General features: G+C 39.9%; 2 protein-coding genes, 3 long non-coding RNA genes and 1 other non-coding gene across 8 annotated transcripts; 3 read left to right on the top strand and 3 right to left on the bottom strand.

Annotated features, from left to right (window-relative positions):
* The first annotated feature begins 17,897 nt into the window (after positions 1-17,897).
* LOC149113598 (uncharacterized) lies at positions 17,898-31,179 on the top strand. The gene is made up of 3 exons (XR_016206616.1): positions 17,898-18,166; positions 22,954-23,021; positions 31,078-31,179. It is a non-coding gene; the product is annotated as an uncharacterized LOC149113598 (long non-coding RNA).
* LOC149113599 (uncharacterized) lies at positions 21,264-23,648 on the bottom strand. Its single transcript, XR_016206617.1, has 4 exons — positions 23,579-23,648; positions 22,901-23,078; positions 21,985-22,072; positions 21,264-21,645 (listed from the first exon to the last, which is right to left on the bottom strand). It is a non-coding gene; the product is annotated as an uncharacterized LOC149113599 (long non-coding RNA).
* A 7,263-nt stretch (positions 31,180-38,442) lies between the features above and the next one.
* On the bottom strand, positions 38,443-57,345 carry LOC149113597 (uncharacterized). 2 transcript variants are annotated; one of them, XM_089286148.1, is made up of 18 exons: positions 57,282-57,345; positions 56,287-56,354; positions 55,315-55,368; positions 54,221-54,392; positions 53,235-53,359; positions 51,949-52,101; positions 51,425-51,759; positions 50,918-51,194; positions 48,437-48,771; positions 47,679-47,961; positions 45,485-45,620; positions 44,293-44,416; positions 43,208-43,295; positions 42,390-42,413; positions 41,329-41,458; positions 40,229-40,331; positions 39,653-39,734; positions 38,443-38,572 (listed from the first exon to the last, which is right to left on the bottom strand). In XM_089286148.1, the coding sequence occupies exons 2-18, from the start codon at positions 56,345-56,347 to the stop codon at positions 38,535-38,537; spliced, it is 2,520 nt and encodes an 839-aa protein (XP_089142274.1). In that variant the 5' UTR covers positions 56,348-56,354; positions 57,282-57,345; the 3' UTR covers positions 38,443-38,534. The 2 variants fall into 2 exon arrangements, with proteins under 2 accessions (XP_089142274.1, XP_089142272.1); XM_089286146.1 differs by lacking the exon at positions 38,443-38,572 and having other exon boundaries at positions 38,983-39,734.
* Positions 57,346-58,882: 1,537 nt separating this feature from the next.
* LOC149113595 (C-type lectin domain family 10 member A-like) lies at positions 58,883-62,351 on the top strand. 2 transcript variants are annotated; one of them, XM_089286144.1, is made up of 3 exons: positions 58,883-58,925; positions 59,221-59,291; positions 61,799-62,351. In XM_089286144.1, exons 2-3 carry the CDS (start codon positions 59,228-59,230, stop codon positions 62,239-62,241), a joined length of 507 nt encoding a protein of 168 aa, XP_089142270.1. In that variant the 5' UTR covers positions 58,883-58,925; positions 59,221-59,227; the 3' UTR covers positions 62,242-62,351. The 2 variants fall into 2 exon arrangements, with proteins under 2 accessions (XP_089142270.1, XP_089142269.1); XM_089286143.1 differs by having other exon boundaries at positions 58,893-59,008.
* On the top strand, positions 60,584-60,658 carry Trnal-uag (transfer RNA leucine (anticodon UAG)). The gene has a single exon. It is a non-coding gene; the product is annotated as a tRNA-Leu (tRNA).
* A 6,088-nt stretch (positions 62,352-68,439) lies between the features above and the next one.
* Positions 68,440-69,983, bottom strand: LOC149113594 (uncharacterized). Its single transcript, XR_016206622.1, has 3 exons — positions 69,920-69,983; positions 69,013-69,098; positions 68,440-68,686 (listed from the first exon to the last, which is right to left on the bottom strand). It is a non-coding gene; the product is annotated as an uncharacterized LOC149113594 (long non-coding RNA).
* Between the last annotated feature and the right edge of the window lie 1,529 nt (positions 69,984-71,512).

Genomic DNA, 71,512 nt, shown 5'->3' with positions numbered 1-71,512 from the left:
AGGTGAGCGTTAAAAAAGGTTTGCTCTGTCTATTTCACTGCAAACCAAAGCCATAAAAAGTTAGTTTAGAGTCCCCGGGACTGGAAAATATCCCTAAATGTCCTGGAAATCGAGCCGAACTTGGTGAAAATCACTTTGCGCGCAAGGCGGTCTCGGCTACTCTATGAGTCTTAAAGTAAAGTGGGGCTATATTTCAGCGCAGAAGCTCGAAAGAGAGCGTTAAAAAAGTTTTGCTGCGTTCATTTCACTGCAAACCAAGGCCATCAAGAGTTAGTTTAAAGTTCCCCGGACTGTAAATATCCCCCAAGTTCCGGGAAATCGAGCCGAAGTTGGTCAAAAATTACGATGCGCGCAAGGCGGTCTCGGCTACTCTATGACTCTTAAAGTGAGGTAGGGCTATATTTCGGCCTAGAAGCTCGAAAGCGAGCGTTAAAAACGTTTTCCTGTGTCCTTTTCACTGCAAACCAACGCCATCAGGAGTTAGTTTAGAGTACTCGGGACTGGAAAATATCTCCCAACTTCCGGGAAATGGAGCCGAAGTTGGTCAAAATGACGATGCGCGTAAGGCGGTCTCGTCTACTCTATGAGTCGTAAAGTGAAGTGGGCCTATATTTCAGCCCAGAAGCTTGAAAGGGAGCGTTCAAAACGTTTTGCTGTGTCCATTTCACTGAAAACCAAATCCATCAGGAGTTCGTTTAGAGACCCCGGAACTGGAAAATATCCCTCAAGTTTCGAGAAATCGAGCCGAAGTTAGTAAAAATTACAATGAGCGGAAGGCAGTCTCGGCTAGTCTATGAGTCTTAAAGTGAAGTGGGGCTATATTTCGGCCCAAAAGTTCCAAAGTAAGCATTCAAAACTTTTGCTGTGTCCATTTCACTGCAACCAAGGCCATCACGAGTTAGTTTATAGTTCCCGAAACTGGAAAATATCCCCCGACTTCAGGGAAATCGAGCCGAAGTTGGTGAAAATCACGATGCGCGCACGGCGGTCTCGGCTACTCTATGAGTCTTAAAGTGAAGTGAGGCTATATTTCGACCCAGAAGCTCGAAAGTGAGCGTTCAAAAAGTTTCGCTGTGTGCATTTCACTGAGAACTAAGGACATCAGGAGTTCGGTTAGAGTCCCCGGGACTGGAAAATATCCCCCAAGCTCCGGGAAATCCAGCGGAAGCTGGTCAAAATCACGATGCGCGGAAGACGGTCTCGGCTACTCTATGTGTCTTAGAAAGAAGTGGGGCTATATTTCGGCCGACAAGCTCGAAATTGAGGGTTCAAAAAGTTTTGCTGTGTCCATTTCACTGCAAACCAAGGCAATCAGGAATTAGTTTAGAGTCCCCGATACTGGAAAATATCCCCCAAGTTCCGGGAAATCGAGCCGAAATTGGGCAAAATTACCATGCGCGCAAGGCGGTTTTGGCTAGTCTTTCAGTCTTAAAGTGAAGTTGAAGTATATTTCTGCCAAGACGCTCGACAGTGAACGTTCAAAAAGTTTTGCTGTGTCAATTTCACTGCAAACAGAGACAATCAGGAGTTAGTTTAGAGTTTCCGGGACTGAAAAATATCCCTTAAGTTTCGGCAAATCGAGCCGAAGTGGGCAAAAACACGATGCGTGAAAAGCGGTCTCGGGTACTCCATCAGTCTTAAACTGAAGTGGGGCTATATTTTGGCCATAAACCTCAAAAAGGAGCGTTCAAACTGTTTTGCAGTTTCTCTTTCACTGTAAGCCAAGGCAATCAGGAGTTAGTTTAGAGTCCCCGGGACTGAAAAATATCCCCCAAGTTCCGGGAAATCGAGCGGAAGTTGGTAAAAATCACGATGCGCGCAAGGCAGTCTCCGCTACGCTTTCAGTCTTAAAGTGAAGTGGGGCTATATTTCGGCCAAGAAGCTCGAAAGTAATCTTTAAAAAAGTTTTTTGTGTCCATTTCACTGTAAACCTAGGCCGTTAGGAGTTAGTTTAGGGTCCCCGGGATTGCAAAATATCCCCGAAAATCCAGGAAATCGAGCCGAAGTTGGTCAAAATCACGATGCGCGGAAAGCAGTCTCGGGTACCCTATAAGTCAAAGTGAAGGGCGGTCTATATTTCAGCCCAGAAGGTCAAAAGTCAGCGTTCAAAAAGTTTTTCTATGTCCATTTCACTGCAAACCAAGGCCATTAGGAGTTAGGTTAGAGTCCCCGGGAATGAAAAATATCCCCCAAGTTCCGGGAAATCGAGCCGAAGTTTGGTCAAAATCACCATGCGCGCAAGGCGGTCTCGGCTAGTCTTTCAGTCTTAAAGTGAAGCGAGGCTATATTTCGGTCCAGAAGCTCGATTGTCAGCGTTCAAAAAGTTTTTGTGTGTCCATTGGACTGGAACCCAAGGCCATCAGAAGTTAGTTTAGAGTCTTCGGGAATGAAAAATATCCCCCAAGTTCCGCAAAATCGAGCCAAAGTTTGTAAAAATCACGATGCGCCCAAAGCGGTTTCGGCTAGTCTTTCAGTGTTAAGGTTAAGTGGGGCTAGATTTCGGCCCAGAAGCTCGAAAGTGAGCGTTCAAAAAGTTTTTCTGTGTCCATTTCACTGCAAACCAAGCCCATCAGGAGTTAGTTTAGAGTCCCCGCGACTGGAAAATATCCCCCAAGTCACGGCAAATCAAGCCAAAGTTGCTCAAAATCACGATGCGCGTAAGGCGGTCTTGGCTACTCTATATTTCGGCCGTTAAGCTCCACACCCAGCGTGCGCTCCTTTTACCTGTGTCCATTTCACTGAAAACTAAGGCCATCAGGAGTTAGTTTAGAGTCCCCGGGACTGGAAAATATCCCCCAAGTTCTGGCAAATCGAGCCAAAGTTGCTCAAAATCACGATGTGCGTAAGACGTTGTCGGCTACTCTTCCAGTCTTAAAATGAAGTGGCGCTATAGTTTGGCCTACAAGCTCGACACCCAGCGTACTCTTCTTTTACCTGTGTCCATTTCACTGAAAACGACGTCTATCAGGAGTTGGTTTAAAGTTCCCGAGACTGGAAAATATCCCCCAACTTCCGGCAAATGGAGCCCACGTTGCTCAAAATCTCGATGCGCGTAAGACGGTCTCGGCTACTCTTTCAGTCTTAAAATGAAGTGGGGCTATAATTCGGCCTAGAAGCTCGACACGCAGCGTGCGCTTTTTTTACCTGTCTCCCTTTCACTGAAAACTAAGGCCATTAGGAGTTAGTTTAGAGTACGCGGGACTGCAAAATATCCCCCAAGTTCCGGCAAATCGAGCAAAAGTTGCTCACAATCACGATGCGCGGAAGGCGGTCTCGGCTACTCATTCTGTGTTAAAATAAAGTAGGGCTATATTTTGGCATAGAAGCTCGACACAGAGCGTGGCTATTTTTACGTGTGTTCATTTCACTGAAATCTAAGGCAATCAAGAGTTATTTTAGAGTCCCCGGGACTGGAAAATATCACCCAAGCTCGCGCAAATCAAGCCAAAGTTGCTTAAAATCAGAATGCCCGTAAGGCGGTCTCGGCTACTCTATGAGTCTTAAAGTGAAGTGGGGCTATATTTCGGCCCAGAATCTCAAAAGTGAGGCTTCAAAAAGTTTTGCTGTGTCCATTTAACTGCAAACCAATGGCATCAGGAGTTAGTTTAGAGTCCCCGGAAGTGGAAAATACCCCTCAAGTTCAGAGAAATCGAGCCAAAGTTGGTTAAAATCACGATGCGCGAAAGGCGGTCTCGGCTGTTGTATGAGTCTTCAAGTAAAGTGGGGCTATTTTTCGGCCCATAAGCTCGAAAGGGAGCGTTAAAAAAGTTTTTCTCTATCCATTTCACTGCAAACCAAGGCTATCAGGAGTTAGTTTAGAGTCCCCGGGAATTTAAAATATCCCCCCAGTTCCGGCAACTCGAGCCGAATTTGGTCAAAATCACGATGCGCAGAAGGCAGTCTCGGCTACTCTATGTGTCTAAAAGTGAAGTGGGGCTATATTTCAACCCAGAGGGTCCAAAGGGAGCACTTAAAAAGGTTTCCTGTGTCCATTTCACTGCAAACTAAGGCCATCAGCAGTTAGTTTAGCGTCCCCAGGAGTGGAAAATATCCCCGAAGTTCCGGCAAATCGAGCCGAAGTTAGTCAAAATTACGATGCGCGCAAGGCGGTCTCGGCTACTCTAGGAGTCTTAAAGTGAAGTGGGGCTATATTTCGGCCCAGAAGCTCGACAGTGAGCGTTAAAAAATTTTTCCTGTGTCCGTTTCACTGCAAACCAAGGCAACCAGGAGTTAGTTTAGAGTCCCCGAAACTGGAAAATATCCCGCAAGTTCCGGAAAATCGATTCGAAGTTGGTCAAAATCACGATGGGCGGAAGGTAGTCTCGGCTACTCTATGACTCTCAAAGTAAAGTGTGGCTATATTTCGGCCTAGAAGCTCGAAAGTGAGCGTTAAAAAAGTTTTTGTGTGTCTATTTCAGTGCAAACCAAGGACATCAGGAGTTAGTTTAGAGTCCCCGGGACTGGAAAATAACCCTCAAGCTCGGGAAAATGGAGCCGAAGTTGCTTAAAATCACGATGCGCGTAAGGCGGTCTCGGCTACTCTATGAGTCTTAAAGTGAGGTGGGGCTATATTTCGGCCCAGAAGCTCGAAAGTGAGCGTTAAAAAAGTTTTGCTGTGTCAATTTCACTGCAAACCAAGGCGATGAAGAGTTAGTTTACAGTCCGCGGGACTGGAAAATATCCCCCATGTTCCGGGAAATCGAGCCGAAGTTGGTGAAAATCACGATGCGCGTAAGGCTGTCTCGGCTACTCTATGAGTCTTAAAGTGAAGTGGGGCTATATTTCAGCCCAGAACCTCGAAAGTGAGCGTTCAAAAACTTTTTGTGTGTCCATTTCACTGGAAACCAAGGCCATAAGGAGTAAGTTTAGAGTCCCCGGGCCTGAAAAATATCCCCCAAGTTCCTGGAAATCAAGCCGAAGTTGGTGAAAATCACGGTGCGCGTAAGGTGGTCTCGGCTACTCTTTCAGTTTTAAAGTGAAGTGGGGCTATATTTCGGCCTAGAAGCTTGAAAGTGAGGGTTCAATCGTTTTACCTGTGTCCATTTCACTGTAAACCAAGGCCATCAGGAGTTAGTTTAGGGTTCCCGGGTTTGGAAAATATCTCCAAAATTCCGGGAAATGGAGCCGAAGTTGGTCAAAATCAGAATCCGCGTAAGGCGATCTCGGCTACTCCTTCAGTCTTAAAGTGAAGTTGAGCTATATTTCGGCCCAGAAGCTCCAAAGTGACCGTTCAAAAAGTTTTTCTGTGTCCATTTCACTGCAAACCAAGGCCATAAGGAGTTTGGTTAGAGTCCCCGGGACTGGAAAATATCCCCTAAGTTCCGGAAAATCGAGCCGAAGTTGGTCGATATCACGATGCGCGTAAGGCGGTCTCGGCTACTCTTTCAGTGTTTCAGTGATTTAGGGCTATATATCGACCCAGAAGCTGGAAAGGGACTGTTCAAAAAGTTTTGCTGTGTCCATTTCACTTCAAACCAAGGCCATAAGGAGTTACTTTAGAGTCCCAGGGACTGGAAAATATCCCCAACTTCCGGGAAATATAGCCAAAGTTGGTCAAAATCACGATGCGCGCAGGGAGGTCTCGGCTACTCTGTAAGTGTTAAAGTGAAGTGGGGTTATATTTCGGCCCAGTAGTTTGAAAGTGACCGTTAAAACAAGTTTTGCTCTGTCCATTTCACTGCAAGCCAAGGCCATCAGGAGTTAGTTTAGAGTCCCCTGGACTGGAAAATATCTCCCAAGTTCCGGAAAATCGAACCCAAGTTGCTCAAAATCACGATGCGCGCAACGCGGTCTCGGCTACTCTATGAGCCTTAAAGTGAAGTAGGGCTATATTTCGGCCCAGAAGCTCGAAGGTGAGCGTTCAAAAAGTTTTGTTGTGTCCATTTCACTGCCAACCAAAGCCATCAGGAATTAGTTTAGAGTCCCCGGGACTGGAAAATATCCCCCAACTTCCGGGAAATCGAGCCGAAGTTTGTCAAAATCTCGATGCACGCACGGCGGTCTCGGCCACTCTATGAGTCTTAAAGTGAAGTAGGAATATATTTCGGCCAAGGAGCTTGAAAGTGAGCGTTTAAAAAGTTTTGCTGTGTCCATTTTACTGCCAACCACGGCCATCAGGAGATAGTTTACAGTCCCCTCGACTGGAAAATATCCCTTAAGTTCCGGCAAATCGAGCCTAAAGGTGGTCAAAATCACGTTGCGCGCAAGGCGGTTTCGTCTACTTTTTCAGTGTTAAAATTAAGTGGGACTATATTTCGGCCAGATTGCTCCAAAGTAAGCGTTCAAATATTTTTCCTCTGTCCATTTGACAGAAAACCAAAGTCTTCTGGAATTAGTTGAGAGTCGCTAGGGCTGGATCGCGATTTTGACCAACTTTGGCTCGATTTCGCGGAACTTGGGGGATATTTTCCAGTCCTGGGGACTTTAAACTAACTCGGGATGGCCTTGGTCATCAGTGAAATGGACAGAGGAAAAATATTTGAATGCTCGGTTTCCAGGTTCTAGGCCGAAATATACCCCCGAGACCATGACCGCCTTACGCGCATGGTAAATTTTGACCAAGTTTGGCTCGATTTCCTGGAACTTGGGGGATATTTTCCAGTCCCGGGGACTCTAAACTAACTCGTGATGGCCTTGGTTTTCAGTGAAATGGACAGATGAAAAATATTTGAACGCTCGGTTTCGAGCTTCTAGGCCGAAATATAACCTAATGTAATTTGTGATAATCGGTATTGACATAAATTAATATTTTGCCATCACGGAACAGAGAACTGGGTGGGAGAGTAGTACGCGAAGGCTCATGGGTAGTACGTTTGTAAAAAGAGACGGTTGAGAAACTTGTGACATTCTACGGTCAGCCTTGCCACTAGCACTTTCCCATAAGGTTTATTTCTTCTCTTCATCACTTTTCCTTGGCTATTTATGGATGAAGCAGGCGTCAGGAAAGTCATCGCTGAAAACAACCAAGATCTTATCGTTCAGATCAAAGATCTCATAAATACTTCGATTTCTGACCTCAAACGGTCTAACGAGTCCATCACTTCCCAACACATGTCAGAGATTAAGAGGCTGAAGCGAGATTCCGTTCCTCACATCAACAAAAAGAGCAATGAGGAGCAGTACAAGGCTAGGTACAAGGCTAGGTATAAGGCTAGGTACAAGGCCAGTACAAGGCCACTAGCACTTTCCCATAAGGTTTATTTTTATTGTGAAATTAGCGTCATATGATTTGCTTTTTTCATTCTGTTGCTTATAGGTCAACGTTAAAACCCCAAAGGTGGCGCCACTGCATTTGGTCGGGGGTAGACGGTCCCTATTTTTCCTAACAAAAGGTTTTTGGGGTTTACGTGTCCGGCTTTGGCGCATGTAGGACTTTACTTAATGTATCTCTTATCCACTTTGTTCTAAGCTTATTGTCGCAAATAAAACATATCTTGGGCCTGGCTGACCAACGCGCCCATGCCTCAACCTTTCAGTGTCTTCGCTTGTGTAGTGAAGGCAAAATCTTCATTTTAAGACTGATAGAGTAGCCAAAACCGCCTTACGCGCATCGTCATTTTGGCCAACTTTGGCTCGATTTCCCGGAACTTGGTGGATATGTTCCAGTCCCGGGGAGTTTAAACTAACTCGTGATGGCCTTGGTTTTCAGTGAAATGGACAGAGGAAAGATATTTCAACACTCGGTTTCGAGCTTCTAGGCCGAAATAGAGCCTCACTTTATTTTAAGACTGATAGAGTAGCCGGGACCGCCTTACGTGCATCGTGATATTGACCAACTTTGGCTCTATTTCCCGGAATTTCGGGGATATTTTCTAGTCCCGGGGACTCTAAACTAAGTCGTGATGGCCTTGGTTTTCAGTGAAATGGACAGAGGAAAAATTTTTAAACCCTCGGTTTCGGGCTTCTACGCCGAAATATAGCCCCACTTCATTTTAAGACTGATAGAGTAGCCGAGACCGCCTTCCGCGCATCCTGCATTTGACCAACTTTGGCTCGATTTTCCGGAACTTCTGGTATATTTTCCAGTCCCAGGGACTATAAACTAACTCGTGATGGCCTTCGTTTTTAGTGTAATGCACAGAGGAAAAATATTTGAATGCTCGGTTTCGAGCTTCTAGGCCGAAATATAGCCCCACCTCATTTTAAGACTGATAGAGTAGCCGAGACCGCCTAACGCGCATTGTGATTTTGACCAACTTTAGCTCGATTTGCCGGAACTTGGGGGATATTTTTCAGTCCCAGGGAATCTTAACCAACTTGTGATGGCCTTGGTTCTCAGTGAAATGGAGAGAGGAAAAATATCTGAACGTTCGGCTTCGAGCTTCTTAGCCGAAATATAGCCCCACTTCATTTTAAAAATGATAGAGTAGCCGAGAGCGCCTTCCCCGCATCGTGATTTTGACCAACTTTGGCTCGATTTCCCGGAACTTGGGAGATATTTTCCACTCCCGGGGACTCTAAACTATTTCGTGATGGCCTAAGTTTTTAGTAAAATGGACAGAGGAAAAATATTTGAACGCTCGGTTTCGAGATTCTAGGCCGAAATATAGCCCCACTTCATTTTAAGACTGATAGAGTAGCTGAGACCGCCTTACGCGTACCGTGATTTTGACCTTTTTGGCTCGATTTCCCGGAACTTGGGCGATAATGTCCAGTCCCAGGGACTTTAAACTAACTCGTGATTGCCTTGGTTTTCAGTGAAATGGACAGAGGAAAAATATTTCAACGCTCGGTTTTAAGCTTGCATTGTAGGCCGAAATATAACCCCACTTCATTTTAAGACTGATAGAGTAGCCAAGACCGCCTTACGCGCATCGTCACTTTGACCAAGTTTGGCTCGATTTCCCGGAACTTGTGGCATATTTTCCAGTCCCGGGGACTCTAAATTAACTTCTGATGGCCTTGATTTTAAGTGAAATGGACAGAGGAAAAATATTTGAACGCTCGGTTTCGAGCTTCTAGGCCGAAATATAGACCCACTTCATTTTAAGACTGATAGAGTAGCCGAGACCGCCTTACGCGCATCGTGATTTTGACCAACTTAGGCTGGATTTCGCGGAACTTGCGGGATATTTTCCAGTCCCGCGGACTATAAACTAAGTCCTGATGGCCTAAGTTTTGAGCGAAATAGACAGAGGAAAAATATTTGAAAGTTCGGTTTCAAGCTTCTAGGCCGAAATATAGCCCCACTTCATTTTAAGACTGATACAGTAGCCGAGACCGCCTTACGCGCATCGTCACTTTGACCAGCTTTGGCTCGATTTCCCGGAACTTGGGGAATATTTCCCAGTCCCGCGGACTCTAAATTAACTTGTGATGGCCTTGGTTTTTAGTGAAATAGACAGACGAAAAATATTTGAACGTTTGGTTTCGAGCTTCTAGGCCGAAATATAGTCCCACTTTATTTTAAGACTGATAGAGTAACCGAGACCGCCTTACGCGCATCGTGATTTTGACCAACTTTGGCCCGATTTCCCGGAACGTGGGGGATATTCCCCAGTCCCGCAGGCTCTAAACTAAGTCGTGATTGCCTTGGATTTCAGTGAAATGGACAGAGGAAAAATACTTGAACGCTCGGTTTCGAGCTTCTAGGCCGAAATATAGCCCCACTTCATTTTAAGACTGAAAGAGTAGCCGAGACCGATTTACCCGCAACGTGATTTTGACCAACTTTGGCTCGATTTCCCGGAACTTCAGGAATAGTTTTTTAGTCCCGGGGACTCTAAACTAACTTCTGATGGCCTTGGTTTGCAGAGAAATGGACACAGGTAAAACGATCGCACGCTCGCTTTGGAGCTAATTTCTAGCCCCAAAATATAGCCCCACTTCAATTTAATGCTAAAAAAAGGTAACCGCGACCGGCTTAGGTGCATCCTGATTTTGACCAACTTTCGGTCGATTTCCCGAACTTGGGAGATATTTCCCAGTCCCGGGGTTTCTAAACTAACTTCTGATGGCCTTGGTTTGCAGAGAAATGGACACAGGTAAAACGATCGCACGCTCGCTTTGGAGCTAATTTCTAGCCCCAAAATATAGCCCCACTTCATTTTAACACTGAAAAAAGGCAGCCGAGACCGGCTTACGCGCAGCGTAATTTTGACCACCTTTGGCTCGATTTCCCACAACTTGGGAGACATTTTCCAGTCCCGGGGACTCTAAACTAACTCGTGACGGTGTTGGTTTTCAGAGAAATGGACAGAGGAAAAATATTTGAACGCTCGCTTTTAAGCTTCTAGGCCGAAATATAGCCCCACTTCATTTTAAGACTGAAAGAGTAGCCGAGACCGGCTTACGGGCAGCGTGATTTTTACCTACTTTGGCTCGATTTCCCGGAGCTTGGCGGATATTTCCCAGTCCTGCGGACTCTAAACTAACTTGTGATGGCCTTGCTTTGCAGAAAAATGGACACAGGTAAAACAATTGCACGCTCGGTTTCGAGCTTTTAGGCCGAAATATGCCCCCACTTCATTTTAAGACGGAAAGAATAGCCTAGACCGCCTTACGACCATCGTGATTTTTACCAACTTTGGCTGTAACTGCTGATGGCCTTGGTTTGCAGAGAAATGGACACAGGTAAAACGATCGCACGCTCGGTTTCGAGCTTTCAGGCCGAAATGTAGCCCCACTTTATTTTGAGACTAAAGAGCAGCCGAGATCACCTACCGCGCATCGTGATTTTGACCAACTTTGGCTCGATTTCCCGGAACCTGGGGGATATTTTCCAGTTTCCGGGACTGTAAACTAACTCCTGATGGCCTTAGTTTGCAGAAAAATAGACACAGGTAAAATGATTGCACGCTGGGTCTCGAGCTCTTATGCCGAAATATAGCCCCACTTCACTTTGAGACTGATAGAGTAGCCGACACCGCCTTACGCGCATCGTGATTTTGACCAACTTCGGCTAGATTTACCGGAACTTGGAGGATATTTTCCAGTCCCGGGGACTCTAAACTAACTTCTAATGGCCTTGGTTTGCAGTGAAATGGACACAGCAAAAATATTTGAACGCTCACTTTCGAGCTTCTGGTCCAAAATATAGCCCCACTTAACTTTAAGACTGATAGTGTAGCCGGGACCAACTAACACGCCTCGTGATTTTGACCAACTTCGGCTTGATTTCCCGGAGCTTGGGGGATATTTTCCAGTCCCGTAGACTCTAAACTAACTCCTGTATTCCTTGGTTTGCAGTGAAATGGAGACACCAAAAATTTTTGAACGCTTTCCTTCGACCTTCTTAGCCGAAATATAGCCCCACTTCACTTTAAGACTGATAGAGTAGCCGAAACCGCCTTACGCGCTTCGTGATTTTGACCAACTTCGACTCGATTTCCCGGAACTTGCGGGATATTTTCCAGCCCCGGGGACTCTAAACTAACTCCTGATGGACTTAGTTTTCAGTTAAATAGACAGAGCAAAAATTTTGAACGCTCACGTTCGAGCTTCTGGGCCGAAATATAGCCCCACTTCTTTTTAAGACTTATAGAGTTGCCGAGACCGCCTTACGCGCCTGGGGATTATGACCAACTTCGGCTAGATTTGCCGAAACTTGGGGAATATTTTCCAGTTCCGGGGACTCTAAATTAACTCCTGATGGCCTTGTTTTGCAGTGAAAAGGAGAGAGCAAAAATTTCTGAACGCTCACTTTCCAGTTTCTGGGCCAAGATATAGCCCCACTTTACTTTGATAGGGTAGCCGTTAGCCGAAAGTGAGCGTTCAAACATTTTTGCTCAGTCCATTTCAATGCAAACCAAGGTCATTAGGAGAAAGTTTAGAGTCCCCGGGACTGGAAAATATTACCCAAGTTCCGGGAAATCAAGCCGAAGTTGGTCAAAATCACGATGCGCGTAAGGCGGTTTCGGCTATTCTATCAGTCTTAAGGTGAAGTGGGGGTATATTTCGGCCTAGAAGCTCGAAAGGGAGCGTTCAAATATTTTTGCTCTGTCGATTTCACTCCAAACCAAAGCCATCAGGAATTAGTTTACAGTCCCCGGGACTGGAAAACATCTCCCAAGTTCCGCGAAATCGACCCGAAGTTGGTCAAAATAACGGGGCGCGTAAGGCGGTCTCGAGCTTCTGGGCCGAAATATAGCCCCACTTCACTTTAAGACTGATAGAGTAGCCAAGACCGATTTATTCGCCTCGTGATTTTGACCAATTTCGGCTCGATTTGCCCGAACTTGGGGGATATTTTCCAGTCTTGGGGACTCTAAACTAACTCCTGATGGCCTTGGTTTGCAGTGACATGGACACAGCAAAAATATTTGAACGCTCACTTTCGAGCTTCTGGGCCGAAATATAGTCTCACTTTACTTTAAGACTGATAGAGTAGCCTAGACCGCCTTACGCGCCTCGTGATTTTGACCAAATTCGGCTCGATTTCCCGAAACTTGGGGGATATTTTCCAGTCGCAGGGACTCTAAACTAACTCCTGATGGCCTTGGTTTGCAGTGAAATGGACACAGCAAAAATTTTAGAACGCGCACTTTTGAGCTTCTGGCACGAAATATAGCCCCACTTCACGTTAAGACTTAAAGATTAGCGAGACCGCATTTCGGGCATCGTGATTTTGACCAACTTCGCCCCGATTTCTCGAAACTTGGGAGATATTTTCCAGTCCTGGGGACTCTGAACTAACCCCTAATGGCTTTGGTTTGCAGTGAAATGGACAGAGCAAAAATTTTCGAACGCTCACTTTCGAGCTTCTGGGCCGAAATATAGCCCCACTTCACCTTAAGACTGATAGAGTAACCAAGACCTCCTTACGCGCATCGTGATTTTGACCAACTTCGGCTCGATTTCCCGGAACTTGAGAGATATTTCCCAGTCCCGGGGACTCTAAACGAACTCCTGATGGCCTTGGTTTGCAGTGAAATGGACAGAGCAAAAACATTTGAACGCTCACTTTCGAGCTTCTGGGCCGAAATATAGCCTTACTTCACTTTAAGACTAATAGAGTAGCCGAGACCGCATTACGCCCATCGCTATTTTGACCAATTTCGGGTCAATTTCCTGGAACTTGGGGGATATTTTTAAGTTCCGGGGACTCTAAACTAACTCCTGATATCCTTGGTTTGCAGTGAAATGGACACAGGTAAAACGATCGCACGCTCGGTTTCGAACTTTTAGGCCAAAATATAGCCGCACTTCAATTTAAGAGTGAAAGAGTAGCCGAGACCACCTTGCGCGCATAGTGATCTTGACCAACTTTGGGTCGATTTGCCGGAACTTGGGGAATATTTTCCAGTCCCGGGGACTCTAAACTAACTCCTGATGGCCTTGGTTTGCAGATTAATGGACACAGATAAAACGATCGCACGCTCGGTTTCGAGGTTTTAGCCCGAAATATAGCCCCACTTTATTTCTAAACTGAAAGAATAGCCTAGACCGCCTTACGCGCATCGTGATCTTGACCAACTTGGGCTCGATTTCGCGGAACATGGGGAATATTTTCCAGTCCTGCGGACTCTAAACTAACTCCTGATGGCCTTGGTTTGCAGTGAAATGGACAGAGCAAAAATATTTGAGAGCTTACTTTCGAGCTTCTCTGCCGAAATATAGCCCCACTTCATTTTAAGACTGATAGAGTAGGCGAGACCGCCTTACGCGCCTCGTGATTTTGACCAACTTGGACTCAATTTCCCGGAACTTGAGAGATATTTTCCAGTCCCAGTGAATCTAAACTAACTCCTGATGGCCTTGGTTTTCAGATTAATGGAAACAGGTAAAACGATCGCAAGCTCGGTCTCGACCTTTTAGCCCGAAATATAGCCCAACTTCATTTTTAAACTAAAAGAATAGCCGAGACCGCCTTACGCGCATCGTGATTTTGACCAACATCGGCTCGATTTCCCGGAACTTGGGAGATATTTTCCAGTCCCGGAGATTCTAAACTAACTCCTGATGATATTGGTTGGCAGTGAAATGGACAGAGCAAAAATATTTGAACGCTTACTTTCGAGCTTCTGGGGCGAAATATAGCCGCACTTCACTTTAAGACTGATAGAGTTGTAGGCGCCAGAATTTGTGACATTTGTTCGTGCTTCTTGTTTCGTGTTTGGTGTTAAGTTTTGCGTAATTAGCTTCTTTTGTTTTGTGCCCTTTTGTATATGTTATGTTCATTTGCATACTCTATAAGTTCGGTTCGTGTGTAATTTATTTCAGTTAGTAGCGTCATTGGGTTCTGCGAGCGTCGCTGGTTTTCGGTTCGTCTTTGGTTCATCACATTCGTCTTGTAAGTTTCTTCGTTTATTTCGCTTTGCCGCTTTTCTGCATTCTTCATGTTCGGTCGTTGTTAGTTATTTTATGTTCATTCCTGTGCTTGTAATTTTGTTATTTTCAGTTACCGTGTTTCGATCATTGGTTGGAATAAATTTCTATGTTAACGGAAGATCCGAAACCAGTTAAAAGCGTGTGCGACTTTAAGAGTAGTCAAGACCACCTTCGGCGCATCGTGATTTTAACCAACTTCGGCTCGATTTCCAGAACTTGGGTGATATTTCCCAGTCCCGGGGACTCTAAACTAAGTCCTGATGGCCTTGGTATGCGGTGAAATAAACAGACCAAAACTTTTTGAACGCTTACTTTCGAGCTTCTGGGCCGAAATATAGGCCCACTTCACTTTAAGACTGATAGAGAAGCCAAGACCGCCTTACGCGCATTGTGATTTTGACCAAGTTCGGCTCGATTTCCCAGAACCTGGAGGATATTTTCCAGTTCCGGGGACTCTAAATTAACTCCTGATGGCCTTGGTTTGCAGTGAAATGGACAGACCAAAATTTTTTGAACGCGTACTTTCGAGCTTCTGGGCCAGAATATAGCCCCATTTCACATTAAGGCTGATAGAGTAGCGGAGACCGCCTTACGCGCCTCGTTATTTTTACCAACTTCGGCTCGATTTCCCGAAACTTGGGGGATATTTTCCAGTCTAGGGAACTCTAAACTAACTCCTGATGGCCTTGGTTTGCAGTAAAATGGACAGAGCAAAAATTCTTGAACGCTCATTTTCGAGCTTCTTGGCCAAAATATAGCCCCACTTCTTTTTAAGAATGATAGAGTAGCCGAGACCACCTTACGCGCCTCGTGATTTTGACCAACTTCGGCTCAATTTGCCGCAACTTCGGGGATACTTTCCAGTCTGGGGAACTCTACACTAACTCCTGATGGCCTTGGTTTGCAGTAAAATGGACAGAGCAAAAATTTTTGAACGCTCATTTTCAAGCTTCTTGGCCAAAATATAGCCCCACTTCTTTTTAAGAAGGATAGAGTAGCCGAGACCGCCTTACGCGCCTCGTGATTTTGACCATCTTCGGCTTGATTTCCCGGAACTTGGGGGATATTTTCCAGTCCCCGGGTCTCAAAAACTAACTCCTGATGGCCTTGGTTTCCAGTGGAATGGACAGAGCAAAATTTTTGAACGCTCACTTTCGAGCTTCTGGGCCGAAATATAGCCCCACTTCACTTTAAGACTGATAGAGTAGCCGAGACCGCATTCCGCGCCTCGTGACTTTGACCAACTTCGGCTCGATTTCCGGGAACTTGGGGCATATTTTCCAGTCCCGGGGACTCTAAGCTAACTCCTGATGGCTTTGGTATGCACTGAGTGAAATGGACAGAGCAAAAATATTTGAACGCTCACTTTAGAGCTTCTGGGTCGAAATATAGCCCCACTTCACTTTAAGACTGATAGAGTAGTCGAGACCACCTTCCGCGACTCGTGATTTTAACCAACTTCGGCTATATTTCCGGGACCTTAGGGGATGTTTTCCAGTCCCGGGAACTCTAAACTAACTTCTGATGGCCTTAGCTTGCGGTGAAATGCACAGAGCAAAAATTTTTGAACGCTTCCTTTCGAGCTTCTGGGCCAAAACATACCCCCACTTCACTTTAAGACTAATAGGGGTAGGCGAGGCCGCCTTACGCGCCTCGTGATTTTGACCAACTTGGGCTCGATTTCTTGGAACTTGAGAAATATTTTCCAGTCCCGGGGACTCTATACTAACTCCTGATGGCCTTGGTTTGCAGTGAAATGGACAGAGCAAAAATTTTTGAACGCTCACTTTCGAGCTTCTGGGACGAAATATAGCCCCACTTCACTTCAAGACTGATAGAGTAGCCGAGACCGCCTCACGCGCCTCATGATTTTGACCAACTTCGGCTCGATTACCCAAAACTTGGAGGATATTTTCCAGTCCCAGGGACTCTAAATTAACTCCTGATGGCCTTGGTTTGTAGTGAAATGGACAGAGCAAAAATATTTGAACGCTCACTTTCGAGCTTCCGGGCCCAAATATGGACCCACTTTACTTTAAGACTAATTGAGCAGCCGAGACCGCCTTACGCGCCTCGTAATTTTAACCAACTTCGGCTCGATTTCTTAAAACTTGGGGGATATTTTTTAGTCCCGTGGACTCTAAACTAACTCCTAATGGTCTTTGTTTGCAGTGAAATGGACCAACACCAACCGTTAAAACCTACAAGCCCTGAAAATGAGTTTCCATTTTCCATTAAGTGTCCCCTTCAATTTTACGAAAAAAGAATCCCTGAGAATCAGATTTTCATTATTTTAGACGGGAGTCCTTCCCCCAAGTATTCACCTCAAAAAACTGGACAATAATCTGCCTTTCGTTGTAAACCGTTTAATCATTTTTGATGCTACAACGAGGAGGAATATTGAACGCACGAAGCTCACGCCCTAACCGCTAGGCCACGCTGTGGAGGCAGAGTGGCCTAGTGGTTAGGGCGTTGGATTTGTAATCTGGAGGTCCCGGGTTCAAATCCTCCTCCTTGTCACTCGATGGATTTGCTTTTGGTGACCCCAGATTCAACTCCTCCACGCTTTTTAAAAAGCCAACTGGTCAGTCTCCCGCCAGTTGGGATTTTTAAGAAGTTTCTGTGCAATTTACAATATTTGTTTGCTCATTTCAGTGTCCTCAATGAGCACAGTAGTGCTAAAGAATTTGACACTTAAATAAAGCGATTTATTTATTATTTTTTATTATTATTTACACGTGAGGATAAATACACCTACAACGACTCACTTTTAACTGTAAGTTATGCACTCGGGACTAAATATCTCTACATTTCTTTATAATACTCAGTTATAGAACACTCGAGGGTAAATATGTTTTTTCAGAACACGTTAATACTCGCGAGGGTAACTATGTTTGCGCCATAGCACGCTTGAAACAGTTCCCAGTCTCCGACGGCCGAGCGACTTTGATTAACTTTCTGGCGTCCCCATTTCGATCGTCATATTTCAAATTTTCAACCATCCAGCTAACACGATGAAAACTGAACGTGTGCGTAATTGGATTACAGAAAGAGAAACTGAAGGCCTTGCATCCTAAGTTCAGCCATTAACGTTGTGAGTAAATGCTATTTTTGTGTGAAATTTGAGTCGTTTCCGAAGAGTGTTTTGTCGTCAAACTGACTGGCCAAAGTTTCCTACCATGTCTCTTATCATAACACCGTAGGATAAATAATCAAAATTCGCTCAAATCTCGTTTAAACACACCAGGATGAGAAGAAATGGTACCATTAGATGTTCAAGAGTCTTTATTCGGTGAATTACACATACATCAGACCGATTTCAATGTCATCTCCTAATGTTCATAATAAACTCTTATATTTCGGCCATAAATCTTTTAAGAGTTAAAATATTTATTACACTTGGGGCAAGCTCTTCGTATGATAAGAAAGGACAGAAGAGGGGAAGAAGACCCTGCCCGCATCGTAGCGAATTCTGAATCAGTGCGTCCAAATTTTGGACGCAAAATACTGACTGGCTGAGGTTCTAGAACGTTGACATGGCGACACTTTCCACCTTTCCACCGGTGATCGGTCTCCACCCGTGGGGGACACGGGCGCACCGAAACACCCACGGCCGGAGATTGAGCCTATGTTCACAGCCACTTGTGCCGAAATTTCAGAATATTTTATTTTGGACTTAAAATAATGTTTGGCTGAGATTGATGCATTGGCATGGTGACGTTATCCAACTTACAGGACCTTATGCTGTGTGGCTGAGCGACCCACCGCGCAAAACATTTTGTCCTCCCTCGCCCCAACTTTCACGCGGTCAAATTAAACGCACTTTTGCCTTCCTTTGCTTGATAGTTTTGTGAACACTTTCAAACACTGGTATGACTATTGCAGCTTATGATCGGAGGTAAGCATAACGAGTTTGATTTCAACGAAGGCAGTATAAGCTCGTAAAGTGATCTTAAGTTGTAGTTAGTCTTTTTCACCACGGTTTTTGCTAGTGTAAAGTATTTTCTGCGATTGTAATGCTCGCCTTCTGATCGATTTCGGCTTGTCTCGTGTGATTTCAATGGCTCAGGTATAACTTTGATTATTTCTTTCACGATCCGCACCATTCCACTCCTGGAGAAAATTAAATACCGGATGAAAGTCATCCAGCCGAGGGGGCAGGGGAACTGCCATATGAATAGGTCGTGCCCGTCGTTCAGCGGAAGGGGTATAAACCCGGGGCCGGGGGGGTGTTCCCCAAAGGGTATCGTTTTTCAGCCGTATTGATCATAAACAGGGTATCGATTTTGGCCATTTGTCGTCATAAATAGGGTATGGTTTTTGCACTCTACTCTTGAATTAAGTATGTTTTTTTCAGAAGCTACCTTTTCATCATTATCGATAAGACCATCCACAAAAGCCTTCATAAATTATGTTTGAGGCAACTGTGTCAACCACAACAGTTATAACTACGGTATCAAATTTTGGTCAGGCCCATAATTAGGGTAGGGTAAAATCACAGATTTTAGCCATAAAAAGGGTAAGGGTTTTGGGAAGCGGGCTGCACACCCCCAACCAATTCTTCCAGAAGTACCCCCCCCCCCCCCCAGGGTGGCTCCTTTCCTGAGCAGGGGCTGGAAATAAAGCTTATTCCATTTGAAGTGGTACTACGGTTATCAGTTGAGTAAGGCACAACAAAAGTTTGGTGACCAGGTTTCAACGTTCAACTTGTGGTGTTGTCACAGGCAACTGGCTCCATTTCTAATAACAACCTGTCAACCTTTGACATCATTGGCAGCAAAGCACACGAAATTGCAAGCGACAATATTTTTTTACCATTGGAAACAAGGAAAGTTGCCTGTGGCAACACTGTAATTTCAAGTCTAAAACTTCATCACCAAAGCTTCGTTGTACCTTACTTAACTGATAAGCGTACTATCTGTTAGGGGTCAAAATGAAACTCAAGCCATTCCCAGGTTGGTCTCCTTTAAGGGTTCAGTCCAAATTTTCTCACAAGCATCCTCAACCTGTCCCCTCCGGGTCATACAGATAATTGGACAGGTGGCAGTTAGTGTTAGCTAGCTCCCTACAGGTGATATGGGCAAAGTGGAACTGTCTTTCCCCCTGGAAAAACTTTTGAGCAGAACTAAAACAACAGTTACATGTATTGCCAAATAATTATTATTTTTATTATTAATAATTTAAAGGTAATAAATTCATTCTTGTTGCTTTTAAAAAAGTAGTAACTGAGGATGATTTGTTGAACATATTCTTGTGAGGCAAATTGAAAATTATGGAATAATTTATTGGAATACACAGCAACACTATAGTGGTGAAATGCTGGACGCAAAAAAAAAAGAGAAAACTCCTGAACTGGAGAAAACTGGAAACATATTCTCCCAACCACTGCATTTCACCTAAACTTCTGGAGTTTACAGGTCAAAACAGTTCTAACTGTACCTTAGTCAAACGCAGTCTAATTTATTATAAATTTTAAACATATACACAAATATATATTAATAGTGGTGAAATTCCGGATGCACAAACCAGTAAAAACTCAATCAGAGAAATACTGGAAGCATATTCTCCAAACCACTTTACCTCACCTAAACCTCTGGGTTGAGGCTATGAAAACTCTTGCATGTATACAATTAATCGTTGATGAATAAAACTAAACCTAAGCAATAACAAAACAATCCCAAGTACTGTACAGAATGGGTCAGCATCAAGTGAAGAGTAATTATCTTTCAAGGATACATGTTGTAAATAACAATGTAAAAGGACATTAATATCATGACTAGCACATCAAAGGTTCATGTAACTTAGCTGGCTGCAAACACCTGAGTGAGATTGTGAAAACTCAAAAACCCAGTTACCCTAACCTTTACCCAAATCCCTGGTTCTTTTCCCTGACCCAAACCCTAATCTCTGACCCAAACCCTAATCTCTCACCCATACCCTAGTCCAGAGCCAAATCCCTAACTCTAACCCATTAGACCCAATCCCCAACTCAAACCCTTTCCCTTCACCAAGTCCCAAGCCCAAATTCCTGGCCCAAATCTTAACCCTAATCCCAATAACCAAAACTCCTTGCCCTTGGAACCCTAAACCCCCAATAGTCCCAATCCATCCCAGGTCCCCAAATTTTGAGTTCTCACAGACTAACTTTCATATTTGTCCAGCAGGCTAGTCATAAAAATTCATGGCCAATTTAATTTCTTTACTGTAAATATTTGACTTCTTATAAATGACAAAAGTAACTTGAATCAATACTGCAAAAAGCCTAGGGCCTAACAGCTGACCAGAACTTGTACTTTACTTTGGATAGTTAAAAAGAAATTTTCTCTTCAGCAAAACAAAGTTTAATTTTATTCTTACTAGCATTTTAAAACTCATGAAAACTGCCAAGTATCAGGTAGACTTGAATTTTAAAGCAGATTTAAATCATGCAAAAAGGTTTTTGATTCTTTTTTTTTTTTCAATGCCTACTGGAACATGTAGAACTCTCCATGAGTTACTAAGAGCATTAGTTGTTGTTCAGGGTTATGTTATTATCAGCTTAGCTTATGTTAATCAAGAAGAGTTCATACTGTCCAGATGTTTCCTTTCGAACTTCTAATGATAATTAATAATTAATATCAATTGATTAATCTTGTGGTTTAAAATTCAAGTCTACCTTCGATTTAATGATCTTGATATTCACTACACAGACTCCGACAGAAATCAAGTTATTGACGTAATGAGTTCATCTTGTCCAGTTTTGCCAACAAGCTTAATTGTCATGTCTGTATCAGTTTCTTTTCAGAAGACAAATCTAATCACATACAGAAGTGGGTCTTTAACATCAAATGAAATTTCTAATTTATAAGAACTCTCCTGAGCTATCCTTATATATCAAAAAGAATAACTTTCAAGAGTCTATTCAAAAATTATAGCTTGCAGGAAGCTAAAATTTTTGAATAGAAAAAATTCATCAAGCTATTATTTTGAAGTAATTGCATTCAAGCTATCATTTCGTTAATGATAGCATTAGGCTATTATTTCTTAATAATGCTTGACTGTTACTGTTAAATATTAGCATTTTAAGCTATCTATTTGACTTTAAATAAATAGCTTTGTTGCTATTATTTGTAGAAAACAAGAATATTAATTTTTTAGAATTTTCATTTGATGCACAACATAAATCTTTATGTGACTAATTGCTGTCTACTGAAAAGAAATAGCATGACAAACATAATTAATAATGAAAATAAATTAAAAATTATAAGTCCTCCAGAACGCTTTGCATTGTCTTGATCATCTGCCACCATCTTCAGTGAGTCATCATCAAGTTGCTTGTCCTTTGTGTGATGCAGTGATTTGCCTTTCTCCTGTCCAGCAATCATCTGTGATCGTTGACTGAAAATAACAAAACGAAAATCACCATATTTGCACACGTGACTTTTGTTAGTGAGTAAATTGTTCTCAGACTAATTTCTTGCAGATGGACATAAAATCATGTAACTAGGACTGCCTGTAAAACACACAATGTTTCTGCACAGGAATAAATTTCGGATTCTTTACATTTACCGAGAAATGTTAGAAACTGTTGATTATGGAGATGTTAGCATTCAATTATGTGTACATATGCATATACATAAAATTTAGAAGGTCTAAGTAAACAATGTTTACGAGTCAAAGAGTATATAATTGTTAGCAACATAAGGGAAAGTATCAAAACAACAAACAGGTACTTACTCTTCATATGTCATCCTGCACTGTGTCACCAACACCATGATTTGCATAATAGGTTCAGTTCCTGCAAATTTTGTTGTTTGACCATGGCCTAAGAAGAGAGAGAGTGTCATTACACGTGGACGCCCTTGCAGTCCTCTCTAGTTTATTGTGGCGTCTGTGATTGAGTGTCGATCGATACCCTCAATTGATACTCTCGATGGACACTCAATCGACACCTTGGTTGACACTCGATCGACATCTTGGTTGACAGTCGGTTAGGAGTAGACTAATTTTCAATCGATGCATATATGTTGGTCAACACTCAGCCGACTATCATCTGGCTCTTGATTCAGTGTTGATTCAGTGTCGACTAAGTATCGATCGAGATGTAAATCAAAGGTATATATAGATCCAGAGTTTCGTTCAACACTTAACCACAGGCTCCTTTGGTGCACATGATCCATTTATGCTTGTGCTTGTGTTTCAATTAATGATAGCTGAAAATTAGTTTTGAAGGGATCCTGCATGTATAATAATCATAAGGACCTATTTTTGTGAAGAAAAAATATTTTAACTAAAGGGCTTCAACTACATGTAAAAGACCACAACCTTTAGAAATGGAAAGAGCATTCAATGCAATTAGCAACATCATTGACATTCATGTAGCTTGACTGACCAGTGACATTTAAGGAAAACTATAGTGCTTTGAATGTTTAACAAAATTTTGAGGATTTTATATAAAAGTTGACAGTACATGTAACTGGAGATCAAAGTCTTGCTCTCCAACAATTTTCTTTTAATAATAAAATAATAATAGCCTGTCTTATAAACATTTCTTGTCTCTTTGTGAACTCTGACATTGTCATAGTGTAGGTCAGGAAAGGTTGGGTAATTAGTGGTTAATGATAACCATTTTTAATATACTGTATTTTTTTACCTTTCAAGACCAGGGTAGCTTGCTCATGTTAATCTTTCTTCAATTCCTTTCAGGTTGATCCGACTGGGCTGCTGTTCTATTGCCTCTTGTGACTATGGCATCATGATGAGCTGCATAACAGGTACACATCTGGAAATGCTTGTATAAGCAGTCATCTCAGACAAATTTTTACATGGAGCTAAAATGTGCAAGAAAACAAATGTTACTGACAAGGTATCAGAAATGTAATTTTCATTAGGTCTGAATACCTCATGTCTGATTATCAATAAACACTGCTATTCGTTTGTTAAATCTGAAATATATAAAATGCTAGTTCCACAGATGACATTGTACAGTCTCTTCTTGACTTTTAGACTAAATCAAAATATTTCAATGAAAGCTTTCAAAGCAGTTGGAGCAGAGTGGTTTTTGGCACTAACTTTTATGATTACTTAACGCTCCTCCTATTTTATGTTGAGGCCAACATTTTTATTAATTTGGCCCAGTAGTAGGTGAATAATTGGGCAGGAACATAATTTACTTCTATATAGCTAAGAGCAGTGATATATATCACACATGCATTAGAATGGGTTTAGTATGCCTTGTGGTTAGTGGTACTGTCTTAAACTTGTGTAATATTAGGTGATTACTAGCTAGCTGTTATGACTGGGATGTAGAATTCTTGTATATACACTGTACCTGGCTTGGCTGGCTTTCAAACTTGACTGCACGGTATAGGCTTGCATCTAGATCCACTGTTCTGGCTGGCCTGTTAGTGGATGGTCCAATGTGACTGCAGTGTATAGGTTAACATTGAGGTCCATGGTCCTAGTTGGTCCTGACTGCTTTGTTTCTAAGTCAGATCCATTGTCCTGGCTGGCCTGTTACACGGTCCTAGTTGGTCCTGACTACTCTATGAAGACAGATACACTGTCCTGGTTGGTCCTGATGGTCTGACTTGACTGCTCTTTATGGGCTGACAGATCCACTGTCCTGGTTGGTCATGATGGTCCGACTTGACTGCTATCTTTGGGCTGACAGATTCACTGTCCTGGTTGGTCCTGATGGTCTGGCTTGAACGCTCTGTATGGGCTGACAGTTCCACTGTGCTGGTTAGTCCTGATGGTCCGACTTGAACGCTCTGTATGGGCTGACAGATCCACTGTCCTGGTTGGTCCTGATGGTCTGACTTGACTGCTCTGCATGGGCTGACAGATCCACTGTCCTGGTTGGTCCTGATGGTCTGACTTGACTGCTCTGCATGGGCTGACAGATCCACTGTCCTGGTTGGTCCTGCTGGTCTGACTTGGCTGCTCTGCATGGACTGACAGATCCACTGTCCTGGCTGGTCCTGATGGTCTGACTTGACTGCTCTCCATGGGCTGACAGATCCACTGTCCTGGTTGGTCCTGATGGTCTGACCTGACTGCTCTGGAAGGACGGACAAATCCTGCTTGTGGTTGACAGTTGCTGAGGACTGGAACTCTATAGCACACAAATTACTTTTCATGATAGTACAGTTATATGAAATAAATCATGCATGTGAACAGTGACTGAAATTCAAAGCAATGAATTTCACCCTCAGTTCACATGATTTATTTCATAGTGATTTATCATGTAGTCCTCTTTTCATAGGCTAAGATGTTTGTGTCTTACATGCTCCCAGTAGCTTTGAAGCTCTGATTGAGCAGTTCAACTGCAGTCCCTTTTCATGGGTTTGAATCCCATTGAACCCTTAACATTTTTCCTTTTTAACTACTTACCTTCTTTTGTTAACGGAATTTGCTTGACATTTCCTTTCACATGATTCTTTTGGTGTCAGAAGTAAACAGGCATCACATTTTGATGAAAATAAGTTTAAAAAGATTATTTGAACAACTCTGTTCCTTTTTTGTGATTTTAAAAATCAAGTTTTTCCAATAATTGACTTGATCCTGAAGTGACTAACACATTGTAATTTGCATGGTGAGGTGTACAAGACTGCAGTCTTTTATCATGGGTTTGAATCCCATTCAAGCCTAAATTTTCACTTTTGTTAAACACTTTGCTGGCTGACCTGTCACTACATAATAACGTAATTCAGTTCAAACTCTGGAGAAAATTCTAAACAGCAAACAATTTTCACAGTATCCATATATAAGTAAGACAACTTTTTAAATACATAACTGGCCTCAAACACTCCCAGTGGATTTGTCAGCTCAGCACTTGAAACCAACAACCTCTGAAAAGGTTATGGGTTTGAATCCCTTTGTTAGCTTGAATACATTTTAATGTTACTTGCTTTCTCAAAAAATATGACAATTTGTTTTGAACTTAAAATGTTCCAAAACGAGAGAAGAATGATTATTTATGAGATGCAGAGAACTGTTGAGAATAAATAAAAGTAGATCAGTGTGGCAGATGGGGTTTGACTGATAGGAGGCAGAAACATCCTACCAGAAAAAGAATTGTGTAGAGTATAGACAAGCAACAACAGCCCAAATCACTGAGAATAGAGAAAGGACAAAGATGATGATCGATATGAGAAAACAAACCACAACCTGACCTCAGGTCAAGAAAACCATCGTGTCCCAGTTTGCTGGCTAAAGTATGCCATGTTTATTGAAGTTTTCAGCAGCATGATTAGCTCAAGGAGGCAAGGAGATAAAGTTGGTCAGAGAAAATTGGTCTGCAATTTGAAAACTAATGAAACTTGAGGATAAATGTGCACCTTGAAAGGAACGATTTGGAGGAAGATGTTTGAGTATCCAGAAAGGGAACAAAACTGTAGACCAGTTCTTTGTGAGGTTGAGAAGAGTGAAATCTCAAAAATAACAGAAAATTTATAATCATCAATTCTTGATATGTCAGGGGCATGTGGGTGTTCTGTCTAGCAAGAAACTGAATAGTGTTAAACCTGAGATACTGCTGAGAAGAGAATAGCTCAGTATTTTCAGCAAACATTGTTTAAACCTGTATTCAAATATTGTAAGAACAGGTAAGGCCTCAAAAGGGGAGATCCAAGTTTTGATCAGTCCACACTGGAGCCAAGGGGTTGAAATTCTCTTGCATACAGATCTGTCATGACAGGTATTTACAGCAGATGGTAAATAAGAGCAGAATCACACAATGCAATCTAGTTTGGGGGTAGAGTATCTTCCATATTTTTTTCCCGTTGATTTTCCAATAGGGGAATGTGTCATCAAGTAGAGAAAGGTTTCACAAGATGATTTCACTGAAGATTACTTGATGTGTCATTCAAAGGTGACGTCCAAATTGTATCCAAATGTAGATTGTATGTGATTACACTCCAAATATATTGTTTGATTTACTTGAAATGGCAAACCAAGAATTGTCGTAAGTTATGATGAATATCTCCTTCACATGGATGCAAGCAAAGTCAGCTTGGAGGGGGTAACCAATGTAGAGAGATAAGGCTTCCCAGGCAAAATACATCATCGATGCTTCTTAAAATTTCATTGAGAGATGATTTAGATATGGAACTGAAAGCTAAATCCTGTATGTGGTTGCAGTGGTACATTGTAATTGGTGGAGTCTTCATCGCAAGAAGAGATGATCAAGTAGTGTTAATGCTGCAATCAATGATGACAAGGATAATGCAGGAGTGAACTAGGAGGAACAATGTTAACTTCCAGGTGCTCTAATTCTTTAGCCACTTGAAGAAATGCAGGTCAATAGAACTGCTGTTGGAGGTTCTGGGGGCAACAAAAGGTCCCACCCTTCGACTCATCTTTAATTTGATGAATCACCAGGAAGAAAACTACAAGATTTCACAGGCCTGGGGTATATTTAGGCAAGGATCCCAGTGACCACAGGTTCAAGCTGTGGCATATGAGCACTTTCCTATGACAGCAGGGGGTATTGTCCTAACTTAAAGGACAGGTCTTTTGTGTCGCTGACACAAATAGCTTCTGGCTTAGCCATGAAGCTAAGCTAGACAGCACTGAGAAACAAGCAAGCATGCAGACATTATGTGATGGAAACCAGTTTATGATGGTGATGTTTCAGTGGTGGACAGTCTTCTCCCATTTAATTAAGCGGGTCCTATGTCTGTCTCGCTTTATCTTCTTCCAAACTTCCTTTCTTGGTGATCTTTCCACCCAAGAAATGTGCAGGTTGTTGTGAGTTTGCTATTTAATCGATGTGAGACAAAATAAAGGTCTTCCAGGTCACTCAAGACACTCAAGCACCATTATTAATTTGCAGGTTTCTTTTTAAGATGTGCAGCTTGCTCTTTAATAACTAATGTAATTAAATTAGATTAGGACTCCACAGCAGTCTAAAATAATCTTCGAGTGCAACATGAGGTCCATATTTACAGTAGTTCCACCATCTTTCTGTAATTTTGCTGATGCACACTTGATTAATCTCTACCCAATGTCTGACATCTCTAGCAAGCTCCTTGCCATCTGGAACGAGATTACTGTTGTTGTCCAGTGGCCCCACTTTTGTAGAAACATATCATAGCTGTTTACATTGTAGTGAATATTGCAGTCAAGGGTGATGTGATGTGATATGTGATGGTCAGGGCCAGAGCCAGTCAGAGCAGTGTGGTCTGGAAAATCATGGTCCAAGTTGGCTTTAAAATACTGAACTGAATTATTGCAAGTAGTGAAAGTAACAAATAAGCCATACCTATGCACCCTGTAGTTGAGTGTAAGCACAGAAATCTCTGTGGTTCAGTGGAGGCAGCTGCATTGTGATTGTTGTTGGTAGTCTTTGAGCAAAGACTTGTAATCAAAATTAGAGTGGAGCTCATGTGGGCATGGAGAAATATTTGCACTTCGATTCGCAGAACACAAGCTGCTTGGTTGCAGTATAAAAGCCTGGTATCCACCAAATTTTTTGTAGATTTGATGATGAAGCACTAGTTGAAAGCATCAGCAAAGCAAATAGAAATTTACAGGGGAATGAAAACACAGTCAAGAACACCAAGTTCTACAATCTGTCAGAAAGATCAAAGAACCACTTAATTAAGCTTCAGCATTAAATGCACATAGTTGTTTTGTGATGATTAGAGCTAGGCCAAATGAGCTTTCTCAGTCTGTTGTAGAAATGAGAGCAACTGCAGAGTTTTTCCGGGCAGTTTTTATTCAAGCACAGATCTTTGCCCAGCTTATAATTATAACAACTCCTTTAATGTGGAAGAGTACAGAGCTAAATGCAGTGTTGACACAAAGGTTTGAGGCAAGCAGATTTAATGTTAGATTGAGTCTTAGTCTCAATTGTGTTCGCTCCTTGTTAGGCACAGGTCTTGTACCAATATAGCTCTTCTCTGTACTCTGTTGTTTACAATCAGTGTGTCTCCATGATTGTTTTGGTCTTGCTGGCTGATTTTGCCATCTCTTTTGACAAGATCAGAAAGTAATTTTGATTTTGCTGCCAATGTGCCACATCACATCCTCAAGGTGCAGAATTCTGGCCTCAGATAGCCATACAACATGCAGAAATAGTTACTGGTAATGATACCTGGGACAACCAAGCTCTACATTGTCAAAGAGAAAGACTTAGAGCTCAACAGCTGCTTATATATTAATTACTGGACTCCCTTGTGTGTTGGTTGCATTCAGATGCCAGCTGATAAAAAAAGGCTGTAAAAGGACAGAGATAGATACTCATGCTACAAGTTGTTGCATTCTGTTGCTCAAAGGTGCACCTTTACAGTGTTCCATATAGTCTCACTGGTAATATTCGCAAGCAGATCATCAGATACTGAGTACATTTATTACATTATTTGCATTTGCACAAGTATACTTAGCTACTGCAGTACAGTATTCTGGCCTGGTATCCATATATCAGATGTCACCACAATTTACTACATCATCAAAAGCATCGACAGAGCACAGACTGATAGCACAACGAAGTCACAGAAAGACTTTTGGCTCCAATTAATGTTGCAGTGGAGGTCTTATTTGTCCAGAGCTGAACATTTTTCTGTGTCAACTTGATCACTAAATTAGCAATGTAGTCCATCCAACGATACGTGAGGAGTCTGGTTAATTGTTGTGGTATATGTATTCCAGAAAGAAGAAAAATTGTAGGTTGTAAAGAATCACACTCCTCTAGTGTACTGTCTGGGTGGAAGAGTCCTGAAAAGGACTGTTTTACTGAGCCTGTTAAAAGACTTAAGTTTAAAGTCTTTGTCAGAGGATTGGAAATTGATGTCAGCTCATTTGAATGTACAACCAATTCAAATCATGGCTAGAGGCCATCACTATCTGTAGTCTAATGGACTGTGAACAGGGACATACAGGCAGAAAAATCAAACCTTGAAAAAAAGTGTGATTCCTGAGAAATAAAAGGCATGATTACATATTGGACTAATGTAGCAGTCCCTGCTCAGTGACACTGATGATCCCTTGCACAGCTTCCAAAACATAAACTAATTGTTCATCAGCGAGTAGAATTGTGTTAACATCGATCACCCCATGACTCAACATGACAGAACATTGCATCAAGAGCAATGTCATCTCTGCATTAAAAGTCTTTGGGTTTAAGGGCACAGTTTAAATAGGACCCTGCAGTATGCAGTGGTCGTCAAAGAACACAATGCTTCCCTCACTAGAATGTTATTTCCTCTGCATGTTGACAAACACGTCAAGATGACAGACAAACTCTGTCAACTGAAGAGGCAGTGTACCATTATTGACAAATAAAGCAGCTGGAAAATGAAGAATCATTTGATAGGGGTTATGAATTTACTATAGGAGAGTAAATTCTATAACTGCATCCAAATCACCTTGAGAGACTTCTCTATTCCAGCAGTGTAAAAGAGTGACTGCATAGTATTCAAAAAAGCCCCTCATCATCAAACACGATAAGCAATTCTGTTTAGTCCATCTGTCATTTCACTATCAGTCCTCACTTGTTGCTTTTGAGATGTGACCTGTTGCTTCCTGTCGGGTTCCTTTGAAATGCACATAACTGTTTAGTGTTGGTGTGTCATCCTTCTTTGCTACCAGGTTCTTACCAAGTTTGCGGCAGAACCAGTTAAGCATGGATAAGTTTCTCCACTGAGGCCATTAGTACTATTGCATCTGGAAGTCATCTGTGTTGTTGGCTGGTCAACCTCAAGGTGTTTGTTCCTCAGATTATCCTGCTCCTAACAAAAGTTAAAACTACACACTGTTGAGGCATAATGTGGAATAAAGTTTTTTAAAACAATTTTGAAGTGACAGACAATTATCCTGGTGCAATGTCTTTTGCACACTGCAGAAAAATGTTGCCCGTTATTTTTTTTAAAACAATTTTGAAGTGACAGACAATTACCCCAGTGCAATGTTTTTTGCACACTGCTGAAAAATGTTGCCCATTATTTTTCGCATCAACAGACAATTGGGCATATAGCATCCTTCCGAAAGGAATAATCAGTGTAATCCATTATTTTTTTCAGTCATACTGCAAAAAATTGTCTATAATTTGAGCTCCATAACAGACAATTGGCTTAAAAGCATCCAAAGGTATTATAATTGGCCTTTTGTATTTTCTTTGACACTGGAAAAGACATACAGAGTCGTATAGCGTATAGCGCTATACAAGTCTATTATTATTATTATGCACATCACTCGGCATCATACAGGGTAGCCTCTACACATCACTGTGTCATCAATGAGGACCCTGTTGTTTTAAAATAAGGATAAATGCACTGTTGTTTTACGCTGATAAGCAACATATGATCAATTTGAGCTCCTCAACAGGCAACTGTCTTGTCAATAGCTAGTGGTGGCGTCAGTTGTACCTGATAAAAATAACAGTCAATAATTTATTAGTAGTGATAACTGATAAATGAATAAACTCAAATTTTGACCTCCTATGCCCACAATCGATGGTGAAAGATGGTGTAAAATTTGATCTCATTTCAGACAATTTACCTTGAATATATCACGTCAACAATATTTTGTAAATGCCATAAATAAGGGCATATAATTTGGATCCTTCACAGACAATTGATCTTGAGTGTTCTGCATCATCTTATGTGCTGTTGAAAAAAATGGCACCTTCAGGTAATTTTTTTTCCAATAATTCATCCACAGACAATTCATAAAGCCTCATTTCCCAGATGGGGAAAGGACCTGATCATGATGATGACATTCTGATGATGATGAAAGAACTTAATGGCTTAAAATGATCCATGTTAAAAAAAAAAAAGTCAGCAGCTAAATGGCAGAATTTATTTGTGTCCTTACCTGTTTTTTTAGGTTGCATTGGAAGAGGCTCTTTCCTTGTGACTGGTGTCACTGGCTGTGTGGAGGCTTCCTGGAAACTTAAATGAGAGCAAAAATGTTATCATGTTCATGTTTCTATTTACAAGTACGCATGTATGACTTACCACCCAAACACACGATCCAAAATTCTCCTGGACACTGACAGATGTTAGCGTCATGTAGACAACTGTTCTCTCAAACTTCCACAAGTTTCTTCCTCATGGCTCCTGTGATGGCATTGTCCTCAGGACCACGTTGCACAGCTACACCCGTATACTAAACTGGAGATAATGCTCCCGAAAATGAGCCAGCCCTCCAAAGTGGGCCAGAAATGCCTTGATTACTCACCTTATTTTTAAATTTATTTAACTATGCATTGGCTGCAAGTGCGCCCCCGAAAATGGGCGAACCCCCGAAAATGGGCTCAGTAAACTTTCCAAGTAACTTACCATTTGCCAAAGGAGCTGAAATTGCAAATGGTCAGTACTTAATTTATCTTGTTTTGCATTGTTCAACAATGCTTCACACCATGCATTATTGCTGTAAATCAATGTTAGCTATTAGGCTAAAAAAAGACACAGAGACACAGATTTGTTGGATTTATTGTTTGAAATATGTTACATGTTTGCTACATTATCCCACATTAAAATGGCCGTGCCCCCGAAAATGGGCTCAGTGCGGAGAAAATACTTACAATAGTCGAAGGTCCTGAAATTGAAAATGTTTAGTACTTAATTTATCTTGTTTTGCACTGTTCAACAACAATGCTTCACACTATCCATAATTGCCTTGAATTAATCTTAGCTAATAGGTTTAAAACAATGACACAGACACACAGTTTTGTTGGATTTATTATTTAAAGTATGTTACATGTTTCCTACATTATCCGCAGGACCTAATTAAGGGGATGCGCATTCCTATGTGAAAAATTTGACATCCTAAGAAACCTCAAGTGTTCTGTGTCAGTAAATGTCGACACCCCGAAATGAACACTTAGGGTGCCCCAGATGGTACATGGGGGTTATTAGCGGCTTGCTAACGAGTTATAGTCGATACCAAGCCTTTGTTTGTAAATTAGCGCCAATTGGTGTTCTGAGTCGAAAGCCGAACCGAAAACCGAATCCGAAAGCGAAATTTGTCATCCTTAAATTACACCACGTACCTGATGCCAGGGTGTAGAACTTGCCCTACCTTACATGGATTGCTGTTAAACACCAGTGCTCCTCCTCCTCTCCATGCTCATCACAAGATTGGCGATAATTTAAGTTATGAAAATTTGGCGGGCAGCTGAAACTGCCGTGTCAAGACAATTGGCCTAAAGTGTGAAGTGAAAACAACTGTATGGGCCATTGTGGAAACTTGAAAACTGACCTTTTTATTTGTGTGATGTTGATGTAATAATTTAGCAGACAGTTGACAAACTGCCACAACAAGACAATTGGCTTAAACCCTAAAATGTACACAATGGCCCAAAATTTTGACTGACAGTTGTGAAGCTGTCAAAATATGACATCAGACAATTGGCCTAAATGTATGCAAACGAACTAAACTGAAGTGTGTGTTTTGTCCCCTATATTCCCTCCTAAACTACTTTGTATTCCTGGTCTTAACTATTAGCTACAACCAGAGTCAAGCCACTAAACTGCATAGGAGTAGGAAACCAGCCTTCCTCCTTTCAGCTGAATGACCTGAAATCTCCAGTTATCTACTTTTGAGTCATGTCTGGTTGAACCTTTAGGCCGAAATGGTTTTACTGATGAAAAGTTTTTTGAAAAATTTTGGTCGAAATAGTTTCACTTGATCACAGTCCCTGTCATCAAGTAAAGCATGGAAAGAAAGTTTTTATTGCGCAGCTAAGCGGGAGACGCAGTCATGAAAATGTCGAGCCGAAGTGGATGCCGAAAATATCCACATTGTAGAGCCAGTGTCCAGTTGAACAAAGTTGAATCTTGTCCGAATAAATCCTCGAAGCAGACCCAGCATCAAATTGAAGAAAAGTCGAATCTTGACCGAAATAACCTGAAAAGGAACCCAATGGACAAACCTTAAGGGAGGAACCACCCAAAACCTTGGGACCCAACTAACTAATCTAACTACATTAAGTTAAGCTGAATCAGAGGTTTGTTGACCTCTGGCTGAAATTTAGTGTTAAGGTTCATCCAGAGCTTTACAGTATTTTAAAACCTCCCCTACCAACCCACAATCAATGTTACCAACCAACTGCATATGTTTAGATATGCAAAAAAGTCTTCCTTCAGAATCTTCGAACTGACTCGTTCCCACTCTCCTCGTCTGAGTAAATCGTAAGTAGCAGTAGACAATGGGAAGGAGGAAAGAGAAGAGGTTACTTCATCTTCCCCACCCTTCCATTATCCTGGCATCTTATAATGTCCCCATCAGAGTCGATCGGGTCAGAGTCAGGTCTTGTCTTGCACAGGTGGACTGTATGGTGCTGAAGTGATGGACCAAGCCTGTTCCTCCTCCAAGGTCAAGAAACACTAAAACAAGGAAAGATAACAAGAACTAATTACACAAGGTATGCTGGTAACAAGTTTGCTCCAGAAATTGCAACACATCATACATACAATTAAAAACAGCTGACTGGATTAATCCTTTAAGTTCCAAGTGGAACAAAGGATGTGACTCCTGGCAAAGTTTATAAGTGTGCATTTTTTTTTTTGTTCTACATGGGAAAGGATATCACCAAGACTAATGTCACAATTTTTATAAATTTCGCTCTTTGGAATATTACAGTCTATTGTTTATTATTATGATTATTGTTATTATTATTATTATTATTATTATTATTATTATTATTATTGTTATTATTATTATTACAGTAAAGTGATTTTGGGATCAGATTTGGTTACTGTGGATTAAAAAGACCAGTCAAACCCGTAAATTGAATTACTCGCAAATGTTTCAGCGGACGTTTCAATGGGTTTACTATTCTAGTCACGAAATGTTAGGAAAACGTAGGTCTCGAATATAATGTAAGCTTCTTTGTACCTATAATTAAAAACACATTTCTCGATACAACAACTATTAAGTCAGTTTATTTTTCATTGAACGATGATCCAGTTATTTCCTTCAAGATTATTTACCAAATCATGTTTGTCTCATGCAGTTCGCAACAAAATATTCAGAACGCGAGTGTGCGAAGTTACATGAACTGTAAAACGGCCGAAGTAATTAAAAGTAATTAACTCTACGTACAGAAATTAAAATTTTTGAAAGAAGCACTTTGCTTAACTCAAGTTTAAGGATTTTAAAGGAAATGGTAATTATCTGTACAGCAAACTGTTGTTGGAGTCGGTGTTAGAAACTCGAGTGTCACACAACTGATTTAAACATTTTCAGGCCGTCATTTACAACTTAAATTCAAGATCCCATAAAACCTAGGCAATGTTTTAGAAAAACGGAACACTCATTTGCATCTCACTTAATTTGAATGATTCTTTTTGATATGTTAACAAGTTGTCCGGTATTGTAAAATCGCTCCAAACCCAAATACGCTCATAGTCCAAAACAGAATATTGTTTACGTAGGTGCTAACAAGAAATTTGACTATAAATCGTAAGTCGCATCTTCGGATAATTATGGCGACTTTCTAAGGAATTTCACTTTTCCCTAACTTTTAATTTCGGAATTTAGAAGAAGCAACAATAATTTAAAGAGAAGAAAAGTAATTTACCTTTATAGAGCGACTTGGAAAATAAAATTTCATTCCGCGAAAAACGCATAACCGCTTGAGAAACATTTTGGTTCAGTTTGGCGGCAAAAGTCGCGCTTCGCGCGGGAACTCTCTAGCGTTCCTCATTTCTAGAATTATAAGGGAACTTGAAAGAAAATTTTGCGTATAAAAATAATTCCAGCTACTTTTTTTAAATTTAGCTCAAGTGTAACAAGTGAATTTCGCCTACCTGTCGATTTGTGAACTGTCAACATGGTTTTTAATCCGGCATGGCGAGGGCGAGTGTACAGCAAATTTGTGTACGGAGGTGTACGACCAATGTTCTCATTTTCTCTGGCAAACTCTGCCTACAAATACAAAATTACAATTAATTACTAAAGAGGAACTAGTTCGTACGTATAATTTTTTGAGCAAAACGTACGTGAACGGAAAACGAGATTTTCTTCGCCGCGAATGAAGCAACATTAACTCGCAAACATGTGTTGATTTTTGAAACATTTTGTGGCCTGAAACAATAATACACTCACATGTTTGTCGCAGTTAGCTTCTCGTAACTGCAAGAATGTTGATGAAGCCGGTTACACCGTCAATTAAGTCGGCAAAGAATAGAAATTCCGAGCTTCTTCAGTGAAAAAATTCACGTCCTTCGAGGTGCATGTTTGGCGGGGAAAGAAATTTTGAAAGCAGCGCTTTTTTCAGCCGTACATCACGTGATAAACTACTCTTCGCTGATTGGCTTGTTTCGTTGCACGGGCTTTCGTCGATACGTCATTGACTGTCAGTGACTTTCAATTTGATGAAAAAAGCCATTACGCAGTTTGAAAACTGTAAGTTTAAGATGTTTTAGAAGATATAACTGCGAATTCTGTGAATATTTCCCGTTTCTTCTCGCCATTCAAGGTTTTAAAGTAGACTTTCATGGACGAAGAGGACCCGCGAAATTGACTAATCCTGAACACCTAGGTTAAACCTTATTTCTTATTGGCTTCCTGACCCACGTGGGTTAGGTCTGGTTTCTGATTGGCTTTTTTAATTGCACTGGCCTTTAAATGGTTTTGCTATGGGTTTCTTGGGGTTTCTTATGGGAAAACACTCGAAAATACCGCACAGATAAAGGTTAAATGAACCAACAAGTCAGTGATAAACCTTGGCGCATTTCTATACAGGTTAGCCATTTGTCCTCTGCAAGAGCCACAACGTGAAATGTTCAAAATTCTGCATTTATGTGAGCTATATCGCTAGATTTTGTCATGTCTCGCAGGGGAAAAGTACCTGATAGGTGAAAAAAAAAAAAAAAGAAACTCTTCCTCCCACACCTCCCAAACACGCAGAAATAACGTCCCCTTATTTACGGGCTTATTTTATATGTCGTTAGAACATGCTTTAGAGACTTCTGTAGAACTTCCTTGTGTTTAATCACAGTATAATGTAACGTGTTTACGGAGTTAGACAAATCTTCCGTTTAGCGTGAGCTTTTAGGACTTGAAAAAGACCCACCTGGTAGAGGGTTCGGCTCATGGGAAATAAAACCTGAGGTGTTTCTGGACAAGGTGTCCGCTCACGGGGGGTGTACGTAAGGGGTGGCCTGCGTGTAACCTTAACCACGCTACTCGTAGACTGCGTAAAGGGATACCAAAAATTTTTCAACACAAAATTCCTTACGATCATAAGCCCCCCTCTTCACTCTGTAACACAATAAACCTCCATCGAGTTCACAGTGCATTTTTTTTCAGACAATTTTTTTTTCTCTCGATTTTGTAGTCGTTATCTCATCGCCTAGGCTCGATTACCAGTCGGCGTTGTTCGGGAAATGGAACTCGCGCTAACTTAGAAAGAAAAGAAGAAATGGCTGTGGACAAACAAGTCTTCCTGCTCTCATAAAGTTCTCCTGTAGCCTGCTGCAGGTGGTTTAGCGGGGCAGAGCTCCGATACTCAAAGCACGATACACGAACACGGAGCGCGCGCTAGTGCTTTGCCCCTGAAACCATCTGCTGTATGATGCGGCCGGCTAAACGTCCGTCACATTATGCGGGCGCGTCTCGGCCGCTCGTGTTCTCGCGCACACCTTATGTCATCACATGCGTTTTATTTCTGTCCCTTCTCGCTTGACGACCTGATAAAAAGGCAGAACGGGTTGTAAGGTCCACAATGTCCAATTCGCTGGCATACACTTTTAAAGTACTTGGACGGAAAAGTCATACTCTTCCCAAGTGTTTTGTTTATATTCCACGCGAGACTAAAAAGGACCGGGGATTTAAGGGGGTGGAGCCCTGGGGACCAGGGTAAGAGCAAATATTTATTTTTGTGGTAATATTACCTTAACGGCGCGGTGGCTTTGTGACCCCTCAGTCTCTATATTTAACAGGACTGAGGGTTTTCTAAGCTTACAAACACCATTTGAGCGGTAGATTACACAATCTTGAAGTGGTCCGAGACTGAATACTATGTTAAAAGCCATGTTCTAATTTAATACTCCAAGTTTCCCAGCGCTTTTTCTCCAACCTCTCGGCAATTTCTAACCAATTCTTGTCTTAAAACTATGTCCACTTTTTCGAGTCTAATAACGTTTTGTGTTGTACCTTGGTCTTTTTTGCGGGCTGAATATCAAGATGGACTACTGTTGGCAAGGTCCTACAGTAAAAGATATTAGATCCCAAAGGTTGAATTTAGTTTCAAGATAGTGGAATATAAGTAATACCTATCCAAAGTTTGACATCATACTCCTTTTGACCCATCAAAGAGACGTCATTCTATTAGCTAGAGATGAAGTTTTTTGGCGACTGTGGTCTCTTTTGATATCAGCCAAAAACTACCAAGGCACTACATAACAAGTTATTCGACCCAAAAATTAGACGTCGTGGCAAGTTGGCAGTACGTTTACGAGCCATGACTCACATGTTAGGGATTATATTTCCATCAAATGTTTAAGAGACAGGGTTCTAATACCTAGAGATGAAATATGCGTTCGAAAAGCATTTAAGGTTACATTGTTTGGAAAATAGCGAAAGCATTCCTAAAAAGTTATTAGCGTGTGAAAATCCATAGTTATGCGTGCTTCTAAGTAAGTCTTGATACGTAAACCATATTACATTTGTGTTGTTTAGTTCTGCAAGTGCGCAAATGATATTTTCCGGTCGCGTGCGGGGTTAGAAAGCTAGTGATTGCAGCAGTTGTATAAAATCAAAAAGGGAAACAAATTGGCAGTGTACTTCTAGCGGGGGAATTGGCAGCAGGAGATTCTGTAGTGAATTGGAAGACAGCTTCAGCCCGCCGGGAAATACGCAGTCGTTTCGGTGGGAAACTGGGAAATGGAAACAGTCCTTTCCACCATTCCCGCCCCAGACCTTCGTTTTCTGAACTAGGTAACACACGAAGCCATCAGGCATGCGCAAAAAAGAGTAGCTCTGGGGGACGCTCTGGGGTCGAGAATGTCCTTTCCAATGGAAGGTTTTCAAATGCTGTCAAATGGTGCACACCCATCCCTTCTCATTTTGTTTGCTGGTTTTCTACACAAATGGTAAGCGCTCAAGATATCTAAAGTCGCTTCTTATAGTTTCAAACTCACTGAGCAAGTTTCAAACTCGCTGAGAAATAACGATTTCTCTGTAACCGTCTAGGCGTCTGAGAAACTTAAAACCTGGACTTGAATAAGTCGAAAAAGAAACTTCAATCATAAATCTTTTATTTTTTTCACTCATTTCCTTTCATTGCATATTACGCGCATGCTTTTTGTGCTCCATTCCCATTCCGCTGACTGTTAAGACCCAGACGGCGGGCTGGACGCCTGTGGTCTAGCTGCAAAACAAAATGCAAAATCATTTTATTTAACTGATAATCAATAACTTTGTTATATCTCAGCTGGTATGCGCACTGTGATTGATCAGTTTAGCGGGCCGTATTCTACTGTACGGCCCGCTATATTTTAAAGCTGTTTTTGTTGCCAAAACGTTTCGTTATTTATCGCCAAGTCTTCTTAAATTTTATAGCAAGTAAAAGTTTAAAGCTTTCCTTTACTTTAAATTGTGTACTAAAACGTGCTTACGACTTAACAACGATTTCATATTGACTCGTTTTGCTTCCGACGTGCGTCAGAAATTTGAAGCCGTTGCGCGTGAAAATAATTTGTTCCCGAAACCATCAGACACACAGTAGAGATATAATAGCTATGTTACTAACCTCGTCTTCTCGGTCCGTACTATAAGTTACTGGTCCTCGTTTTTTCCCCTTCGATTTATGGCCCAAGCGCTTCGCGTTTGGGCCATAACTAACAGTACGGTCCGTAACTTACAGTACGGCCCTCGAACTCGGTAAGTAAGAGGTATGTTTGTCTTGAGTCGAAATTTAATCAGCTTAAAGCATTATACAGCTACCTTTCCTTGAAACTATTATTAGTCCGAGACTGCTTTATTTACTCAGTTTATGTTATACAATTTATCTTTAGCCGCCAAATTTCCTCTAGGTAGATGAAAAACGCGAGACCAATACACAGTGGAAATGAAAAGAAAAAAAATAGGACTTGAATTAAGTAGGAATATCAATTCTGTCTTCGAAGTACTGTCATAATTTTTTTATCAATATTTTCATGGTAATTTATACCGCTAGCTAGGAAAATTAAAACCCAAATTGGCTGTATTCGAGAAGTGAAGCGTGTTCCCATAACAACTTGAGTCTCGCAAGGTCTCATACCAATGGCTTGATACCCTTTGAGAGGACAATAGAAAACACAACAGAAACAATGCCCCTAGCCCCAAAACAATAACAGCTGCTAGCAAGGAAAAAATATTACAAGCTTACGAGAGCTACCACACTTCTGACAACAAGAACAAAAAGTAAATACTATTTTGAATAGTTTCAAGTCAGCTGATCTTAACCTACCTCGATAATTATTTAGAGTCCATGCACTAATCTTTTCATTGAACACTGCAGTTGCCGTTTCCTCTCCCTTTGTTATCTTTACCTGATACACAAGCAAAATAAATATTACTCGACGACGCTTGGAATTTATAAAACGGGGTAACGGCAATAATGCAGTGTTAGTTTAGTGCTAGTAGATCATAGAGCAGATCACTTACTTTGGTTTTAAATTACCACGCTAAGTAATTAGCTTAAAATAGCGAAGCGACAATTTCTGGTCCGGAGGATCATTTGCGGTACAATTTGGGGATGATTTGCAGTTCCGGGATCATTTGCGGGCCTGCACAACTCGTTCGCACGGATTTTCCCGCGCTTCGGGCCGGTTACACGCGTCTGCTTCGAGTATTGATTGGTTAATTGGACTGTCTACCTCCTTCATGATTGGTCAGAGGGATGTCATCGGTTTTGGTTTTACAACACACAATTGAAAACCGCTCTAAGTGTTAACCTTTGTAGGGAAACATTACTTCAAGTGCCAGTGACTGAACTCTTTACACTACGTCACTAAAAATACTTTTACCGGAAATATTACTGTACCTCTTTAAGAGTCCAATCAACTGTTGTCGATGGTTTTACCAGAATCCACTCCATGGTACCCACGTTAATATCCCTGAAACTGGCGCTGATGACGAGTTGGTTGCTAAAGAGAGTAAACAAGTGAAAACAAGCGATAGGAACCGGTTTTTACAGATTTTCCCTCCGTGTAATAAGTAAGTAAGTAGGTAAGTAAGACTTTATTTTACGAGGGTAACATTTGACAGTAATAAAACTGATAACCTAATGGCCCTCAAAAATAAAATTTGAAAAAGAAAGAAATAGTAACAATCGTAACAATGTTAAAAATAATTAAAAGAAAATAATTAAGCCTATATACATCGTAAAATATTTATAAAATGTGATTATTTACTTTTACGTGAGTAAAAGTATTTTGTAATCGTGAGAGAGATAAATTGACGAGAGTAATCGTTGGGAATTTTGGAAAGGAAGCCCAGTTCTCGACCCCGGTACTACTCGTTTTAAAATCGCCGACCATGTGACCAAAAGAAACGGAGGCTCTGGAGATGAGAATGACGAAGCCCTAAGAGGAACCGGAATCGCGATTTGTGGGCGCGGATGCAATTTTTTTACATAGATAAATAAATAAATATCTTAATTGATCACTCTCCCAATGGGGCTTTTCATGACCATAGAAACCAAATGATGAAATAAATAATGCATATAAACATAGCATGGTTAAAAATCCCAACTGGAAAAAGGCAGCCACTTGTTGTTTTCAAAGCGTGGCCCAAGAGTTGAACAAGGGCCTACCGAGAGACAACTCTAGCTTAGTGGTCAGAGCGGAACTTGAACCTGCGACCTCCGATTTCAATTTTTTTTTCAACTCCGGCGCCATAACCAATCGACCACGCTGTCTCCCCCCTTCTTCACCTATAAAAGGTATCAGTTCTCTCTGAGATATCATTCCAGACGTATTGTGTTTCCAGCTGCCAGGATAAACATTGGTCAATTTATGAAACATGTAAAGCTATACCAAACCAAGAGTTTTATCCACAAACGGGTGCGATGATAACCCCCTAGGTCTCCCCCCCGACCGGGGCCCCGCCAGCTCGGCTGAAGACACGATGAACATTTCATACCCTTCTGTTGCTTTGTTGGTCAAGTGTTTAAATTTAGTTTCTTTGCCATCTTCTCCTTCAATCTTAACAACCATTGAGAGAATATTTTTAGCCTCTGTGTCCGATCCGTAAACTTTGACCGAGTAGGAAACTGTTGAAATAAACAGCATTAGGGTTAGGGTTAGCCCTAACAGGCTTCACATTTATCTCTTCTAGAATAATACGTATATGCATGGACGCGTGTAGATATGGAACTTCGAGCTGCGCTCACTCGTGAGATATATAGAGGATATTACACGGTGGCGAGAAGATATGAATTTTATATTATACACTAACGAATTTAAAACAATTTTTAAAAGAGAAACTTGATATCTTTGAAATCATCGATATCTTCACTAGTGAGGATATGGAAAATACGCCACTCGAGTCCCGGATGTGGTTTCGTACGAATTTTACGAGTGGTGTATTTTCCAGTTAAACACTCGTGTCGATATAATAAAAAGTTAAATACGAGAATACAAATTCCATATCCATAATTCCAAATTCCATAAAAATAACGACGTTTTTGACGATTTTTGGAAGATTTCCGACCAGTTTCCGAAATTTTATAAGTATTCTCCAAATGATTCCTAAGCCACACGCACGTTTCGGAAGACATTTTCCGAAAATTTCCGAAGATTACCGAAGTTCCCAGAAGACATTCGAGGAAGATCTAAAGATGTTTCGATCAATACCAACAAATTTCAGTACAGTGAAAGGGTCAAGCATGCCTTGATATCAAACATTACGTCATTGATATCTTTACAGTTAAATTATCGTAAGTTACCACGTGTTCAATTGCGGCTTTTCTAAGGGCTGGAAATCCTTGTAAATCACCGCAGTTTATATAATAAATAAATTTTCAAGCCGTTGACGATTGAGAGCTTTCCAGCGGCTTCTAAGTAGCTCTAAATACCCTCATTAGAACGGTTTCTTAACTTTATCTCACTAACTTCTTTCATCATAATACAAATTAATTTATTTATATTTTTTGCATTTATTTATATTTTATATTTTTTTTGCGTCATTCCCATTCTACTTACCGTATGGATTAAGCCAGGCTCTAGCTGCAAAGTAAAATACGTGATAAGTTTATTAAATTGACTTCATAAAGCTGTTTGTGTTACACTTTAATATCATAATGCCCAGCTGCCGCTATTATTACTCAGTGCGGTCAAGAGAGCATGAATAGGAGAATTATTCTCCCACACTCACGTGAGCCTTCTCTGATGAAGGCTCGATTTCCGCCGCTCTCTCGAGTCTGGTCTACGTTGCTCCGCGAGAAGAGACGGCTGAACGCGTGAGCGGCAACTTTCGGGGGCGGACCGTATAATGAACAAGCAATAAATTAGCAAGCGTACAATTTTGAGAGAATTTTTTATTCCTTAATTTCACTCGCTTTCATATGATTACCGTATACTAATAACAGATTTCAGAAAATTATCGTAAGGCATTGGGAATCGTAAGGCATATATCAAAGATGTGCAAAAAGTATTATTGCGAAATTAAAAGCGTACTGTCAGAAAAGTTCAAATATGACGTGAAGAACGGTCTCTTCTATTTTGAGGTAGTATCTTAATATTACATTTGGGCAAGGACAGAAAAGAGACTTTTTAAAGAGGAAAAAAAATACGGCAGCTTAGTCTTTTTCGTTCTTATTTTTTTTTTTTTTCACGGTGTTCTTTCATTTTTTTCTTTAGTTATTTTTTTTTTCTGGTTTTGTTGGCCGTTTACTGGTCTATGGGTGCGTTGGAAAGTTTTAGCTTGAATAAAGTCCAGTTCTAAGAGTACGCATGGGCATTAGATTTCTAAATTAAATATTATTTCCCAGTTGTTGTAAAGTTTTGCCATTAGGACTTACTGGAATACCAGCGGATGCTTGACGGCCATGCTGGAATGGTTTCCTTGAACACTGCAGTTCGCGTTTCGTCTCCCTTTGTAACCTTCACCTGATACAAAAGGAAACCAAATATTCTTTAAGTGACATGTTCTTGGCATTTGAGTAGGGTAAAGGTTAAGTCTGCATACGAGCCAGATGGCCCAGATGGCCAGAGCTTATCCCGGTTTCTGTAGCATGAAGCGACTAGGAATATTTCTGCTTCCCTCCGGATGGGATACTAGTCCATCGCAGGGTTACCCCCAGCATTAAACTCGCCAGTACACATTTGTACACCTAGGTGGAGAGAGGCACCTTGAGAGTAAAGTGTCTTACCGAAGAACACAACACAATGTCCCCGAACTGAGTCTCGAAGCCGATCCGGAGTCGAGCGCATTACTCATAAGACCACCGCGCCTCCACAAGTAGCACAACATTAATGGCTAGTTTAGAGCTAGATGTTTGTATTACTTTTACTGCAGATACCAGGCCTAAAAATGCGCATATTTTCCGTTTGTTTGTCGATACAAACCAGTCTTTCACCCACCGTGGCAAACTTAAGTAAGCAAACGAGTAATTAAGTAACTAGGCAGGTAGATAGATAGAGGTAGATAGCTAAGTGAGGAAGTATTGTATTGTAGGTAATTTATGTTTTGTTTGTTCAAACCTGAATTTTTTTCAGGCTTTAATTCACAATTAGCTTAAGTTGTGTGCATAACTGCGATGATCAGCCATGTCTTCATAATTTTCTCCGCAGTTCAAATATACTGATGATATTTCATATATTCACTTGTATTCTTCATCATCTAAGGGTATATTACGAACTCACAATAATTATGATCAGCTCCCAGTTGGCTTGATAGCTCAGTTGCTAGAGCACTGCACCGGTGTCGCAGAGGTCATGGGTTCAAATCCCGTTCAAGCCTGAATTTTTTTTAGGCTTTAAATAATTTCACAGTTGCTTAAGTTTTGTGTATAACTGCGACGCTCAATCATGTCTTCATATATATTTCTTCGCAGTTCTAATATATGATCCTTCATGTATTCACTTGTAAATTACATCGCTGTACCTCGTTAAGGGTCCAGGTACCACTTCCGAAAAAGGTGTCTTGGACTCTTCTTGGTTTTATCTCAATCCTCTTCACAGTGCCCACATCAAGATCATAGAACTCTGATACAATCACGTTTACGCTACTAAAATAATAAAACGATTGACGAAGTCATCGATATTCTAAAATTTACAGTTCAAATTTTTTCTGTCTGCTGGAAGTTCAGAGAACTTCCATATCCAAGCAGTCTCCATTGAAGGCATTCCTGGTTGAACGGGTCCAATATAGAGTAGGGTATTCATTTTAAGGTCAGGTCTGAAATTCATGTTTTGGTCTGAATTAGGGTAAACGTTTCAACAAACACACCGCACATCCCCGCCTGAGGCTCTCGGAATGCCCTCACGGTTTTGCCTTCTACTGCTTGGAACCATTAGTTCTCTCCTGAGAGGGAAGTTGTTGCCAGAAACCCACCCTACCAAAACGGCTGCATCAGATATCAGAGTCACCAGTATCTCAACGGAACCTGACATTCGAGGAGAACAGATCTAGACGCACTTATAAAAAATCTTAGAAACGATGTAAAAACTGTTCAATCGCTGTACTTTGACATAAAAACTGTCATACCGAACTACTGGGATTTAACAATTTTGACATCGTTTCTAAGGCTTCTTTTTGACTGGGTCTTAGAAGGAAACGGAATCGCGTTTTGTGGACACGGGTCGATCATTTTCGTCCTTACTACGATTATCAGTTGAGAAACACGCGACGAAAGTTTGGTGACCAGGTTTTAATGTTCAACTTGCGTTAGTGTCCTGAGCAACTGGTTCCGTTTCCATTGGCAACTTGTCGACCTTTGACGTCACTGGCAGCAAAGCACATTGTCAACATTGAAAACGTGGAAAATTGTCAATTGTCAATTGGTAATTCTAAGTCCAAAACTTCGTCACCAAAGCTCCATCGCGCCTTACTCAACTGATAATTGTAGTAAGAAATACCAATTCTTTCTGCGAAGTCGTTGCAAACACATTTTGTTCCAAACATTACACCCTAAAAGGTGCTAGAATAACTATATCTCTAATCTCTATCGATAAAAGGGTAAACGACACAAAGCAACCAAAGATGACTACGAAAAGGTGTGCAAAGCACTCCCGTCACTGGTACATGTCCCCCCGGACCCTGAAAACAGAGCAACACAAAGGATAATATATCATACTTTTCCCTGACTAGTGTTGTCTCGTGCAAGACATGATCCGCAGTTTTTTGTTTCCCTTGTCCTTTAATCCTTACAGTCAGTTCGTAGTCACTCCTTGCATTGGAGTCCGGAGTGTAAACCTTCACTGTGTACTTAACTATTGAAAAAAAAGCAAAGCTGTTATGAAATTTTTTAGTTGGCGTATTGAAACTAGCTTAAGTCCACATACATCTCTTTTATGTTGGCATTGTTAAACTGGAAGCTACTCGCCAGGCCCTGTTTTTAATTATGCTGAATTTTTGTATTAAATATTTATCAATTATTCACGAGTACGCATTGCATTGGATAGCCAACGAGGAACTTCAAATCATCTCATATCCAAAAAGCGCGAGTGAAATAATTTGTTTTACTAAAAACGCCTCCAAAATATAAAAACCTAAGATACTATATAAAAAAAGAACGCTGTTAAATGTAGAGCATGGTATAATGGCTCACATACCATGATGGCTAAGCCATTGAAAACTTTAAATTGCATTATCCAATGATCATTTTCTAATTTGTTTATTAAAAACTGGATCATTGGATAATGCATTTCAAGAGTTTTCAATGGCTCAGCCATCATGGTATATATACCTCTTACTAAGCGAGTTCGAGGTCCATACTGTAAGTTACGGACCGAATTTTTTCCCCATTGATATATGGCCCAAGCGCGAAGCGCGCGGGCCACAAATGGAAGGGGAAAAAACGAGGATCCGTTACTTACAGTACGGACCAACAAGACGAAGTTAGTAAGATATTTATTATATCTCTACTGTGTGTCTGACGTGTTCGGGAAAGGTATCTATTCACGCAGAACGGCTTCAAATTTCTGACGCACCTCGAAAGCAAAACAAGCCAATTTGAAATCGTTGTTAAGTGACTCTTAAGTCGTCAGCAGGTTTTAATACCAAATTTCAGAAGTTAAAGAACGTTTTAAACTTTTACTTGCTATAAAAGTTAAGAACAGTTGGCGATAAATCACGAAACATTCTGGCAACAAAAGCAACTTTAAATTTTAGCGAGCCGTACAGTAGAATACGGCCCGCTAAATTGACCAGTCACAGCGCTTACTTACTGAAAGATATAATAAGAGCCATTATACCATGCTTTACAAATATGGTAATCGTACGCACAACTTTTAGAGGCGTTCCTATTTTTATAGGTTTCTATATTTTGGTGGCGTTTTTAGTAAAACAAATTTTTTCACTCACACTTTTTGGATATACAACAACAACAACAACAATTTATATCTACTACTGTAAACAACTAAAAGAATTTACAAGATTACAATTATAAGTAAATAAATAAACAGTACAGTACATACAGTAGTGGGACACCCAAAATATGAGATCATTATGTATGCACTGTAGGCATAAAGGTGTGTTTATTGCATGGCTTAATTTTTTTCCAAATTGGGTATAGTTTTATTGCGAACGAAAACGGTAGGTGACCTGCTAAGGTAAAGAGGAAGACCACAAGGGTGTATTTACCTTAACATGTGTTAACTCATTTCGGGTTTCAAGAAAATGAATGAAGCTGCAACGTCTTAAGTGACGCGAATTACCTTTTAAGATACTGTCAGGGACTGAATAACATTTTGCCCTGAATTTTGGTCAAGATTTGGAAAACTGGGCGGCACATCCTCATCTACCAATAATTCCAAGGAGTATTCCTATTTTGCCACCACAGACTCCCCCCAACCCTCCCGACCCACCAAGAAGAGAGATAACTCATGAAGGCCATTGCAGTGTACTTGCCAATAAGGATGCATTCCTTTGGGATAATTCTGGTCAGGATCAATGATCCAAGATCACTTGTATCAGGATGCATTTAAAGACTATAAATCATTTATCAGAGTGGAATCATCGGGTCCTTTGATCCACCAAGATCCGAGTGATCTTGGACAATTGTTCCCTGATCGAGAAAATCCCAAAAGAATGCACCCTTGTATAAATGGTATAGAGAGATAAAGTTCTTATTCTCTTTTTTCCAACTGCCCATAATTCACTCTGTTTGCTCCCTAATTTTCCATAAATTATTATTTTTAAATACTCTTGGGAGGTATGCGTATTCTCAGGAACATTTTGCAACAGTAGTTGATCCAAAATTTTGGGGGCAAACAGACTGAATTACGGGGGATTGTAAAAATAGAGAATGAATTAAATAACATTGTTACCAAGGCAGCCAACCAATCGTTTCACGCGAAATGCCAGGAGATCCGCGATGTTGTTGTAACTGGTGACCCTCGCCGCATTTGTATCTATGACGTTATCTGGCTCAGAGACGATGCCTTTCAGCTGTTGTATTCGTGATGCTTTCTCAGCGTTGTGAATAAGGACACCAATCATATTGATGCTGTTGTCTTCTTTCAACGACCTTGCTGTTTGCTCGAGTGTGGAGGTGTCCATAATGTCACCATTCTCATTCTGTGCGTTCCCGTCTGAGAATATGACTAGAATCTTGAACATTGCGGACGATTTATTAACACTGACATTTTGAACAAAAGTCTGGAATTTAAGACCTGCTGTCTTGCAGTGAGTTTCTGGTTTTGTATTTATATAACTGAGGCCAGGGACCCGTTTCTCCAAAGGCCCGGAAACTTTTCGGGCCCGCAAAGCCATTTTTAGTTTATCGGTTTTTAAAGACAGAGAGTTGTATACGCCTGAAACTTCTTGTGTGACGAGAACCTCTGTTCATAGTAAGAATTTGTGCATAAAACAGCTCTGTAGTCATAAGGTTCGAGATTTTGCTACGGCTTTTCGGGTGGAAAAACTTTTTGGGACCTTCGAGAAACGGGCCCTTGGTTTTTATTTTCCCAAATTTTCTATCTTCTTGATATCAATTCTGATAAAAGTCAGAGATAACGCAGATAACCTGAATTTGTTGATCACACAGTCAGACCAAAACAGAAAATAGCCAAAAGTAAAAACTCACCTTTGCCGTATCGTCTTTTCTGTCGTCAGGACGCTTTTCAAACTGTTTCAAAACCATTTTACTCAAGGCAAGGTTTAACAGGTTAAGGCCGCTTCCTCCGTGTTGGTATTCGTTGTCCATGTAATTTACTATTGCATCTGCGTTTCCAAAACAACTCATTCGCCGCGACGTAGCGTACTTTGCCACAGCAAACTTGAAGTCAGATGACACACTGCGTAGTTTAGGCATTATTTTTTTCAATACGGTTTTAATGTTTCCAACTGTCTTTGAGGAAGTACCTTGACTGTCTTGAATCAGAAAAATCACATCCGTCTTGTCCATGCAAAAGTAAACTCCTGTAATTAGACAACGTTGTTTTATTTTTCGCTACAGATCTTGTGGACAATCACAAGGTATTCTTTAATCTACTGTTGATCAACTATGTGTAATTAGTATAAATCTACCAGCATTCTATCACGAATGCCGTTCTCTAATTGGCTACGCTACCCACTATCAATTCTGTGATAGATAGCCAGTAGCGTAGCAGTGTGCCCTTGTTAAAAAAGTCACGACCGCTTCTTGGCGTTTTCGAAGTGTCTGTGAAGAGGATTTAGATAAAGTTTTGAACGACTAGTAGACTTATATTAAAACAATTAGATTATTCGCTCTCGATTTCTATGCGTGATAGAAATCTCGAGCTCACAATCTAATTGCTTAATAAATTGAGGCCTGTCACTTAGGTTTAGGGTTTTATTTCAATGGAAACTGGATACGATATGACGCATAGCCATCTTATCGCAAGGCGCCTCTTTCAGCTATAAGAATTTAAGCCTTGTATTTGTTCTTGTTCTTGTTCTTGTTTTGTTTATGCCATTTATAAATATCTTTACAACATATCGCTACAAAATATCGGTAGGCTTCAGTGTATATGGAAACTAACCGATGAGTGAGCTAACTTTTTGTTAGCCTACAAAACAGACCTGTATTAAACTCCATATGCACTCAAGATCTGAGTAGTCTCTCAACATAATTTGTTATTTACAACATATCAATGTACAAAGCAAGGAAGCCCAGAGAAGCGAATAAGAGTTATGTAAAGGACTACCTTAAGGTTACTTCAAACCTTCGCGGGGCTATTTTAGTCGATTTTTTTTTTGGTCAAGAAAATTAATGTCCGCGAAGCACAAGTTTGCATACTGTGAACGCTAGGGGTTCTGTTTTTTCATTGGCTCGCGGCTTTCAAGTTGACATATTCTTCTGTGAAGGCGTGATATGTTTATAAATCTTTAGAAGGCGAAAACTCGCACTCGTTTTTTGAGAGAATCCCTTCTCTTTAAATGAATTAATAGGGTATGCAGATTTGACGGTTTTCCATGAAATTTGGTCAGAACATTCACTGATAGATATGGAACAAAAGCGTGTCGGCAAATTCCTTTATTTTAAATACTTTCCCCGTAGCGGCCTTTAACGTAACAGGTTACGCGAATTTTTCGATCGCCGAATTTGACAGATCTATAAAAAGATAACCAATAGAAATTAAAGAAAATGCTGACGCGTTTTTGGAGATTGAAGCTTTGTGATTAACACTGCACAGTTATTTTGCATGAACGATCGCATTTGATACCCGATTAATTCGCCGGAACGTCAGTCGGTCATTTTGGAGTTGACGGCCTCTGCCGCCTTTGGAAAGCAAAATCCAAAACAAACCATAATTTTATCGAATTTTACATTTTATAACCCTTCTGTTGATATATAGTTTGTGGGGGTTTCCTTGAAAACAGCGCGCGTACAAATTTTTTTCTGGAGGACTCCCGCGAAGGTTTGAAGTAACCTTAAAAATACCTAAGACTAAAAAAAAAAAGAATAAGCACACTAAGAGAAGTAAAATATACTTATACCAAGCAAGATAACTTAAGTTTATAGTCGAACACAGCAACACTAGAGGCATTTTTAATTTCAGTGTTGAGAGAAGTAGCTAATTTAGGGCCTTGAAGAGTCTGAAGACGGAGTGAGAATTTCTTTTCATTTGCTCCACGGTAGGGCAAACGGAAAATTCTTACTTATCATATTATATTTATGTACGTTTATTGAAACTTTCAGGAAGGCGATTTTTGCGAAGGTACATAACTTTACCCATTTAAAATTTGATGATGTTTTCAAATTATAGGATTGGTGTGTGCATTAAAAGTATAAGGGTGTATTCTACCCGTTTCATTGCTTTTTCAGACAAAAGCTACAACTGCAAAGTATTATTTGCCGCGACTTTTTTTAACAATGGAAACTGCAAGGATCTGAATAACGACAAATTTCGCCCTCAAATCGAAAATCCCTTTGTAAAATTCCGAGGAGTGTTCCTGAATTGCTACTTCTCTCCCCTCCCCCCCCCCCCCAACCCCCCTGTACAGGGAGAAACGTACCCAAGAAGGCCATTTTAATTTATTTGCCAGTCCTATACAAAGAGATAAAAAGAGAAAGTTCCAACTGAAAAGAGTAGCTTCTTACCATAAGAACAAGCGAATTCCTTTATTTGGGTTGCTAGGAGATCTGCGACCTTGTCAAGGTAAGCAGAAAAATCGGCTTCTATAGCGTCATCTGGTTCAGTGACGATGCCTTTTAACTCTTGTATTCGTGGTGTTTTCTCAGTGTTGGGAATAAGGACACCAGCTATTTTGATGTTGTTATCGACTCTCAAAACTTTGGCTGTTTTGTCAAGCATGAAGGTGTCCATGATGTCTCCATTCTCATCCACCGTGTTCCCGTCTGAGAATATGACTAGAATCTTCAAAATTAAAAAACAAGTTTGTAAATAAGAAGAATGAAAAACAGGATTGACAATTTGAATAATAGACTTTGGAATTTGTTGCTTGCTATCTTGCAGTATGTTTCCTTCTCTCATCCTTTGTCGTCCCTATACCAATTTTGATGAAAGTGAGAGATAATGCAGATAACTTGAATTTGTTGGTCACACAGTTTAGACCAAGTGGGAAAAATGCCAAAAAGAAATCTCACCTTTGCCGTGTCCGTTTTTCTGTCGCCACGACGCTTGTCAAACTGTTTCAATACCATTTTGCTTAGCGCAAGTTTTAACCGGTTACGACCGCTTCCTCCATGCTGGTATTCGTTGTTCATGTAACTGATTGTTTCCTCTGCGCTTCTGAAACAACTCATTCGCCGTGAAGTAGCGTACTTTGCCAGAGCAAATTTGAAGTCAGTTGACTCACTGCTGAGTTGATTCAGCATTCTTTTCACCACGGTTTTGATGTGTTTAACTGTCGCCGAGGAAATACCTTGACTGTCTTGGATCAGAATAATCACGTCCGCCTTGGTGTTGCAAACAGGACTCTCTGTAATTAGACATTACTAGCAGATCAAGTGAACAGGTTTAAACATGGCATAAATGTTGACTGAACTTTCCCGCACTCATTCGGTCTCTATATCATACCAAAAGTCTACTAGGAAACAGAGAAAAAATATATTCATAATTTCGAATGAATTACGATGCAAATCACTTAGTCCTGGAACTAAAATGTTACCTGTGATATTGCATTGCTGATGTGAGATGTTGTCAGTATCAATCTCACTTTTATAGTGTCCCATACATCGAACCATCTCCATGTCGCAAAGACATACAGCATGCCTGCACTTCTTCTCTTTCATAAGTCTTGCAGAATATTCACTCACTGGAGCTGTGTTGACAATTGCAAGGTACATCTCACTAAACAGGTAAACCAGTTAAGCAGGGTTGTTCTAGATTAAGCTAACCCGGGTTTAGCGAAAATTTTGATTTAAGTTTTCTAACTTTTCGATAAGGTATTCTGTTTATGTTGTTTGTCATGCAGTTTTAAGCTTGGGAATCTCAAAATACATAAACCATGAAAAGTGAAAAACAATTTTATTTCAGAAAAGTTACTACTTCGGTTAAATTTTAATCCTAGGTTAGCGTAAACCGGCTTTCGAACAACCCTCCCTGTCGAGTTTAGTTATTACTGATGGATCATGCATTGTTTGACAAAACTCGCTTGACTATTATCTATTAACGGGCAAATGGTTATAGAAGGGATAAGGGGCCCCTTTCTCTAAAGTCCCGATAGTCACCGGTCCCGAAAAGCTGTTTTTTGTTTCCCGTGCTTTCATTGGAGATCTAGATATTAATAGAATTAAAATTCAAACAATGGAAAAATCACTGAAAAAACGAAATAAAAATAAAATAAAATGGACTGGTTTTTGAGCTAAAACTTGCCCTACTATCCCGGAACTAAAAACAATATGAAGCATAGACCACTCCTCTTTAGGGTACTTCTGGAATATTGTTTTGAAAAATTTATTTTATTCCTTCTCGTTTATAAACCATAAACACACACGATCGCACCGAGATAAATTTCTCAGTCTCAACTCAAGCAGTGAAGTGCGAGCCGTACGTAATCATGCCCCGTTTAACAACAATTTCATTTAGGTGTTCTTCTTTATTACTTTTAACGAATACTTTTTCTCAGAATGAAAAAACCATTCTACCCTGAACAAACCTTTCGAACACAGCAATAATTCATCAAGTTTAGAGACAGGAAATCATGGTCGGGACGGTTGGTTTGGATGTCTGATCTTAATTAGCATAGATTTTACGATTTTATTTCTCCGTTTTCTCCTTAGTTCTAGTTTCCATTAAGAAGGTATATCAAACACTCAAGACAGTGTTTGACAATATTTTCAAACACCTCGAAGCTCTAAAAACGTACTCCGCTACGCGTCGTATTTTCAACTAACTTCTCGGTGTTTGGAAATGTGGTCAAACAATGTCTTGAGTGTTTGATATGTTACTCACAACACTTGTTGGTATCTTTGTCGTAGAGGAATTTTTTCGCCTTATACCTAAGTCCTCCGACAACATCACACTTGTCCGGATCTTTATCAAGGTCTTTCTCACAAAAATCGTGAACTTTGCAGCAGCTGATGAAAATAACCAACTAAATTATGAGCGAGAAAAAGGAACAATAGGGTAACAGAAACTATGGGGGAAGCAAGCTAAAAGGAAGGGAAGGAAACAGAAGAAAAAAAGCATATTAATCATAAATGGAAATATATGATACAGAAATGATTAATCAGTACAAACCGTGAAGTTAGACAGACGCCGGTAAATATTTTTCGGCGCTTAAAGGAAAACGTCAGGGTTTTCATATAATTTGTAACATGCTTGCATATGCTTTTAGTAGTCAGCACCACTAAAAGCAAAAAAAGCAGGGAATTTTATTGCAATTCCTTCTGCGAAAATGCCTTAGATCTGGCAGAGTAGTTCTAATAATTTAGTTTCCTTCGCGCAAGTTTTTAAATTAAGACAAAATATACCAATTTGCAAAAAACAAAGAAATTAATTGTACAACCCCTACTTTATTTCGTGTTTCAAATTTTAATCAGACCAGATTTTTATGTTCATGTATATTTAGAAACTTTTTGGAAGATCTGATCGAAAGAGTTTCAGACCAATCTAACCTGCTACACCCTGCAAAATATCAAGCTCTATGAAGGAGATATAATTTACTCTAAAAGCGTCGTTGCTTTTTGAGTCTCGTTTGTTCTCTAAGGCCTTTTGTTAAGACTTCATTGTAAGTCCAATTCTCGAATACATTATAGGATTTTAGGACTTAAATTTCAAGATGCGTTGGTAGTTTTAATTCTCAATTTTAAGTTGTAAGAATTGATCTAATTGTAATACGCTTTTGACTATTTTTATAGAAAAGGTGCAATATAAGTAATAAATGTTATTGTTATTGTTATTGTTATTGTTATGGTATGGAGGAAGTCCATACTTACTAATCAAAGTTGTCCACGTATTTTCCGTGTCCACGTCGACCACACCAACAACCGTAAGTGAACAGATTGCAAACATTAGTTCTCCCTGTCGCTCTTTTTACCAATTTTTCCACTAGAAGATACCTTGGTTTTTCGGGTAAACCAGGACATGCTCTTCTCTCTCCTCTCCCTTCTGAAAAATATTATTTAACAATTCTGTTCCAGAGTCGATTCCTTTGTTTTTTTGAAGAAAGCTGATTTAAGAGTTTTCGCCAGAAGATTTTTGATTTGAAATCTGAAATATATGAATTTCAAGAGAATCGGATAGTAAGTGAGTAACTTTATTTGCTTGACAAATGCATCAAGCGCGATAGGCGTTACTTGGGGACAAGCTATAGAAATAACGAAAAAGTACTAAAAACGTACACTGGCTACTAGACAGTTAATAAACATGCTAATAGGATACTTCAACATACTAAAAATTACTAAAAATTGCTAAAAACTTACACCAGCTACGATATAGTTACTAAAAATACCAATAAAATACTTCAATATACACTAATGTAAAGATTTTTAAAAATACTAACAAATGAATGCTAACAATATTATAAAATTGGTGATAATATAAAAATGCGTATATAAAAGTGTATGTAACTAACTGTTACATACAACACATGTTTGACAGCCGCTGGACTCTAATAATGTTAGGTCGTTTCTTGTTTCTCTAAACAGAAAAGGTCTAAAAGTTCTTCTTTCGGACACTAACTAAATCACGTTTCTCTTTCATCTAATATGGCATTTTATGAAAGAAAAGTGATCAGAAAAAGATAGTTTTCGGTTTTTGAAATGAAAAGAAATCAAGATTTTACTCTGTTTTTCCTGACATAAGCTGATATGTTTCAAACGGAAAAGACATCATAGATGAAAATCACTTACACATAATGGTAAATTACTACGTAAAAGAAGAACGTATCTTGAGTGAGAATATCTGCAAAACATTTCGGTTCAGTCACAGTGGAAAATTAAAATCCGAGTCGTACTCCAAGCACAAAAATGGCACATTAAAACAAAATATCAGCTGGCCAGCCTGGCTTGCAGAAACCATGAAGACTTACCCTCTGTCAGACTTGTTTCTTTTAGTCGATTATGTTTGATAGACGATGCTCGACCTTGAAAAAGAAACCTTTTCGTATTAAAAATTTTGTAACGTATTTATCCCTAACTGCGAGGTGAAGCAGGAATGTTCAATATTTGTAAAACCGTTAAAGGACTAAAAAATAAATAAAAAGATTGTAAAAACAGCAGAGTAACAGCAATCTTTAAAAAGGAAACCAAATTTTTTCATTTTACAAAACATGTTTCGACATTCCTATGTCATCTTCAGTTGTAAATGTTCGACGGTTGTACATTTGAATTTTCATCTTTTGTAAAATGAAAAACGTTGTTCTCTTCTTAAAAATAAAAAGATAAATTTGTTGATCTACTAACTAAAGCAACCGACTAAGTGCTACCCATGTGGAGGAAAGTCACGATAAATAGTTTGAAGGGGCAAATGGCAGCACAAAGGTGGCTCAGTGGTAATGCATTATTAACAATTTCCTACACCATTTTAGGCTCTGTACCGCTTATTACAAGCGCACAAAACTCTTATAAGTCACGTTTTTTACCATCTGAAACATATTACTCCAGAAAAAATTTTAATTGAAAGATATCTTAATGGAAAACACAAATTCCAAATTAATTAAATAAAAAATAGTTGGGATTTTGTGTGGTAATCTTAGTTTTTCTCCTTTCATAGAACTTGAGATTTTACGAACATAATTCGCAAGTTAGATCGGCCCGAATTTCTTCAATAAAATCTTCGAAATATTTTTTAATAGACATATGCATCAAATTATAAAAAAAGGAAGTAAGATCTTTTATTTTAAGACGATGAGATTTAAAACATTGCATGCTTTAGGGGTCATGTGTAACTAACTAATACTTAATTAACCTACAAGTTAAAGCGGATGAAATATGCTTAATCAGACTTAAAAACCAATAAAATAATTTTATAATTTAAAATAATTTAAAATAGTTTACCATACCATAACGTAAACTCATTAGAAGGATTGCCCATCCCACCAAAACGGCGGAGACAATCTTCATCTCTGTGCTGTGTAAAGAAACATGATACACGCCTTGTGACCTCCCGGTACAGTGTCAAATAGATATATTTATGTTTGATACAAATTTCTGCGGCGGTAAGTTACACAGCTTATGCTGTAGTGTAATATCGCTATACTGACGCGAGTTCTAACATAACAATGCTAAGATATATGTTTTTCACAGCGTAATGATATCTCGATAACAAAGAGTTAAACGTTAAACTGATGATTTAGGAAGATGGCTGGCAAGAGTTTTTAGCACTTTTCAAACAGCGTTTTCGAGTCCGTGCACAAAGTTTTTCACTATACGATACGGACCGGCCCTGAGCCGGTAAATAACTTATTTATTCCCCCCTCTCTCTTATCGCTTTATCACAAAATTATGGGACCTTCGAAGCAATCGCCACAAGGTATTTTTTCATAACTACATGACTGAGGCGCAGTTAGAGCCCATTGGTGAAATGATATCTAAGTGTGCTACTCGCACTAAATTCATTTACTTTAGATTAGCGGTGACTTGTTAGCTTCAAGAAAAACTTATACGAAGTTTCGTGGCCGCACTGTGATTTGAAGCTTCCGATGTTGATGCTGATGTACTCTGTTCTGACCACAGGACATCGCGTGTCTGTCTTGACCTTTAAGGTACTTTTCATAAATTGCCACCGTAACACAAAGAAATAATCTGCAAGTGTTTCTTCCATATCTAGAGCGAGTTAAGCTGAAGTCTTTTATGTCAAACTGGGAAACCTTTTATTCTTACTATTTCTAAACTGTTATAGTCAGAAAGTGAATCATCTACTCGAGTTAGTGCGTCAGTGGATGAGATATTGATATTTCTAAAGGATAATTATCACTTTGATTTGATTTGTAGAAAGGTGTAAAACTATACTGAAAAAGAAATATAACTTTATGAAAGAATCCAAATTGGGACATACCTTTGGCTAAAAACGGAAAATATCAATTTGTATCATAAGGTCCTCCGTTGGCGATGTGTTCCTGCGAGTCTTCTAAGCTCGTAAAATATAAAGCCAGTTCACAGAAAATAACCATATTATCAGGTGACTGCCAAAAAACACCCCACACCCTTAATTTTTAATGATGTGAAATGTAAATAAACAGTAAGCATCAAACTTGAACCTGCAAAACGAAGCAGGAAAAATATTTTGAAGGATCCGAATTCCTGCTTTTTGTTGAATGTTTTTTTGATGAAATAAGCTCTAAACGACGAGAATTTCAGCACGTTTTATTTCTCGAACGCTCTTCTAGACAAAAATTACTTTCTAAATGTCAATTTCTCTGAAATGTGTGGATCGACAATTATGAATATAATCACCTTTCCGAAATACTATTGAACTTTCCGTAACCAACTACTCAAAATGTCAAGCCTAGGTAGTCGCTCAAGGGAGGTGGTCGCTTACGAGAGATTAGACAATATTGGGTCACAACTTTGCCTCCTTAGCATATGGTAACTGAAGAGACTTACCCGAAGCTTTAAATGTTTTATTCGTGTGAAAAGTCAATTTCGAGAAAAATCCGGTACTTGCCATTGAGAATTTCCGTCTCTTGTACAACCCGGAATGCGATAATGTCCCAACACCTTATTATCCATTTTCGGCTCTATTATCTGTCAAGTGGTCGCTTCCGGGAGGTTGAAAACTAAAGAAAATTTCAAACTTTTAGCTCTGAAAGTGGTCGCGGTCGCTTACGAGAGGTGGTCGGTTACAAGAGGTTCCAAATATAATGATTTGACGAAGAAACTCTTAGTATTTTGGAATTCTGGTCGCTGAGGAGAGGTGGTTGCTTACGAGAGGTGGTTGTAACCGGAGGTTCGACCGTAGTCAAATTAGTACGAAAAACAATGTTTCATGACATTTCTAAACTTAGACAGTTGAAAGTCAAATGCACAGCGGAGTATTTTTAACGAAATAGAAGTAAAAAGAAAGTAAACGGAGAAAAAAAAATCATAAAAAATAAATGCTAACGAAGGCAAGATATCTAAAAAACCGTAACAATTAGTAATTCTTTTGTTTAATTTGAGAAAATGTTACGATTGATACACAGTACCGCTCGATCAAACATTTTGTATATAAGAACTTATGGAATTCAGTTTAGTTCAAAAGAAACAGCTAATTCATGATTTGTTGAGTCTGGCGTCCATGCTTTTATTGACCAAAAACGAAATATATTGACCTGTTAAGAGTACAAGAACCTGCTTAATTCACGCCTACCTAGTACATATGAGCCACGAAACGCTCAATCGAATACTAATCATATATTTTTAAAATAAATAAACCTTTTAATTGAACAGACTGCGACAAGAAAGGAATAAACTTCTAGCGTAACTACGTTATTATTTAAGGGAGAAGAATTTAAATTAAAGGGTCCCAACTCGTTTAAAAAATTAACGACTTTTCCCTGAACAGACTACTCTCTTTACTGAGTAGTTGGTCCTACTGCACGCAGCGTGAAAAGACGCGAACCTAGCCAAGCATATTGTGTCAAACGTGTAAACAATTATGTCACCTGTAAACAATTTCTTGTGGGGCCAGAAAGAGTCCTGTATTCTTCTGCACCTTTGTGTAAGTCTAGAATATAAATTTGTTTAGTACACCGTAGTAATTTTCAGTCTTGAAGTCGAGAAACCTACGGTAGATTCTCCAACGTAAGTTGCAGGTCTAACGAATCCCTCAGCATTTGCGTTTTTGATGATCAACTATTATCTACTTTTAATTTGTTAACTTTGTTTTATTTAACTTGGATTGATCTATCGGTGTCTAGTAGAATACCGTGATACTTTTAACTAGCATAACTTGAAAATTAGGAAAGAAAGATGTAGACATGTTTTTCGTCTAATTTTAACTTGTTCTTTTTCAGGTTGAAGATGAAGTCAGTGGTGCCATTCAAGTTCATTTTGATGTTCTTTCTTATTTCACATTTACCAAGAGGTTGGTTTTCTCGAATTGTTCTTTATTGATTTAAATGTTACTGAGAATTTCGAATGATGCATATGAAACTCAGTTATTCACATAAATCCAACTGTTACAGTCAATGTAACTGGGGCGTGAACAAAGCGATTGCCGTCCATTACATGAATTCCAGTTCAAGTAAAGAATTTGAGTTAAAATATCGAATTACTAGATCTGACTTACTAGTTTTAGACTGACCGCCATTAGAAAGATTTACCGATATTTTCTGGTTGCCAATAAAAATTCTTTTACTCATCCTTGTTGGTTATCAGATGACTGTAACCATCTCAAGTGTTACCTTTATTGTCTCGAATCCGAAGCACGCTCGACAAATAATTGATAATTATAAGTCGGTTTCCTTTTGAGACTTTCCAAAACTTGTGTTACATCGTGAATGTAATCTCCAACCTGAAACAGAGCAAATAATGTTAAGTATTTTACCTGTTCGAAAACGAGAAAAGGATCTAAACGAATGCTTCTATCCATACATTATGTTAGGAGGATATTCCAAAATTTATATTCCAAACTATACCAATGTACCAACTACACCAGTTACGGGAGGGTGAAGAAGTCAGTCGGATGACCGACAAAATTGACCGAAGTTCCTGTCTTATTGGTTTTCCACATATTTTCATTCTATCTGGCACACAAAATGTTACTGACTTCAATTCTTCTTGTGGATTTCCAAAAAAATTTGTACGTGATTTGTATGTGTGTACATGTTTAATTTTAGATTTTGATATTTGAAGGCGACTCTAAATTTCTTTTCCTTTTAAGTCTGTTCTTGATTGTTGGAAGAAATGCATGGACGAGTTGATTATAAAACAAGTTAAATTAAGAAAACTATCATATAGAATGAATAAAATAATGTGTTTATTCGTTAATTACCTTTCTGTAATTTTTTTTGCTCGGAGCACAATGTCGCCTCGCTCCGTATGAAAAACTTTCGTTCTTGAGGTCAAATTCAACCAAGCTAACCAGTAAGCTCTCGACTAAAGATTCAAAGATGCAACCAACCACCCTCCAAAGTGAGTGTTAAATGTAGAAATCACATCGACTCGGAAAAAATTCCGAGTTAATTTTTGCGAGCCGATGTGATTTCTACATTTAATACTCACTTTGGAGGGTGGTTGGTTGCATCTTTGATATGCTTTAAATGTGACTGCGTGATGTAGTTAGAGAGTTCATATGCGCCAATTCAACATTTGGCTGTGTGACCGCGCGATGCGGTTTCAGACAGAGGCCCACATTTCACCCTTGCTCAACATAGAGTCTCCAGTAGCTCAGTGGTAAGAGCGTCCGGTCTAGATCACGGAGGGTCGTGGGTTCAAATCCCATCTGGAACTCGGAATTTTTTCCGAATCGATGTGATTACTACGATTAAAGATTCGTCCGATAAAATAGTAATCTGTGAAGTACTATTTCTTGTTAGATAAAGATATTTTAATTTTATGGCAAGTAAAGACAGCAAAGAAGTTTAATTCAATTACAGCTTACCTTTCGTGTATTCAAATCGCCCGCCATTTTGAACTTGACCCGCGCACGTCAACGGTGACTAACAAATGAGCCCTGGGAAGATTTCCTTATATAGCACGCCTTCGTGTTTAAGGTTACACCAGGCGATAAATGTAGCTTAATTTTGTTCCTTAAGTTTGTTTTGTTAAGATAATCTCTCTCAACTTATTTTGAGGTCACTTCCAGCTTCAGAAATCCCAGGAGGATCTAGAAATAGCGAATCACACGACGCGAATATTACCCACGTGCTCAACCCAGAAGGCTTTGCACGTATTTTTATCCTCCACGAAAACATCTACGCAAGCGCGTGGACGGCGTGGTATCATACGCGGAGGAACTGGGTACAAATATCTAAAATTAACTTGAATGAGACTATCCAGGGGAGATGACTCCTTATCCTCTCTCGTGGAAGGTCATTTATAATGACCGTCTCCATTCCCCGGGTTTCGATTCTAATGATAGGTGTGCGTAGTAAAAAATTGAGAAACCTTTTCACGGGTTTTGATGCCATCATGTTTGCAGGGGGGGGGGTGGGGACAAATAAGGAAAAAAAATATCGTAAATGTGTGGGGAAAATAGAGAATCTAATCTCTAACAGGTAACGAAAAATTTGAGTTTTGAAATATTTATGAATTAAAAACAAGAGATATTAGGCAAACGAACTTACTTCTCAAATTTGAGGGAAATTTGTCTGTAACGCCGAATCAGGATTCCTTGGAAAATTTACATAAATTTGCATGAAAACTTTGAGAAAAGAAACCCGTCGCCCTATGTTCTTCAAATTTGATCAAAAGGACCTTCCGCTGGGTATCTTTTCTTTGTAACTCATAAAATCTTCAGAACGTCAATCACGCTCAAATTATTGGGCATCGAGCTTTTTCCCATACATTTAATTTAATTTTTGCTGTGTTTTTACAGTTAATTCTTGTTTCTAATTAAAGTTCTAATGACCATGTGGTGAAATTTTCCAGCTGTGGACTGTAGTGCCAGCAATGTAAACAACTGCTACACTTTTCATGACGTTGACAGTACCTGGAACGAAGCCCGTGACGCGTGCCGTGACATGGGAGCTCACCTAGTTACCATGGAAACGACAGACGAGTGGAACAAAGTTAAGGGCTTCCTCGCAGATAAAGTGACGGAAACTGGTAGTTACACTCACTATTACATTGGACTCCGTAAAGAAAGCGGAACGTGGAAATGGACTGAGGCAGGATCGCCTGGTGTCACTGTGGCCACAGATGACAGCCGCTGGCAGAGCGGTCAGCCTAGTGATGATTCAAGGGAAGTTTGTGGCGAAATCTGGTATCCCAGTTCAGGGACCCAAGGGCATTTTAATAATGTCATGTGCAATAGAAAAGATGCGGGTCAAGGAATAACGGCAACACGTGGATACATCTGTGAAAACTATTAAATCAAACCGAGATTAACTGAGTTAACCTGATCAGTTAAATGTTGAAATCAGTATAAAAGGGAGTAAATTTTAAGCTTAATAAAGCAAGCTGAATAACAATAAACAAAAGAGTTTTGATTTCTGTGTTTATTTTTTTTTCCCTTGGCCAAAGAGTAAGCGGTGTATGTGTCAAATTTTTGCCATGGAAGGAAAGATCAAGCATTCTATCGCCATGGTCCTGTTTTTCCTTGCAAATTTCCATGTATATGTTGAATGAAAAGATACTCGCTTTATTGATATCTCAGACGGAGAACGACTGAGGGAGTTGTTTATTTTGTTCTCGCTAGTGTTCAGAGTTCTCCAGTTCTCGCATAGCTCTGCCGCATCGGGAATCATGCGCTTATCAGTACAATAGAACATGGCTTTGGCAACTCTATCGACCAATCAGGGCGTGCTTAGTATCTTAGTTATTTTATAAAGGTAAATTACTATAAACAACTTTTACTATTATGTCTTAAAAGGCAAAAATTTAATAGTCGAACAATCCATTCTTTCAAGTACTACCATTTATCCTTTATTTTTGATTCTTTACTCTCATGACAATTTATGTGCATCTTTTTTTTTATGCTATTCTGTTCTGCTGTTCCTATTCCGCTTCCCTGTTTTTCACGCTTTGGATTTGGTGCCCTGCTTTTTGCAGATCTCCTGCAAAACGAAATGCGAAACCATTTTATCTAACTGAAAATTAAGAGCTGTTTATCTTATTGCGAAATTTAATCAATTTAAGCATTACATAGCCATCGTTCTCGATACTATTACTAGCCCGAAACCGATTAATTTATTGATTGATGTTACATTATCGTTAACATTATCTTATAAGGTAGTTGGGATTTTTAACAAGTTTCTTTCTAATTTAAAATATTTGTTTGCTTATTTCAGTGTCCTCAATTAGTCGGCATGCGCAGTACCAAACTCTTACACTCGTAATAAAGCAAGGCACTTAGATCTGAATAATTTAGCTTTAATTGTGATTTTAGGTTTTTATATGAGTATCTGAAGTATTAGCCTGCGTCGCAGACAGTCTAAAACTCCGGTATAAATATAAGGCTACAGGTAACACAGAACCGCGTGGATACATATGTGAAGATTTGTAAAGAATCAATATCTTTGTCATCTTTGTTGAATGTGAAATAAATCAAGGGATTTACTGTTGAGTCACTATCGGTAATGAATTGTTCTTGTAAATTAAGATTCCAAATGATGGCGTACATTGTAAAAAAACAAGCCCTCAACACCAACCGTTAAAACCTACAAGCCCTGAAAATGAGTTTCCATTTGCCATTAAGTGTCCCCTTCAATTTTACGAAAAAAGAAGTATTCACCCCAATTATTCACCTCAAAAAACTGGAGAATAATCTGACTTTCGTTGTAAACCGTTTAATCATATTTGATGCTACAACGAGGAGGAATATTGAACGCACGAGGCTCACGTCCTAACCACTAGGCCACGCTGCCTCCACAGCGCGGCCTAGTGGTTAGGGCGCTGGATTTGTAATCTGGAGGTCCCGGGTTCAAATCCTTCTCCTTATCACTGGATGGATTTGTGTTTGGTGGTCCCAGATTCAACTCCTCCACGCTTTTTAAAAAGCCAGCTGGTCAGCCTCCCGCCAGCTGGGATTTTTAAGAAGTTTCTGTGCAATTCACAGTATTTGTTTGCTCATTTCAGTGTCCTCAATTAGCAAAGTAGTGCTAAAGACTTTGACACGTTATATTTATTATTTATTTATATTTATTTACACGAGAGGATAAATACATCTACAACGACTGACTTTTAACTGTAAGTTATGCACTCGGGACTAAATATCTCTACATTTCTTTATAATACTCAGTTATAGAACACTCGAGGGTAAATATGTTGGCGAGATAGCACGCGTGAAACAGCGCCCTGGCGTCCTCATTTCGATCGTCATATTTCAAATTTTCAACCATCCAACTAACACGGTGAAAACTGAACGTGTGCTTAAGGTGGCCGAACACAGTTTTCAAGAGCCTATGCCTAATGCACCATTACTTTTAAGCTATTTATGCTTTGGCGCTCGTTTTTTGCAAGAGTCAAGGTTAACCACAGAAAAGTTTATTCTCGCATTGTGGCTAAGTTCAGCCATTAATGTTGTGAGTAAATGCTATTTTTGTGTGAAATTTGAGTCGTTTCCGAAAAGTGTTTTGTCGTCAAACTGACTGGCCAAAGTTTCCTACCATGTCTCTTATCATAACACCGTATAATAAATCATCAAAATTCGCTCAAATCTCGTTTAAACACACCAGGATGAGAAGAAATGGTACCATTAGATGTTCAAGAGTCTTTATTCGGTGAATTACACATACATCGGACCGATTTCAATGTCATCTCCTAATCTTCATACTTAACTCTTATATTTTGGTTATACAAACTCTTTTAAGAGTTAAAACATTTATTACACGTAAGTGACTCTGGTAACGGTTTACCACAGGGCCGGGCAAGCTCTTGGCATGGCAAGGAAGGAGAGAAGAGGGGAAGAAGACCCTGCCCGCATCGTAGTGAATTCTGAATCAGTCCGTCCAAATTTTGGACGCAAAATATTGATTGGCTGAGATTTATACGTTGACATGGCGACACTTTCCCCCTTTCCACTTGTGATCGGCCTCACCAGTGGGGGAACGCGGGCGCACCGAAACACCCACGGCTGCAGATCAGGATTGAGCCTATGTTCAGAGCCGCTTGTGCCAAAATTTCAGAATATATTATTTTGGACGTTAATTAATGTATCGCTGAGATTGATGCGTTGGCGTGGTGACGTTATCCAACTTACAGGACATTATGCTGTGTGGCTGAGCAACCCTCGGCGCAAAATATTTTGTCCTCCCTCGCCCCAACTCTCGCGCGGTCAAACTAAGCGCACTTTTGCCTACCTTTGCTTGATAGTTTTGTCAACACTTTCGAACACTGGTGTGACTATTGCAGCTTATGATCGGAGGTAAGCATAACGAGTTTGATTTCAACGAAGGCGGTATGAACTCGTAAAGCGATCGTAAGTTGTAGTTATTATTTTTCACCATGGTTTTTGCTAGTGTAAAGTATTTTCTGCGATTGTAATGCTCGCCTTCTGATCGATTTCGGCTCGTCTCGTGTGATTTCAATGGCTCAGGTATAATTTCGATTATTTCTTTCACGGTCCGCACCATTCCACTCCTGGAGAAAATAAATACCGAGTCGGATTAAAGTCATCCAGCCGAGGGGGCGGGGGGACTGCCATATGAAAACGTCGTGCCCTTCCTTTAGTGGAAGGGGTATAAACCCGGGGTGGGGGTGTGTGGGCCGTATTGATCATAAACAGGGTATCGATTTTGGCCATTTGTCGTCATAAATAGGGTATGGTTTTTGCACTCTAGTCTTGAATTAAGTATGTTCTTTTAGAAGAAGTTACCTTTTCATCATTATCGATAAGACCATCCACAAAAGCCTTCATAAATTATGTTTGAGGCAACTGTGTCAGCCACAACAGTCATAACTATGGTATCAAATTTTGGTCAGGCCCATAAATAAGAGAGGTAAAATTGCAGATTTTGGTCATAGATAGGGTAAGGGTTTTGGGAAGCAGGCTGCACACCCCCATCCAATTCTTCCAGAAGTACTCCCCCCCCCCAGAAGGCTCCTTTTCTGAGCAGGGGTAGGAAATAAAGCTTATTCCATTTAAAGTGGTACTACGGTTATCAGTCGAGTAAGGCACATCAAAAGTTTGGCGACCAGGTTTCAACGTTCAACTTGTGTTGTTGTTACGGGCAACTGGATTCATTTCTAATAGCAACCTGTCAACCCTTGACATCATTGCCAGCAAAGCACACGAAATTGCAAGCGACAATATTTTTACCATTGGAAATGAGGAAAGTTGTCTGTGGCAACACTGTAATTTCAAGTCTAAAACTTCATCACCAAAGCTCCGTCGTGCCTTACTTAACTGATAAGCGTACCACCTTTTAGGGGTCAAAATAAAACTCAAGCCATTCCCAGGTTGGTCTCCTTTAAGGGTTCAGTCCAAATTTTCTGACGAGCATCCTTGACCTGTCCCCTCTGGATCATACAGATCATTGGAGAGGCGGCAGTTTAAGTGTTAGCTAGCTCCCTACAGGTGATATGGGCAAAGTGGAGCTGTCTTTCCCCCTTGAAAAAATTTTGAGCAGAACTAAAACAACAGTTACATGTATTGCCATAAAATAATTATTTTTATTATTAATAATTTAAAGGTAATAAATTCATTCTTGTTGATTTTAAAAAAGTAGTAACTGAGGATGATTTGTTAAACATATTCTTGTGAGGCAAATTGAAAATTATGGAATAATTTATTGGAATACACAGCAACACTATAGTGGTGAAATGTTGGATGCAAAAAAACAGAAAAAACTCCTGAACTGGAGAAAACTGGAAACATATTCTCCCAACCACTGCATTTTACCTAAACTTCTGGAGTTTACAGCTCAAAATAGCTCTAAGTGTACCTTAGTCAAACACGGTCCAATTTATTATAAATTTTATACATATACACAAATACATATTAATAGTGGTGAAATTCCGGATGCACAAACCAGTGAAAACTCAATCAGAGAAAAACTGGAACCATATTCTCCAAACCACTGCACCTCACCTAAACCTCTGGGTTGAGGCTATGAAAACTCTTGCATGTATACGATTAATCGTTGATGAATAAAACTAAACCTAAGCAATAACAAAACAATCCCAAGTACTGTGCAGAACGGGTCAGCATCAAGTAAAGAATAATTATCTTTCAAGGATACATGTTATAAATAACAATGTAAAAGGACATTAATATCATGACTAGCACATCAAAGGTTCATGTAACTTAGCTAGCTGCAAACACTTGAGTGAGATTGTGAAAACTCAGAAACCCAGTTACCCTAACCTTTTAACTCAAATCCCTGGTTCTTTTCCCTGACCCAAACCCTACTCCCTCATCCATACCCTAGTCCAGACCCAAATCCCTAACTCTAGCCTGTTAGACCCAATCCCCAACTCCAACCCTTTCCCTTAACCAAGACCCAAGCCCAAATTCCTGGCCCAAACCTTAACCCTAATCCCAATAACCAAAACTCCTTGCCCTTGGAACCCTAAACCCCCAACACTCCCAATCCATCCCAGGTCCCAAATTTTGAGTTCTCACAGACTAACTTTCATGTTTGTACAGCAGGCTAGTCATAAAAATTCATGGCCAATTTAATTTCTTTACTGCAAATATTTGACTTCTCATAAATGATAAAAGTAACTTGAATCAATACTGCAAAAAGCCTAGGGCCTAACAGCTGACCAGAACTTGTGCTTTATTTTGGATAGTTAAAAAGAAATTTTCTCTTCAGCAAAACAATGTTTAATTTTATTCTTCCTAGCATTTTAAAACTCATGAAAACTGCCATGTATCAGGTAGACTTGAATTTTAAAGCAGATTTAAATCGTGCAAAAAGGTTTTTGATTCTTTTTTTTTTTTTTTGCAATGCATACTGGAACATGTAGAACTCTCCATGAGTTACTATGAGCATTAGTTGTTGTTCAGCATTATATGTTATTATCAGCTTAGCTTTTAAAGTTAATCAAGAAGAGTTCATAATGTCCAGATGTTTCCTTTCGAACTTCTAAAGATAATTAATATCAATTGATTAATCTTGTGATTTAAAATTCAAGTCTACCTTCAGTTTAATGATCTTGATATTCACTACGCAGACTCTGACAGAAATCAAGTTATTGACGTAATGAGTTCATCTTGTCCAGTTTTGCCAACAAGCTTAATTGTCATGCCTGTATCAGTTTCTTTTCAGAAGACAAATCTAATCACATACAGAAGTGGGTCTTTGACATCAAATGAAATTTCTAATTTATAAGAATTCTCCTGAGCTATTCTTTATATATCAAAAAGAATAACTTTCAAGAGTCTATTCAAAAACTATAGCTTGCAGCCACGAAGCTATAATGTTTGAATAGAAAACATTCATCAAGCTATTATTTTGAAATAATTGCATTCAAAGCTATCACTTCTTTAATGATAGCATCAGGCTATTATTTCTTAATAATTAAGCTTGATTGTTATAACTTTTAAATAATAGCATTTCAAGCTATTTATTTGTCTTTAAATAAATAGCTTTATTGCTATTATTTGTAGAAAACAAGAATATTGATTTTTTTATAATTTTCATTTGATGCACGACATAAATCTTTATGTGACTAATTGTTGTGTACTGAAAAGAAATAGCATGACAAACGTAATTAATACTGAAAATAAATTAACTATAAGTCCTCCAGAACGTTTTGCATTGTCTTCATCATCTGCTGACATCTTCTGTGCTTCATCATCAAGTTGCTTGTCCTTAGTGTGATCTAGTGATTGCCTTTCTCCTGTCCAGCATCAATCATCTGTGATCTTGGCTGAAAATAACAAACCTAAAATCACCATACTTGCACGCCTAACTTTTGTTAGTGAATAAATTGTTCTCAGACTCATTACTTGCAAACAGGCACAAAGTCATGTAACTAGGACTGCCCGTAAAACATACGATGTTTCTGCACAGAAATAAATTTCTTCCCTTGCTTGAGAAATGTTAGAAACTGTTGATTATGGAGATTTTAGCATTCAATTATGTGTACATGTACATGTACATAAAATTTAGAAGGTCTAAGTAAACTACGAGTCAAAGAGTAAATAATTGTTAGCAACGTAAGGGAAAGTATAAAAACAACAAAGAAGCACTTACTCTTCATGTTGTCCTGCACTGTGTCATCAACACCATGATTTGCATAATAGGTTCAGCTCCTGCAAATTTTGTTGTTTGACCATGGCCTAAGAAGAGAGAGAATGTCGTTACATTTGGACGCCCTTGCTGTCCTCTCTAGTATATTGTGGCGTCTGTGATTGAGTGTCGATTGATACCCTCAATTGATACTCTCGATGGACACTCAATTGACACCTTGGTTGACTCTCGATTGACATCTTGGTTGACAGTCGGTCGGGAATAGACTAATTTTCAATTGATGCATATATGTTGGTCAACACTCGGCCGACTATCATCTGGCTCTCGATTCAGTGTTGATTCAGTGTCAATTAAGTATTGATCGAGATGTAAATCAAGGGTATATATCCAGAGTTTCGTTCGACACTTAACCATTGGTTCCTTTGGTGCACATGATCCGCTCATGCTTGTGCTTGTGTTTCAATTAATGATTGCTGAAAATTAGTTTTGAAGGGATCCTGCATGTATAATAATCATTAAAGGACCTATTTTTGTGAAGAAAAAATATTTTAACTAAAGGGTTTCAACTACATGTAAAAGAATACAACCTTTAGAAATGGAAAGAGCATTCAATGCAATTAGCAACATCGTTGACACTCATGTAGCTTGACTGACCAGTGACATTTAAGGAAAACTGTAGTGGTTTGAATGTTTAACAAAATTTTGAGGATTTTATATAAAAGTTGACAGTACATGTAACTGGAGATCAAAGTCTTGCTCACCAACAATTTTCTTTTAATAATAAATAATAGCCTGTCTTATAGACATTTCTTTCTCTTTATGAACTCTGACATTGTCATAGTGTAGGCCAGGAAAGGTTGGATAATTAGTGATTAATGATAACCATTATTAATATACTGTATTTTTTTACCTTTCAAGACCAAGGTAGCTTGCTCATGTTAATTTTTCTTCAATTCCTTTCAGGTTGATCCGACTGGGCTGCTGTTCTATTGCCTCTTGTGACTATGGCATCATGATGAGCTGCATAACAGGTACACATCTGGAAATTCTTGTATAAGCAGTCATCTCAGACAAATTTTTACATGGAGCTAAAATGTGCAAGAAAATGAATGTTACTGATAAGGTATCAGAAATGTAATTTTCATTATCTCTGAATACCTCGTGTCTGATTATCAATAAAGACTGCTATTCGTTTGTTAAGTCTGAAAAATATAAAATGCTAGTTCTACAGATGACATTGTACACTCTCTTCTTGACTTTTAGACTAAATCAAAATATTTCAATAAAAGCTTTCAAAGCAGTTGGAGCAGAGTGGTTTTTGGCACTAACTTTTATGATTACTTAACGCTCCTCCTATTTTATGTTGAGGCCAACATTTTTATTAATTTAGCCCAGTAGTAGGTGAATAATTGGTCAGGAACATAATTTACTTCTAAGAGCAGTGATATCACACATGCATTAGAATGGGTTTAATATGCCTTGTGGTTAGTGGTACTGTCTTAAACTGGTGTAATATTAGGTGATTACTAGCTAGCTGTTATGACTGGGATGTAGAATTCTTGTATATACACTGTACCTGGCTTGGCTGGCTTTCAAACTTGACTGTACGGTAATGCAGCTAGATCCACTGTCCTGGCTGGCCTGTTAGCAGATGGTCCAACTTGACTGCAGTGTATAGGCTAACATTGAGGTCCATGGTCCTAGTTGGTCTTGACTGCTTTGTTTAGTCAGATGCATTGTCCTGGCTGGCCTGTAACATGGTCCTAGTTGGTCCTGACTACTCTACATGTATGAAGACAGCTGCACTGTCCTGGTTGGTCCTGATGGTCTGACTTGACTGCTCTTTATGGGCTGACAGATCTACTGTCCTGGTTGGTCCTGATGGTCCGACTTGACTGCTCTGTATGGGCTGACAGATTCACTGTCCTGGTTGGTCCTGATGGTCTGGCTTGAACGCTCTGTATGGGCTGACAGATCCATTGTCCTGGTTAGTCCTGATGGTCCGACTTGAACGCTCTGTATGGGCTGACAGATCCACTGTCCTGGTTGGTCCTGATGGTCTGACTTGACTGCTCTGTATGGGCTGACAGATCAACTGTCCAATCCACTGTCCTGGTTGGTCCTGATGATGGTCTAACTTGACTGCTCTGCATGGGCTGGCAGATCCACTGTCCTGGTTGGTCCTGATGGTCTGGCTTGAACGCTCTGTATGGGCTGACAGATCCACTGTCCTGGTTGGTCCTGATGGTCCGACTTGACTGCTCTCTTTGGGCTGACAGATCCACTGTCCAATCCACTGTCCTGGCTGGTTGGTCCTGATGATGGTCTGACTTGACTGCTCTGCATGGGCCAACAGATCCACTGTCCTGGTTGGTTCTGATGGTCTGACTTGACTGCTCTGCATGGACTGACAGATCCACTGTCCTGGCTGGTCCTGATGGTCTGACTTGACTGCTCTCCATGGACTGACAGATCCACTGTCCTGGTTGGTCCTGATGGTCTG

Source organism: Orbicella faveolata, unplaced genomic scaffold, assembly GCF_042242905.1.
Source record: "Orbicella faveolata isolate gen_17 unplaced genomic scaffold, um_ofav_v1 contig_14, whole genome shotgun sequence".
NCBI lineage: Eukaryota > Metazoa > Cnidaria > Anthozoa > Scleractinia > Merulinidae > Orbicella > Orbicella faveolata.
The sequence above is the reverse complement of the archived record's forward strand: the minus strand, read 5'-3'. Positions and strand labels throughout refer to the sequence as shown.

What these genes read in the sequence shown, in the direction of transcription:
- LOC149113595 (XM_089286144.1), top strand. Translation starts at nt 59,228, where the DNA reads ATGAAGTCAGTGGTGCCATTCAAGTTCATTTTGATGTTCTTTCTTATT. An exon ending in TATTTCACATTTACCAAGAG is followed by an intron (nt 59,292 to 61,798) that starts GTTGGTTTTCTC and finishes GAAATTTTCCAG; the next exon opens with CTGTGGACTGTAGTGCCAGC.
- LOC149113597 (XM_089286146.1), bottom strand. Translation starts at nt 56,347, where the DNA reads ATGAAGATTGTCTCCGCCGTTTTGGTGGGATGGGCAATCCTTCTAATG. An exon ending in AGAAACAAGTCTGACAGAGG is followed by an intron (nt 54,393 to 55,314) that starts GTAAGTCTTCAT and finishes AATATTTTTCAG; the next exon opens with AAGGGAGAGGAGAGAGAAGA. An exon ending in AGCCTGGCTTAATCCATACG is followed by an intron (nt 41,459 to 42,389) that starts GTAAGTAGAATG and finishes TTATTTCAACAG; the next exon opens with TTTCCTACTCGGTCAAAGTT.